Raw genomic sequence first — 68,258 nt, 5'->3', positions numbered from 1 at the left:
CAAATACATAAAAAAAAATGCTTAACATTACTAACCATCAAGGACATGCAAACTAAAACCACAATGAGATATCATATTACCTCATCTATGTCAGAATGGCTGGATCCAGGTCTGGTACTACAGTCTATTGGCTAAATTCTCATCTTGCATGCACTGGGATGGCATATAGGTGCTGGTTTGTATCCTGGTTGCCCCACTTTCCATCTAGCTGCCTGCTTGTGGCCTGGGAAAGCAGTACAGGATGGCCCAAAGCCTTGGGACCCTATACCTGTATGGGCAACCAAGAGGAAGCTTCTGCTCCTGGCTTCAGATAGGCTCAGCGACAGCCATTGCAGCTACTTAGGGGGTGAACCAGAAGATAGATGAACTTTCTCTGTGACTGCTTCTCCCTGTACTTCTGCCTTTCAAATAAAAATAAATACGTCTTTTAAAAAAAAAAGAACGGCTAAATCCAAACCTCAGAGAGTAACAAATCTTGGCTAGGATATAGAGAAAAGGGAACTGTTAATGAAAAGGTAAATTACAAAACAACCAAAATACCAAAACAAACAAGCCACTCAAGAAATGGACACAGGAAATGGGCAGACATTTCACAAAGGAACAAACCCAAATGGCAAACATATGAAAAATGCCCAAGTTCCCTGGCAATAAGGGAAATCCAAGTTAAGACATCGATGAGGTACCACCTAATGCCAGTAAGATTGGCCCACATGAAAAAAAGCACCAACAACACTTGTTGGCGACGTTGCAAGGAAAAGGGAACCCTACTCCACTGCTGGTGGGAATGCAGGTTGGTACAGACTCTATGGAAATCAGTATGGAGAACACTCAAACAACTCAAAATTTGCATACCATATGATCCAGCAATAGCACTCCTAGGAATATATCCAAAACACCTGTTTCATGAGAAACCAACATGCACCCCTGTGTTCATAGCAGCACAATCAGTAATTGCAAAAACATGGAAGCAACTGAAATGCCCATCAGCAGAAGACTGGATAAGAAAGCTATGGTTCATCTACTCCATGGAATATTGTTCAGCTATTAAAAAAAAACAAAATGCAGTTCTTTGTAGCCAAATGGGCCCAATTGGAAACCATACTGCTAAGGGAAATGAGCCAATCCCAAAAGGTTAGATACCACGTTTGCCTTAATTTAAGATGAAATGATGTCAATATGAAAAATAGTACCTGTAAAATGTAATATCTCAACCTCATGTGGTTAAGAACTTGCATTTTTTTAACATATTGGTTACTCAATACTATGTCCACTAATCCATAACGTTATAAATTGTTGCTGATATGAGGGAATCTCAATGGAACTTGAACTGTGGTTATGCAACAAGGTGGAGGAATCCACCATGGTGGGAGGGTTTGTGGAGGGGTGGGGAGAATCCCAGTACCTATGAAACTGTGTCACATAATACAATGTAATTAATGAATTAAAAAAAACATTCTTACAGCCCATAAAAAAAAATTGTTGCTGATGTTATGTTGGGGCTTTTAATTGATTGGGATGACATTCTACCGGCTCTACCCTCAGACCAGAGATGGTCTCCCCAACAAGCCATTGAACTTATCTGGACAATAAGATGCTGGACTCCATGCTTGGTATATGCTTGCAATGAAAGAATTTCAACTGAACTTGAACTGTGGTAATGCAGCAAGATGGAGGAATCCACCATGGGGTGAGGGTTTGGGGAGGGGTGGGGGAAATCCCTGTGCCTATAAAACTGTGTCACATAACGCAATGTAATAACAAAAAAGAAAAGGTAAATTAGTGTGACCAATGTGGAAAACAGGGATTTATTTTAAAATTAGAAATAGAATTTCCATATTATGTTCATGTTTTTAGCAGTGCTTGTACCATGAGGTTTATAGCAGTGCTATTACAATAGGCAGAATATGGAATCATAAAAGGTGTCCATCATCAGATGAATGGATAAAAAAAAAAACATGATACATTGCACTTGAAGAAGCAGCGGAAGATGATGCAAGTGCTTGAGCCCTGCCATCAACATGAGAGACCCAGACATAGCTCTAGGCACCTCACTTTGTTGCTGTACAAAGAAGATCAATGTTTCCTTGAGGTACTCTTTTTCTTAATTTTTATTTTAGATGACACATTGTTGAACCAGGGTCCTAATGTGGCATACTCGCTGAGGATTCTGCCCAGGTGGTTTCAACAGTTCTGAAATGTTATCAATCTCACTGATCCAAGAATGAGGAAACACTTTCAATGTCCATTTACTGACATGGTCCATCTTACAGTCTCCATTTGCCCAGATATTTGCTGTCCTCCTTGGGCTGAGGTGTTTGTCCAATCTATTCTGTTCTCCTTCTTCTGTTATGGCCCCAATGTGCTGCCATATCCTCTCTGTGGATCAGGGCCAGTCATCTGCTACTCCGTATTTTCCACTGAGGAAGACTAGTTCTAGTAGGTGGGCCAAAGGACCCAAGCCTGGCAACAGAGATCCTGCTGAGCACCCCTGCTCCAGAGGCTCATGGACTCACCACATAGGCAGGCTCAAGGGCTTGGGCAGGTAACCCAGTCCCACTGAATCCCCCTCTCCTGGGACTGACAGACTCAGCACACACCATGCATGCAGGCCCAAGGACCCAGGCCAGGCAACCAGACCCCACAGAACCCTTCACCCTCAGGGCTCATAGATCTGGCACCCACCACACAGGCAGGCCCAAGGACCCAGACCAGGCACACTGTACCCCGTCAGACCCCCTACCCTGGGAATGATGGACCTGGCACACAAGAACATGGTACATAGTCATCTGCTCATACCACATTTAAGAGAATAAGAAAATCAATGTTTTCCATCCTCTTACTCTCATTACACTCACTCTTCAGCCAATTTGAGTCCACTCCAATGACTATTCTATTTGGGTTAGGGGTATAGTCATGGAACACCAACTTAAATATTAAGTTTCCTGATTATAATTATCTACAGACCAAAGTGAAACTGTGTATGAGGTGAATATCCAGCAGTTACCTTTCTAATGCTGTCAGTAAGTGTTGACTTCCTTTTTCTCCTCTCCCTCTTTTGTCCCTCCCTTTTTCCGCCTTGGTTCTCTGGCCTAAGTGGAAGCAGGTGCTGAATAAGCTGATCCTTGCAACATGAATGGGACTGCACTGTTCTCCCAGGATTTTTCACATTGACCTTTTTTGGCTTCCGAGTGACAGACTTGATGTTCTCTTTGATAAAGATCTCCTGGACTGTATGGTTGAGCACAATGTTACCACAGGCCCCTTAGAGTAGAAGAAGGAGGCGCAGAAGTCAGTGCAAAAGGAAGCTCCAGAACTCTCAGAGAATAAATTTTCATTTCTGAAGCCAATATGTTTATAGTTATTTGTGTTAAAAGTAATGAGCAACACTACCTGATACTCATTCTATTTACCTCTCACCCTCCTTAGTTCTTATTCTCCCGAGAGGGAAATTAAAACAGAACATGAGCGTGTCCCTGAAAAGTTCATGGAGAATTTGAATTATGAAGAAACTGTGTGTGTATTTGAATTTTCTGCCCCAAAATAAACCTGTCAAAGTCAGTTTTTCATGAACTTGTGTGAGTGAATGGGTGTACAACAGGCTAATAGATTCCTTAATGTTAGGAACTCAGTGATCTCTATCAGCCAAACGCCAATGAATTATGGTTAAAAAAATTAACATGCAAATAACTCCAGAACCATATCATTTTTCACCTTTTCCTCACAATTTCTCCAGACTAGACGAGGTTCACTTTTCCTGGTGTTACTCTATCACCAAATACTGCATCAAACAAATTAACAGGTTACAGACCCTCTAATTGCAAACAGGAATGCCAGAAACCAGTGCCCTAAATCCAATGGAAGATATAACAGAGAAGACACAAAAATATTTTAAAAATTTATTTTTAATACTTTACATAGTTTGCTAAGTAGGCAATAAGTAGACTTTCTCATATCATGAAAATTTTATTCTCTAAAAAACTGGCAAAGAAAAGCATATTTAATGTGCTTCTGTATAGTCTGGGTTATACTGCAAATATAAAGGATTTTCTTTAAATAATAATGACATAAAATGACAGAAACCCTACATATTAACATTTAGTAACCATATAGCTAGGTCAAATTAATTTGCATTGCACATTAAGAATAATGAAAGAGATCACCACAGTGGGATAGAAGGCATAGCCAACACTTATTATATCAAAATCCCTTCTGGGTGCCTGTTCAAATCCTGACTGTCCCACTTCTGATCCAGTTCTGTGCTAATGCAACTAGGAAAGTGATGCAATGTGGTTCAAAATTTTGAACCCCTCATCGATAGAATGACCCACAAGAAATCCCAGGCTCCCGATGTGGGCCTGGCCTGGTCATTGAAGCCATTTGAGAAGTGAATCAGTGTATGGAAAATCTTTCTTTTTCACTCTCTGCTTTCCCCTCTCTGTAACTCTTGTCTTTCAAATAAATAAATGATTTATTAAGATACAGGCATTGTCATATTTGATATAACAAAATTATTTTTTAAAGATTTATTTATTTTTATTGTAAAGGCAGATTTTTACAGAAAGAGGAATAGACAGAGAAAGATCCTCCATCTGCTAGTTCATTCTTCAAATGACCAAAACACAGGGCTGAGCCAGTTTGAAGCCAGTAATCTCTCAAATTTCCCATGTAGGTGCAGGGTCACAAGGCTTTGGAACACCCTCCACTGCTTTCCCAGGCCACAAGCAGGGAACTAGATGGGAGTAGAGCAGCCAGGATATGAACCTTGTCCATATGGAATCCCAGCAGATGCACAGGGAAGATTAGCCAATTGAGCCATCACGCTGGGCCCATGACTTAACAATATTGTTTTAATTTATATGCATCTAGGGTAATTGCATCCTAAAAAGAAGATGTGAAAAATGTCATGCTCCTTTAAAAGAATAAAAATTCAACAAAGTTTTAAAATGAATATCTGGAAAAACAGGAGTTCAGTTTTGCTTCAAAGAATTACCAATTTGATGATTTCAACTTGTTTATCCTTGTTGAGTCTGTCCTCAAGGTGCTCATTAGCGCTTTTGCCAACTATAATAACTTATAACCTAAACAAGCATATCTAGCCTGTGCATTTTCATACATTCATTCCTTTAACAAGATCTATAGGTCCTCACCGTGTGCAAAACAAGGGACATTGTTCATTTGAACAGAGAATAAAATAGAAAGATACTGAAAATTTTCAAGAAACTATTTACTTCTTTATCATTTTTCTCAGTGCACCCAAAACTTCTTTGTTTCTTAGGCTATAAATAAAGGGATTTAGCAGGGGAATTATAATTGTGTAGAACAGTGAATACATTTTATCCTGGTATTTTTCTGGGCCAGATCCAGGACGCACGTACATAATGAAAAGAGTGCCATAAAACAAAGAGACAGAGAGCAGGTGGGCACTGCATGTGGAGAGGGCTTTGTTTCTGCGCTTGTCAGACTTCCTCAGAATGGCAAGTAGGACACGGATATAAGAGACCATGATGGTCAAAAAAGTAATAGCTTGTATAAAAGCAGCAAATACGAAAACTATTAATGCATTGATAGATGGATCAGTGCAAGCAAGTGTATATAGAGGCAAGATTTCACAGTAAAAATGATCTATTACATTGAACTTACAGAAAGTTAGTTTAAATAACAACCCTACATGAATTATAGGGTGAAGAAAACCAATTACATATGACAGAGCTATCAATGAAACACAGAATCTGTTGGACATTATTACTAGATAAAGTAAAGGGTTACATATGGCAACATAACGGTCATAGGCCATCACTACCAGAAGAAAACATTCTGTGGTTGCACTAGAGCCAAAAAAATAATATTGGGCCATGCACTCCAACAGGGATATCATTTGACCCTTGTCTAAGATGTTGACAAGCATCCTAGGAGTCACAGAGGATGAAGTACAAGCATCTGCAAAGGCTAAGCTGCCAAGGAAAAAATACATAGGGGTGTGAAGATGTGGGTCCTTCCAAATGAGAAAAATCAGTCCAACATTGCCCACCATGGTGATGACATAAATCAACAGGAAAGCCAGGAACAGGGGGAATTTTAGCTCTTGATTGTCTGTTAGTCCTTTCAGAACAAACTCGGTCACCAGAGTTTGATTAGTCTCCATCACAACCATTCTGGGTGATCACTACAATGAGAGAGCAACAAAAGAAAAAGGAAGCCATAAGTATTCATATTAAATATGATGTCACATTCCACATTCCTCTGTTTCTAAAGCATTTTTCTTTTAAATGCAGATCTAAACACATGAAGCATTTTGTAAGTGGTTTTGAAATACAGGATTTTTTGAAAATATGCAAATCTTTAAAAGGTGATAAGGAGTCTGTAGTCACCAATCCACTTGGCTCAATGACTCATCGATCAGAAACAATATAAACTAAATATGTAACTGATTATTTTACACATAGTTCAGAATTTAAAAATATATTTTATATTAACATCTTTTAAAGCAAGTCTGATTCAAGTTTAAGAGACTCTTCTTACTTTCACTGCAACTCTCATATCTTTTATTTGGAGAGAAAATGAACGCTACTATGTTAATGATTAGTATCATTCCTTCCTACAAAGTATCATCAGTCAGTCAAGTAATGAGACAATAAGCCAAAATTGTATTTCTAGTGCTTTCTTTCAAGAAAAACCATTGTGTTACTTCCTTACACAATCATCAAGCACATTGAATTTCTAATAGATTATTTTTATCAGCAACTTTTTTTTATAATATTTTTGATAATCTTTACATAGCTAATTAGGGTAAAAAGGTCCAAGGGCTATAGGAAAGTGGGTAAGAATATTATTTCCATATTGTTTCCTTCATGTATCTGAGATAAAGGGGGATATTGAGGGAGAAGCACCACCCAGTTTTCCACCCATCCCAGGTCCCGGACGTGGGGCATGCTCTGAGATACTTGCTGAAGTGGTTTTTACTCAATAAAATTGTAGATGAATAGAATAATTAGTTATTTAGTTAACAAAGATGAATTAAGTATTTAGTTAGAATACCGCCATCCTTACCTCATTCACACACAGAGAGCTCATAACTAGGATGATACAGCCATAATGCTAACATAATCTCCATTTAATAGGAAGAAACTCACATACATGCAGACACTGGTCATTCTTTTGTCTTTTTTTTGTTTTTTGAGGTACATTAAGGACTTATCACTTGTCATGTCAGCAACAACAACAACAAAACATTATTCAGTTAACTTTTAACATTTTCAAGATGCAGAATCCTAGTAGGTTGTTACAGTTCTCCTATTCCCACTCCCTTTGAGTGAGATTGCAAAAGTCACTATTGGAAGAAACATTTTAACAGACGCCATCAGGGAAAGATGCAGCATTTTTAAAAATCTGATCTCAAAATGGTAAAAATGATAAATTTTGTTTCAATAGCAAATCAAAGAGAAAAGCTACTAAACAATGACTGACATGAAGAGGAGCTAAGCAGAAAACAAAACCAAGTGAACATGCATTCCTGACTGTTATAAGCCTGGGCAATAAATGAAAGGTTGGACCCCTAGATACCTTGAGGGGAACTTAGTCACCGTTATCATATTTCTTTAAAGAAAAAATATGCATAATTGTGGTATAAAACATTTTAATTCAAATTCCTCCCATGGGGATCTAAAACAAGAGCTACTTACTAAGAAATTATTGATATTAACATTCAATGTTTCAAGAAAATACAAATCCTGGCTTCACAGCTCCTAGGCATTAACAACAACTTCATCCAAAGCCTATCATGCCAGCCCTTGTTTTCACTTCTATAGTCAAGTCATCAATTTTCCACAGATGTAGTTAGAGAATTCACTCCTCGAGACTGTGCCAATCAATTATTTAATTTCTTGAAGTATGTACTAATCCTTCAAAATATATAATATTGAAAATCAAAGAAGATGGAGCTAAAGAAAATATACTTCCAGATACAATTGAGACATTTTAGATAGAAAATTATTCAGTGTTCTTCCACTGTTATATATTTAGTTTAGAGCATACTCTGTTGGAACAGATATTTTTAAAAACTGCTATTTGACAGAAAAACAGTAAGTTTGTGATTTTTACTGGATATAGAAATGACCTTCCGGAAAGATCATGAACAAATTGCTTATCTGTTTTTCCAATTCAAGTCTGTTTTCTGTTCTGTTTGAGAGATAAATTATCCAACACAGAGAATCATGGTACAAATTTTTATGAGGAAAAAATGAAAACAAAATAAAGGTTTATATTCTTACCTAGTGTCCATTTGAAGATGTACTAATGCCATAAGCTAGAACAACTCTTAAGATATGAGAACAATATGCCTAAACCATGTTCTTTTTAAGAAATGCCATCAAAGGAAGCAATATTTATTTGTTCCCAACTCAATTCTACATGAGAAGCTAAAATTCCCTCAATACCACCAAATTATCCCCTATAGGATAAAGGTATCTGTTGGGCAATTTAGATTAATCAACAGAACACTTCCAACAAACCCAGGGAAACTATTCTTTGTAACTTTCTTTTTCTTTCTTCTGAAAACAAGCATATTATAAGTAAATTATCTTAAAAGGAAAAATTGTATTGTAATGAGATTTCTGCTTTTACTATCATGCATCTAAATTTAACTTTGAAGAGAGGAAGTATAACTGAATTCACTGGAAAAAATATTTCTGATGAATCTATGTACTTTGTATAATCATCTTTTGACATTATTCAATAATTCAACAATATCTTGTCTTTAAAACCTGCATCGTAAAAATTGCACTTTTACCAGTGATGTAGTAGTTTTTATAAATCAGTCCTCTTAGAATAATTTTGATTGAACCATGATAGTGCCAATATCCAACCATTCTGACATAAAAAATAGGAGATTTTAAACATTTATCTCTAAAAAAATGGAAAAAAAATTGGACATTAAACAATGTACACATGTGTTGAAACAATAGAGTAGCCTGTAAATAGACATAATTTCACATGTCTAGTACAGTTATTTTTTAAATTTTTCTTATAAATAAATTACATGCATTTAATAATACAATGCTGAAAAGACAACCAGCATCTTAATTCTTACAAAACCAAATAACTCAAATTCAAAAACGAAATGAGTGAAGAGAGAAAGCTTTGAACAGGATCTTCATTATACAAATACATTGATGCAAAATCAGACGAAAAGATGCTCAGATCAATGGGATTCTGTCTTTGATTTCTAAGTACAGACGCACGCTGCATTGTATCTTCACATGTGGATACAACAGTCCCAATATTACACTGTTACTATACATTCCGTTAAATTAAAAACCCATGAGATGTAGCGAAAAAAATATTGAAAGGGACATTTATAACATCAGGTGCTTATAAAAAATCTAAATATCTCAAACAAATAGTGCATCTCAAGGACTTACTAAAAATGAACAGGAAGCAAGAAATTATAAAAATCACAGCAAAAGTGAATGGAATTGAAACTAAAAACTTGAATTTTTTTAGTTGAATTGAAATTACAAACTAATCGAAACAAAAAACTACAGGAAAGAGCCATTCTTTTACTTTTAGTTTGAATTTTATAGTATAATTCCATCGAGTCTGGGATTCCCACCACCCCCAAATTCCCACCCCCCAACTGATTTTCCCCATATTGTTACGATAGTATAGTCCTTCATAAGAAATTACAATCCCATCAGAACAGAAGGAGCTATTTTTTAAGAAGATGAACAAAATGAACTTTTAGCAAGACTAGCAAAAAATAGCAAGATACAAAAACCAAGGAAAATTAGAGATGAAAAAGATAACATCCTAAGAAACTAGTAAGGTGATTTCTTCCTAAATGTATCCCTTGATCATTATATGATGTCCCTCTTCACCTCTTTTAATATTTTTCACATCGAAGTCTATATGATTTGATATAAGAATGGCTACACCAGCTCATTTTACCTTTAAAAAAAAAAAAACTTTTGGAAAATCGGATTTACAGGGAAGGAGATGCAGAGAGATCTTCTGTTCTCTGGTTGATTTCCCCCAGATGACCACAAAGCCAGAGCTGAGGTGATCCGAAGCCAGGAGCCAGGAACTTCCTCTAGGTCTCCCATGCTGGTGCAGGGTCCCAAGGCTTTGGGCTATCATCTGCTATTTTTCCCAGGCCACAGGCAGGGAGCTGGATGGGAAGTGGAGCAGCCAGGATTAGAACCAGCACCTGTATGGGATCTTAGCGTATCTTTTCCATCCTTTCATTTTCAACTTCCTCAAATCTTTATTGGTGAGATGGGTTTTGTTTTGGGATCCAGTCTGCTAATCTATGATGCTTAGTGGATGAGTTTAAGCCATTTCCATTCGGGGTTAATATCAATACGCAGTAATTTGGTGCTGTCATTTTAGCGATGGGTTGTTCATTGTTTGACTTAGCCTTATTTTCTTGTTCTATTGGAGAATTGTTCACATTTGCCTTTAGTTTTAGCAGGTGCTCATCCTTTTCTCTGTCAAGAGAGCATCTTTTAGTATCATTTGTATGGCTTTCCTTTACTGTGGAAGAATTTTATTCCATTTTCAAAGACAAGAAAAGGTTTGCTGGGTACATTATTCTGGGCCAACATTTTTTTTTCTTTTAGGATCTGCGACATGTCACTCCATTCTCTTCTGGCCTGTGGAGTTTCCTCTGTGAGGTCAGCATTGAGTCTGATTGCCATTCCTCTATGTGTCTGCTTTTTTTTTTTTTTTCACGTGAACCTTTAAGGATCTTTTCCTTGTATTCAATCGAAGAGAGCTTGATTATCATGTGTCATGGTGAAGACCACTCTTGGTCAACCCTTCTGGGAGTACTGTGCACCTGCTGTATTTGTTTCCCAGTTCTTCCTCCCTGTTAGGGAAGTTCTCCTTAATTATTTCATTGAATACATTTTTAAACCCAGTTTGTGTTTCTGTACCTTCTGGAATATCTATAACTCTTACATTCAGCTTTTTAATAGTGTCCCCTAATGCTTGGATACTTTGAATACTTTTCTAAGCTAGACTCAGTTCCTCTTCCAGCTTTTTTTATCACTTCCCCATTATTAAGGAAAATGTCGTCCAATTCTGAGATTCTTTCTTCCTTGCTCATTCTGTTATTGAGGCTTTCCACTGAAGTTTTAATTTGCTCCATTGTGTCGTTCATTTCTAATAAATCTGCTTGATTTTATTTCAGTGTTGCTTTTTACTGTGTGAAAAATTCCTTAAATGCCTCGAACTTCTGTATGGGCTTCTCATTGTTGTTAAGAAACTGCGTAAAAAGTTTTTAAATTTTTATCTCCCATTTCCTCAATGTCTTCCTCAGTTAACTCTGAGATTGACAAAGGCTTTAGGTCCTTTGTAGCAAGGCATCAGTAATATTTATTGTGCCTCTGTCCTTTCTCTTGTGCTTGTCCATAGCTAGTATGGTTAGCAGATTTCTCTCCTTAGGGTTGGTTTGTAAGCTGTGTTGCCCACTGGTCTAACTGATGGTATTCATTTGAAGTCTTCATTTGAAGTCACTTGTGGCACTCCATCCAGCAGGTTTCAGTCCTGGGCTCTTGTGTTAGGTTTCCATCATGGTCTCCATAGCCCCAGCTCCTGAATCACCACTTTTCACCCCTTGTGATGCTGTGCTGTGGTCACACCATTGCCTGGAGAGCCTTTCTCCCACTTGCAGCAGTGCCCGGGATTAGGGAGACACCAGCTGTCCTAAATCACTGGGTTTTCAGCAGTGCTGGCTTTGTCAGAACCTACTTGCCAATAGATCTAAAGGCTACTCAGACCTATTTTGGATGGAACCTGAAGGATACGAAGTTGGTACCATTTTCTCTATGCGACCAGAGCAATGCACTGAGCCAGAAGTGAGTTCTTTCCTGGCTCCGTGCTTGTGCAGCTCACTGTTACGCCTCCGACCCCACAGCCTTTTCCTCAGTACACAAAATGACGCCCAGGGTGGCACTGCTCTCAGTCTGCGCCTGCTGGCCATTAGGTCTGAAGGCTACCTGCAGCTATTTTGAGTGAAACCTGCAGAATACCTTTCAATGCTGTTTTCACTTCACGCTCGTTAGAATGGATTTCATCAAAACTAAAAATGCTGGCAAGTTGTCTTAATCCACTGTTGATGAAAATGTAAACTAATGCAACCATTATGGAAGATAGTACAGAGATGCCAAACTCTGTAAATAAATCTGTCATGTGACCCAGCCATTACTTCCAGCAATTACGCAACTGAAATAAAATCAAAATGTAAGAAAAGAGATATCTATGCCCCAAATAAACATTGCAGCTCAATTTGCAATAGCTAAAATATGGAGTTAAAGTAGATGTTCATCAACTGACAACTAAATAAAAAACATGTTGTGTATACAGACTATGAAGTACCACTTAGCCATAAAAATGACTGAAATCCTTTCTTTTGCAACAAAATCGGCGCAGCAGGAAACCATTATGCTTAGTGAAATATGTGAAATTTATTGATGTTACATAAATCAAGAAAATCTAAAACGTTTTCCTAACACCCTTTATTGAAATGATTTTCCTTTTATTATTGCATAGTCTTAGGACATTTTTCACAAAATACTGAATGAAAACATGGGGGATAATTTATGGGCTGCCTGATCTTTTCCATTGGTCCAACTGGTTTTTAGTGCCTGAATTATACTTCCTGAAAAGCCATAACTGCTGAGAGAAGAGAGAGAGAGAGACTGTGCTTTGTCATTCTCTAAATCTTTTTTTTTTTAAGCGAGCATCTTGACTTTTTTTTTTTTTTTTAAGATTTTATTGTTATTGGAAAGCCAGATATGCAGAGAGGAGGAGAGACAGAGAGGAAGATCTTCCATCCGTTGTTTCACTCCCCAAGTGAGCCGCAACGGGCCGGTGCGCGCCGATCCGATGCCGGGAACCAGGAAACTCCTTCGGGTCTCCCACACAGGTGCAGGCTCCCAAAGCCTTGGGCCGTCCTCAACTGCTTTCCCAGGCCACAAGCAGGGAGCTGGATGGGAAGTGGAGTTGCCGGGATTAGAACCGGCGCCCATATGGGATCCCGGGGCTTTCAAGGCGAGGACTTTAGCCGCTAGGCCACGCCGCTGGGCCCCATTCTCTAAATCTTTTGAACTTAATATGTTGCCAGCTTTTACAGAAAAATGCCGGTACTAATTAGAATTTGTGTCCTGATGTGTCCTGATCTCTCTTACATGAAATGGGGTCTGACTAACTTCCATGTTAATCCACCTCTCTCTGTTTTCTTGGGAATCATTAACCCTTAAGGTTTCCAATTTATTCTGCACGTATGTGCCCCATCCCAGCTTTGCTCTGCAGTTACCCCATCTGTTTAGGGAGTGGCTCTCCTAGTGGCTTCCAATCAATGCAAAAAGTTTGAGTCCTTGGTCATGCACTGTGTTGAGAAAGCTACTCTTTTTTCTGCTGGACTTGATGAAAGGGAAATGCAAAGTGAGACCCCACAGAGATTTCAGAGCAGCCTCTTTGAACGGAACTCCCAGAGCACAAGACACAACTCAGACATAATGAGAATGATTTGGCTTCTGAGAAAACTGAATCACCAAACAATTGCCTCTGGATTGAATCTTGCAATATTTGTTACCTTGTGCTTTGGGTTATAATACTCAACATTTGATAATACCAAAAAAGAAAGAAACAAAGAAGAAAAGAAAGAGAGAGAGAAAGAAAGAAAGAAAAGCTAAGGGTAAGAGATGTGTGACTTATAAGGAGAAATCCTTACTTTTGCATGTATGCAAGGCTTATATACTATAAGCCAGGACATCACAGAGCACAAACCAGCAAAAGGATGGGACAAAAACACACCTCAAAAGCAATAATGAATTTAACTCACTTAATTGCCAGTCGAATAAGAATGCTTGCTATTCTAGGCAGTGTCAAAAAAGTCAAACTATATCCAATTGGCATATATGTGGTAGAAAAAGGATGTTGAACAAAAAAATATGTCTTAAAAAGTACAGAACTGCCATGGCTGTGCTCCAGAGGCATGTCTACACCAAGTGGTTCAATTAAATCAACGGTTGTCAACACAAATGCAAGTTACTTTGTAATATTAATTTTTTATTTAATTGAAAGGCACAGAGAGAAACCCATAGGGGGAACAAAAATATTCTTATCGCCCACAAGAGTAGGGGATGGACTGAGCCAGGCCAAACCCAAGAGCTGGGCGCTCCAATCAGATCACTGATACAAGTGGAAGGAACTCAGATACTGGAATCAATGTTGTCAGTTTTCACCCAAGAACAATTGAGAATTATTCCCAAACGTCTAATACCAAAGATAACACTCTCCTTCAAGGCTCTCAAAATCACCTCTACGTTCTCTGCCTCCTGTTCGTTCCTCGCCCCCTTGATGAGGTCAGCCAATTTCTATTCCTTTGGTAGTGAGCCACGGAAAAAGCTTGGATGGCTCATCTCTGTCTCCAGTATTAACCTTGAGCTATGCAGCTATCACTTTGCCTACAAAGAGGAAACAAAAACAAAGCCAAGGTCTTGTTTCCCTTGGATCAAGTACAACCTAACAAAAACAAGCATACATGACAAGACACCAGAACTGTCTCAAAGTGCTTGCAGGATCTCAAGGAAAGAAACCACCTTGAGCTGGAAATTGTACAGTGGTAGGATGCAGATCTGGGAGGAACTGTGCAGGTCATTTAGAATACCCTGCCCCTCTTCACTCTGCCATTGCCAGTATCCATAGGGATTGGTTCTGGATGCCCAAGACACAAAACTCATGATGCTCCTCTACCATTCTGTAATAAATACAAAATTTATTCTGTAATAAATACAAAAGAAAAAATTAAAATTCTTGGAGTTTAAAATGTTTCCTAACAAATCATGCAGCAATTTCCACCCCAAGTAAAAAACTGCAGTCTTTTCGTACTTGTCTACTATCCTCCAAATCATTACTCAAATCAGGCATTTTATTTCTATAGAAAACTTGTTTTTCCAGAGTGTTCCTCTCTATATCTCAGTATTGCCAACCCTAGAATGCTCTTCTTACATCCGGATGAGAGATGAAATCTTTACAATAAGCTTATTTTTTAAAATCAGTGAAGCCAATAGATATTAGTCAACTATCATCTGAGATTAATAGTTTCATTTCTCCATAACTGATTTGATATTAGGTATTCCCTAATAATCTTGTGCTATATAGTTAATCCTTTGTTGACAAGTGGAAATTAGCATTCTGTAAGCAGTTTTTTCTTTCATAAAGGAGAGACAATTTAGACAACGCCATGCGTGCGCTGAATCTGGATGCTCTGCCTCCATCTAGTGGTCAAGCTGCATGATTACACAGGGATAGAGTATCGCCTGCTTTTCGCCAAAGCAGAGCCTCATTCTGTACCTAATGAATAATATGAGAAGGAAATGAAAAAGGGTGGTGGAAAGGAAAGATATTGTGCTGAAGTCCAATAATTCAGGGATGTGGAAGAGAAAATGATTTCTGTATTCAGACAATGGTTTTTTGTAGAAAAAGCAAAATATTCACGAATGGCTGTTCTTGACATGGTTGGTATTATTATATTTTCAATTTACTAAAGCAAAGTAGAAGACCTAAGTGAATTATTGATCACTAACACAATCAGTCATCCATGTCCTCGTATTTCAGATTCCGATCTAATTAAAAGCATCAGGGGGTCAGGAGCCTTTTCTGGTAGTTAAGACCCAAATTAAGGTATTTGTGTTCAAAATCAAAGTCTCTGAGTTCCTAGTCTCAACTCCCTTCTGATTCCAGCCTGCTACTGTACACCCTTCAGCAGTAGCAGGTAATTGCTCAACTAATTTGAGTCCCTGCGTGCCTGTGGACACCTGGATTGATTTCTGTTTTCAGGCTCCCAGCTATCGTGAGCAATTGGAAAATCAGAAGATGGGGCTTCTTTCTCAAACAAATTTTTAAATTTTGTTTTTAAAAAGTGAAAATATGGGCCCGGCGCAGTGGCCTAGCAGCTAAAGTCCTCACCTCGCACACAGCGGGATCCCATATGGGTGCCAGTTCTGATCCCAGAGGTCCAGGTTTCCATCCAGCTCCCTGTTTGTGGGCTGGGAAAGTAGTGCAGGACAACCCAAAGCCTTGGGACCCTGCATCCGTGTGGGAGACCTGGAACAAGTTCCTAACTCCTGTCTTCGGATTGGTGCAGCTCCAGCAGGTGCGACCACTTGGAGAGTGAATCATCCGATGGAAGACATTCCTGTCTCTCCAACTCTATACATATCAGACTTTCCAACAAAAATAAAATAAATCTTTTTTTTTTTTTAAGGTGAAAATGTTAGGGACATTTTCTTGCATTATACCTTAAGTAATGCAGTATAATAATTTTTCTAAAGCAATTAAATTGCATTAGGAATTACAAACAACTTGTAATGTAAACAAGAGGAATGTGTGTGCTGCAGAGGACTATGTAGATTATAGTCAAATACTGCACCATCGTATATAAGGTCATGGAGCATCATGAGTTTTGTGTCTTGGGCATCCAGAACCAATCCCTATGGATACTGGCAATGGCAGAGTGAAGAGGGGCAGGGTATTCTAAATGACCTGCACAGTTCCTCCCAGATCTGCATCCTACCACTGTACAATTTCCAGCTCAAGGTGGTTTCCTTCCTTGAGATCCTGCAAGCACTTTGAGACAGTTCTGGTGTCTTGTCATGTATGCTTGTTTTTGTTAGGTTGTACTTGATCCAAGGGAAACAAGACCTTGGCTTTGTTTTTGTTTCCTCTTTGTAGGCAAAGTGATAGCTGCATAGCTCAAGGTTAATGCTGGAGACAGAGATGAGCCATCCAAGCTTTTTCTGTGGCTACTACCAAAGGAATAGAAATTGGCTGACCTCATCAAGGGGGCGAGGAATGAACAGGAGGCAGTTTATGCAAGGCAGAGCATAGAGTATTACAAAATTCCCCAGTGACCCTGTGAGTCATTTTGTTTCCTGGTGGTTATCACTTTTTAATTTTGACAGATGTTATTTTCCCCTTGTTTTCTTAAGAAGCTTACTGGGCTTGCAAAGGAAAACACGAAAGGGATAAGGCTAAGGAGCCAAACGGCCTCAGATGTCAAGTTGTAATTTAGCTGAAAACATAAGATCCAGCTCTTTCCAGCCTCAGTGCCTTTTCTTGAAAATTCTACCCTTACTTCATCTTTCGTATTGATACTTACAGGAGTAGTCAAGTGTGTGAGTAGATGTGATGCATTTGTAAAGGAGCCATGGTTACTGACAAGGATCAGAAAACAGATCAGAAAGCTTCTTGTTGTTGATAAGTCTGTACCTAGCTCCAGGCGGTACCCAGGACATCCCAACGTGATCTAAGCGATACTGCAGAGGCACCGAGCTCCATAAGGTGTTGTCTTCTACTTCAGTGCTCTAGGTCAAAGTATTGCTTAAAGAAGTCCTCTTTTAACGCATTGCTTATTTTTTATTAGCTGTCAGTACTTCACTATGAACTTAAGAGTTAAGCATTAAGCATACCATGAAGGTAACAAGATACAAAATTTTTATAAGAAAGATAAAGCAGGGACTTCTTTATAAATTGGAATTTCCCAAACTGGATGCTATGAAAGAGCACCTCTTTTTAGGAGTATTTGTGAGTATTGTGATTCTTTTGAAAGAAGGGGAAACTGAGATCAAATACATTTGAGAAACACAGACTTAATTAGAATGAAACAGGCTTCAACTTGTTAATGGTCATTCATTATTTAACAAATATTTAGTAGAAAACTGACTAAATGCCAAAAAATGGTTGTAAGTTATTGGGATTCCTCAGGGAATTAAACTCACAAAGATCAGTTCCTGGTGGGATAGAAATATTCAGATCACTAACAAAAAACAAATATAAATTGTATAAAATACTAAGTGGGGTATAGGGTGAATTAGTAATATGGATATTGGAGCACAGAGAGCCTATTGCATTTTTAAAGAATAATCATCAAGATATTTAATTTAATAAATATTTGACCAAAGGCATCAAATGTTCATGATGTGAATGTCTGAATGTGTTTGTTTATCAAGCAAGTTGTAACCAGTACAAAGGTTCTGTGGAGGAAGCATGATCAGATTTGTTGGAAAAATGGCAAAGAATGGGGTGTGTCTGCAAAAGAATGAGCTGATGAGGACTGGGGATGGAGGAGATGGAAAGATAAAAAGCAAAGAAGGCAAATCATGTGGTATCTCCTCAGTAGTTGTAAATGCTTAGAGTAAAATGAGGAGCCATTACGGAATGGTGAAGAGGCACGTTTCTAGATCTGACGTTGGTAAAGCACCAATGGTTGCTACACTGAGAATCGCTGAAATAAGGCAGGGGAGAAACATGGAGACTAGTTAGCGAACCTCTGAAAGAGGTGATGACGACTACTAACTTAGTGTACTAGCTGGGCCATCAGAGGGCAGCACTAGGCTCCCAACTTCATGTTTAAAATGGATTGGGTAAGACATGAAAGAAAGAAATGGATTAATCAAGATAGGACCTTGAGGGCTTGTTTGGAGGTTCTAGCAGGGGAGCGCAGCTACTCGTATACCCTTGACCGAAGACCGGTCCTCCTCTAGCGGGGATGGTCGTCCTCTTCGACCCAGCGCGCAGCTTCGGGAGGGACGCACATGGAGCGGTGAGGGAGGAAGGGGACACCCGCCTAGCCAGCCAGATCAGCCGAATCAACCCTGGCGATCAATGGGGTGACAGATGTCGCAACCAGATCGCCCTCACATCCAATCAAGATAGGACAATAGCTCTATTGATTGAAATGAAGAAAGTGCTAAGTGGATTAGAGGGGAAATATCACAGTTTACTTATGGATGTATTATTGTATGTACTAAGCGGGTCATTGAATGAGAGTTGAAATTTGGGGAAAAAACTGGACTGATGACACATACTTGGAAGTGTTTGGTTTTTAATTTATGATTAGTGTTTTTTCACAGTTAAAGTTTCATTTTAACTGGTATATAATAATGGTCCATTTAAAGAGTGTGTTGTGTGTAATAACTCTATCAAGCTGATTGACATATTCATCTCCTCACATTCTTCATTTATAGTGAGAACAAATCTATTCTGTAAGCAGTGTTGACATACGCATTACGTTATGCATTTAACTATCACTTGCCCACGGACCATCTCTAAAGTGCATTTTTAAAGAAGATATGCCTGAGAAATATAGAAAGTTTTATTCTATTGGCTAGAAAATGGAACCAGACTCAAGTTAAACTCATTAATGCAATGAGGCAGTAACACAGGCTGTGAGGCCTTGAGGACACAGGTCACTTGAACATTCATGAGTTTCCTTCGCAATGCTGGAAGGGAGAATGATACGCTTAGAAGAAACATGCTGTTTTACTTCATTCTCAATAAACAGGTTAGAGTGCTACACACTTCAGGATAATCCAGTTGAAGAAACTGAACCTCATTGGAATATCTGTTCTTGACACTTTGCACGTGTAGAGGGACTATTTCCAGGGAATACTTTAGTGTCTGACCATAGGTAAACATGCCAAGTCGTGTTTTACACATTGCCTCGAACTAAATTCTTTTTTTAATTTATCAGGTTGATTATTACAGTAAACCTTAAATTACAACACTTTTGTTATCAATAGGATAAACATTCATCTCAAAATATGATTTTTTACCTGACAAAAATGATCACTTAATGTTTTCTTTGCGCTAGAGCAGTCTGTAAGTGTTTGGGAGGAAAGGAAATGGCTCTGGATTAAAAGAGGCCACGAAATAAGCAAAAAGGGATCCACATGTGTAATTAAGATTAAATTAATCATCTTTTTTCTCATTAAGCATATTAATTTGCAAAGTCATTAAATCTATTCAGATGATATTGCATTGGGTTAAGAGGATTAAGGCACAGCCTCACGTCTTTGTCTGCCGAGGATTGCCACAGAGCATTGATTGAATAGGAGATCAAGTGCTCCACTAAGAACCTTCCCTGGAAAGAGGAACTGAAGGCTGGAAACTGAAAATGAAACAGAAATCTGCTCTGGCTGCCTTACATTGCTAACAATCCAGACACTTTGCTGCAGCTGATGGGAATCGTTTTAAGCTACCTCAACAAAAGTCAGCATTGAAGAGGTCGTTCTTTATTTTCTTAGTATTTTTTGCCTGGCACGTCCCTTTTGGGAGACACGTGGAGAAGAAGTCTTGGCAACAGCACTGGTTGCATCCACCCACATTCGAGTCTTTTGGAAGAGATGCGCCTGGATTTCCAGCTGGTCCTTTTCACCTGCACCTGGATAACAGTGATGCCAAAAGCTCGTACCGCCTCTGACACCAGGATGCCCCAGCTGCAGTGCCCCTCTTCCAGAAAGCACATCCGGTAAGGAACTGCTGTGGAGCCCACGCTGTGATGGTCCAGGCGTGCTCACCATCTGCCTCAGACATGCTAGAAACTCAGCAGTGTGTTCAACGGTAGCTTATCTTTGTGGTCCTGTCTGTCTATAGAGACAGCATTAACTCTTCAGAGTAAATCCCCACCAGCTGATTTCTGGGAGGAACAGCCTCTTGTACCTCTGCTGGCATTTGTTTGCCTGTTTGTGTTCATTTTCATTAAAAAAAAAGTTAAAGATTTCATAGGGATCAACTTTCAGGGAATATATTTCTTCAATGGTTAATACATTTATTACTAATAATAACTCCTTTTGAATGCCTGTTGAGACCATTTTTTAAGTAGAATGCAGTCAAGACACCAGCAGCCGTTACTGTCAGGTTTTGTAGGGTAAATTTTGCTCATATATTCATGAGATGGAGAGGTGGAAAAGCTATTTATTGTCTTTGAAGAGTAATTTCCATTCATTTGAAATACTATTTTGACTATCAACATATCACCACTTGTACTTCCCCACTGAAAACCAGAAACATGTATGTACATACTACTAAGGGAGAGAATTATGACAATTGCACCCCGAGTTGCCTGGGACTTCACAAGTCTCAATACTTAAGGTTCCTAGGATCCCTTTAGACTCAGAGGGACCAGAAAGATTGGTCATCCTGCCACCATCTACCTCGAATAACCACAGAATGTTTTGAGAAAGCTTTCTCTCTTCACCAAGTACCAGAAGCAGAAATTAAGGGATGAAAATGAGCAGCATCATCAAGTCAGCCCCTGGCAGTCAATCGGATGACAGATGTGTAGCCAGATTGCCTTCACATCTTGAATATTTATTAAGCATTCACCACAAGATCAGAGAAAAGAACATAAAATTTTAATAACTACCTTCTGAGGACTGAGCCTTATGACCAAAAACAAAGGGGTTTGAGTGGGGGTAGCAGATCGCTAATTCCTGGCCTCAGTTTAAAATCAAGGTCTACTGCCCACACTTCCCTCCCACGCTTCCATTTGCAGACCCCAGAGCTGAGAAGGTGTGAAGTCTTGTTCAATTTAGTGTTTCAGTTTTGTGAGTCTTCTCCAAGGCCAGTCATGGAAATATCTGGGAAACGCATGGTTGCACCACTAGACTGCCTATTATTTTCAGCTTTCTTTTTACCTCCATGTACTATGTTTGTCTCATTATAAAGTAGATAGAGGTTGTTCAAAAGAGCATCTTGAATGCAGAGTTGGAGATTTGTACAGGCTGCTGAGTGAATGTTTAGATGAATGGAAGAGAGATTCCCATAGCCGTTAATCAATCCATCACTTCAATGATTGGTGCCAAAGTTGCTACAGAAAAAATCTCCCATTTGTGCTTTTCTGATGTCATTTAAGGTACAAAAGCATTGGTTCTTTGTGATAGGGCAGAATTTTTTAGTGTTCCGTTAAACGTTCTGTTTCTTTAGATCTTATTTAAAGAAAAAGAAAAATTTTAGGGACTATACAATTCAAATTTCCCCGAGAGGGAGCCACAGGGTTTTTGCTACATGGGACCAATTGTGTTTGCTTTCACTTGTCTAAGCAAAGCACACTTAAAGCCACATGCAAGAATATGATTTATTAAAATTTATGTCTATTTATTTTTGTTTTTCAAAGAAAAAAATCTCTGGGGCCCTGGGGATTGAATAAACTTTCACACTGGTTCAGAAATACCCACTTAAATGGATGTCCAGGAATATTCCCAAAAAGAATATGGTCAGCCAGCCAGCCAATTTCTGCCATCACTCAGTACTCTCAATGCAGATTTTAAAGCAATGGACAAAAATCAGAAATGGTTGGACAAGACTGATTCTAGTGTTAGGAATTCACAATTCTTCATGTCCAATATCTGCCATACAGACAGCTTGAGTATGAATAACCAAGTACTGAATCAATAGGCAAATAGTCTACTCTATAATACATGATAACTAATAGAATGAACATGAAAGGAACACATAGTCTTTAATTGAATTTATGAATTAGATTTATACTTAAATGATTCTCAACTTGAATTCTTTTCAGTCAGATTTCACAGAATCAGGCCTTTAAGTACATGGCTATTGTTTATTTTCTTTTTTTCTTCTTTTTTATTATTAATTACATTGCATTATGTGACACAGTTTTATAGGTACTGGGATTTCCCCCCACCCTCCCCAAACCCTCCCCCCATGGTGGATTCCTCCACCTTGTTGCATAACCACAGTTCAAGCTCAGTTGAGATTCTTCCATTGCAAGCATATACCAAGCATAGAGTCCAGCATCTTATTGTCCAGATAAATTCAACGCCTTCTTGGGGAGACCATCTCTGGTCTGAAGGTAGAGCCGGCAGAGTATCATCCCAATCAATTAAAAGCCCCAACATAACATCAGCAACAATTTATAACGTTATGGAATTAATTGAGTAACCAATATGTTAAAAGAAAAAATGCAAGTTCTGAACCACATCCTGTGACTACTTCATTGACATTTCAATTTTAGTGTATATACAATCGGGTTCTATACACCTTAAAATGGCTATAGTTTACTATTCAACTGTCTCATGTCTATTTTCATTATAGTATTTAGCATTTTATAGCGTTGAAGCATAATTTTGCTGAACCTGGCTGTTTTTCGGGTAGTCTAGACTGGCTTATAACTCTAACAAGACATATATCAACAGTTTAGGTGAACAGTTTTAGGAGGGGTGTGCAGAGAAATCTTCGATACCTTAGTGAGGAGTAACTAATCTTTGTGTCTCACCTAGTAAGGTATAAGTGAATCCCCGCTGACCGTTTCCTGTCTGAGTCCAAGCTTTCCTTGTTGTTCTCTATCTATTCTAAAGTTTTGATTGTTTGTCTGTTTACTTTGAGTTGTTTCTGGAGCGATCCTGATGGTCATTGCCAGAGAGGGTGGGGACCCAAGGCTGGAACCAAGCGAGGACCAGAGAGATCTCCCCTCCCTAGTCCCAAAGGAAGTTTACTGTTCTTCTGTTTCTGTGGACTGCTCAGAGCTCCTGGCTGTCGTTCTGATGCCCTTGGATCCTGCAAGGAAGGGTTTGGATTTATTCCATTCCATGTGGTAGATCCAAGCGGGAGTGGATGACCTCAGAGTTCTTGGCCTCTGAAGGCACTCCGATTCCCTGTGGTCTCCTGGGCCGTTGGGATGTAGTCCTTGGTGCTTGTACTGATAGTCCTTGGTGAGGATCCGGGAGTCTTCACGGTTGGGATACAAGCCTCCTCCTGTCCCCCTGCTCCGCTCTGGGGTCCCCCCCGTGCTATCGTTTATTTCCATTTGTAATACAAACTAACATTTTATCCAAAGATTCCCTTTTTTAAACCAAATTTTTGAAAACAATTTTTTCAATGCTTCCTTTGTTTCCTAAAAGCAAAGTAGTACAATGTATGAGTAAAGTAAGCTGTGGCAGATGAAAATGTTCCTCTTTGTCTAGGGAAAAAATTTCTCCCCCTGGGAAGCAAACAGCAGCAGGCAGTTGGATGACACTGTGGGAATCATGCGGGCTGGCCAAGCGATGATCAACAGGGAGCAGCAGTTAACTCAAACAGGCTTACAAGAGCAATGATTAAAGTTTCAGGACATTTATAGGTCATTAAAAACAAATGTAATTACAAGCTAAATTATATAATCTACAATTAAATTGTCCTCAAAACAAAGCCATACATACTTAGTATAATCCACTGCTCTTGAGGTTGTTAGGTCGCTTGTAGCTAAATGGTAGGAACGCTGTAATAACTGCCATACATCACCCTGTCCTGTGGCTACTTATCTCCCTGCCATGCACAGGGCTGAATAGTTGGAACATGGTGATACACTGCCATACACCACCCTATCCTGTGGCTGCTTGCTTCCCTGCCATGCACATCAGTCGCTTGAAATTGGCCATGCAGGGCACGTTTACATCATGGGGACACATAACTACTCTCAGTCAGGGCCTTTATTTTCCCTGAACAGCCACTTACACACTTAGCAGCACATCCTCGAATGTAACAGAAAAGGCAAGAGGGTCCCTGGAACGGCAAACTCAGCGCTGCTGAGAGGGAAGTGGAAGAGAGCAGCCGGCACAGCAGGGTTGCATGCTTCCCTAGAGGGAATGAAGAGACAGGCCCAAGCCTCTCTTAGTGCAGGAGCGCCTGAGCCCCGGGTGGCCAGATTTTCTGAAGAAACAAGTAAATCAGTTTTGCATGTTAAATGTAATACCACTCTGTGAGTTCTCCCCAAAGCCTGCAGACCTCTTCCTGAAGTCTGGTTAAGTTCTTTGTCAAGAAACTGAGGCCTCACCACTGAGCTAAGACCCAAGTGAGATGCAGAGGTGCTCATCCGCAGGATGGAACGTTCTGGCTGGCTCTTCCATAGGCAGGTCACCTGCATATCTATCTTTCGTTAGACGCTGGGTGATTAAAGCCAGGGAGGTATTCTTAGGGTCAACAGTTCAGAAACTGTTCAGTCAAAGTCAGAAAACACACCCTACACTGCATCACATCCTCTCCAAAATGTCAAAGGCACAGGGTTCCCTAGAAATTATCTCTGGATCCAGAATTAGGAAAGTTTTCTCATAGATCAAAAATTGAGCCAACTGATTTTCCACTGTTTTATTCTTTGGCTTGACATCTGTATTATCTAACAGAATATTTTTGCCCTGCTTTGTATTCCTCTAGGAAAAACATAAAGTCCATGAAATATTTTTAAATTTTTTTATCCTACATTTTTTGCAACTGCAAGCTAAGCTAAGTGTGCACTAATGCATAATAGAGCTGCAGTGGCAGAATATGCTTCTAGAATGAGAAGGAGATTTCAGTGGTAAGGGTGGAGAGCTGTGACTGGCTCCTTATTTGGGAAAGATGCCAGATGGCAAGTCCAATGTGGCTTAGACAGTTTACAGAGCATTCTTTACACAAATAACACAGTGGCAACCATGGAGTTTCTTACATGGAAAAAAATTACCAAAAATCTCAATTCTGAGTTCACTTCTAATAGTTATTCAGACACCTCCATGATTCTCTCATACTCAAACATGAAGAATAGAAATTATTTTGTATTTTCTGAACTTTAGCATTTTCCACGTTTCCTAATAGATATGATAGCGGCATTTCAATCATCTCAGAATATTAATATGAAGCAAAGAAAAAGAATTAGTTCATTTTGAGCATTCATTTCTAACTTTGCATTTCCAAATGCTAGCAAATAATATTCCTAGACATTTTTTATTTAGCAATAAAAAAATCATAATGTCCCCAGAATTGGATTAGTCAAAACACATACAGTGAATCTCACAGCCCCTGAGATTCCTAATCTCTAAAGGAGTTTATTTATTTATTTAAAAGTTATTCTCCTGCCTGCCAAGTTTCATCACATCCCTGTCAGCCTGGGGTCCTAGCATTACTTTTTGTCTTTCGCTCATTTAATAAGTATAAAAGGATAGTTATGGTTTAAATTGCCATATCACTGTTAACCATCTCAATTGAACATCTTTGTGTACGCTTGCCAGTTCTATCCCCCCTGTGTTAATAGTCTATTGATGTCAGGTCTAGCTTTTTTCAACTTCTGATTCTAGTTGACTGGTCAAAAATTTGACCTCCAAGCCCTCAGCAAAGCGATTTTGATAAAACAACTGAGTGTGATACAGTAAAAGTGAGATTCTTTTTTCATTCTAGTTGTGAAACTCTAACACCTTAGGATTGATTGAGTGCACTTGCTTTACCTCAAGCAAGTCTAGTGTAACTCCTTGCCTAGCGGGTCCTTCTCGGAGACTCCGTCTCCCCAAGAACACACGAGTCCAGCCTTTTCTTCCTTCGGCTCCATCTTTGCTAGTCACACAACTGGAGTTCTGGCACCAAGAACGGACAGGAGACAGGAATCTGTTTCCTTTGTGTGACCCAGTGAGGAAAAGGTCCTAAATCAAACAGGAAACCCGGAACTATGGTCAAAACTTGCACCTGCTGTTCCTCAAGGTTGCCAACACTGAGATTTCTGATGTCAAGTCGTTCCATGGATTGGGATTTCTTTGCTTGAGACTGTGAGGACTCAGACATGGGAAGGATCCTGTGTTCAGAAACTATCCAAAAGCTTCTCTTAGTGGACAACTGAAGTGACACTAGTTTTCCCTGGAATAGTGTGAAGGCACAGACATTCAGTCTGAAGCGATGCCTAATAGAAATTAGACTGGAAAGCCCTGGGCGGAGTCTGGCACTCCTCTCTCAGGGACCCCATTGTTAGGAGAATTCACTCTGTCTCCCTCATCTGCTTTATTTCAGTCTTCATTGAATTAACTCGTCTAGCTATACCTGTTGGTTTATTTTTTAAGCCAAAGATGCCTTCCTTAAGCCCTCATGGAATCTGATAGACTGCCCTGTCTGCCTGGATAGTGTGCCACGAGTTGCTGAGTTTGTAGCTTCCCTGTGACCTCTTAAAGCTGGTGCCAAGTAAACTTACTGACAATGGCTTTTGTCACTTCCTTTTGACGATTTAGGTGCCTCACTTGGTAAAAACTCTGTCTGCCCTAACTGCCCATAGCAGCCTGGCATGTGATCATGTCCTGGGCAGAAACTGACAAATGTACACAGTGGTGGGGGGGGGTGACTCCGGTCTAAATGACATCCTTTTCCAAACCAGGTGACTTCCTGCTTCTTTACTTTCCACAAAATTGAATGCAGTACTTACTTACTGTCAGGTTATACATCATTAATAGTCATTGTTAATGATACAACACACAGGATGAATGTGAAAAAATATGAAGCATTTTAAAGAATTGATAAAAGACGTTTTCTTCAAAATTTCATGTATTCACACATATATGAACACAATGTTTCACATTGGCACCTATAAAAATGAAAAACAGGAATAGAATCTCATGATTAATCCAGTTTCATTCTAGTATGAATAATATGCATTTGTTAATATATAAATTAAGTGGAAATGCAGTCACTTCATTAAGAAATACATTTTCAGTAAAATTCTATCCTTGATTTTACCAAGGAACCATGATTTTAATAAGCAGCAGCAACACTTGTGTGAGTTGTATTTTGCTCCATCTATAAAATTCATACAAAATCCAAAGTCTTGTTTCAACACACATTTCTTTTTGTTTCGGAGAGGTGAAGTGATAAAGCTCTATGACAGAAATAAAAATGGAAATACAAGTTCATACAAGACAGAATATTGTCAAATTTCTAATTTTTAACCAAGAGCGTGTTCATATATTTTTCAACACATAATGAAAGTATTTAAATTCAGAAGGATTATAAGCGTTATTTTAAGGCACTGCTAAGTGATATATATTTATCCCCTCAAATAAATGAAGTAAAAAATTTTAAAGTAAATACAATTCATGACGAAAACTTATTGATGTCGATTCAAATAAGTGTGTGAGGCAGAAGGCAACTTTTGAAAAAAACATTCGAGGGACTAAAATCAACAACTACTGGGGAATAGATGACACGCAAAAAGACAACCACAGGTGCGGAACATCTTGCTGAGTATCAGAAGAGCTCTCGGGCAAGAACAGGGCACGTGCCACTGAGCACTGGCGACGGCGCCCATGCCAGCAGGCTCCGTGTTGTGTCCTTGGGATCCAGGCTCAGCGCTCCGCAGACAGATGGCTCACTTAAAACTTGGTCGTTTTCGTAAATGTTACTACCAAACCAGTTCACAAAATTTCACGAATTTCCAGCTAAAGTTACATTTCCATTTTTCTTAAAATAACAAGCAGCTAGCTTTAATTACATGTCTACTATTTCCTAGGCCTATTAGTCTTCTGAGAAAAAAAAAATCTTTTGAATGCAAATTTCCATATCCCAAATCTGTTGAATCAGAAAATCTGGGCACAGGGCCCAGGAAACCAGCTTGGGAGGCATGCCAAAGATGAGATTTACAAGACATCTGGCTTGGAGCTGCAAATGCAGTAGGCTTTTAGTAAAAACTAGCCACTATTATTTTTTAGTAAATAGTTCATTCCAGCTTCTTGGCTTTTTTTTTTTTTTTTTTACTTAATACTAGCTTCTTAGCAAAAAGTTCTGTGTTCAATTATTCACAGGATATGTTGGCTTAACATTTTTAAGATCGAAGTTACTACTCTACTCAAAGGAGAGTTCTTCCAAATTTACTATTTATATACATGTTTACATACGTATATATTATACACCCACACACACACAGGCAAACCTCCCTATTGAAAGCCCACCGTGGATGCTCTTAGGGCCTGATAAAGCAGCATATATTTCTTTAGGATCTGACATTCGTCGCCATCAATATCATTTCGTTGAGTTAAAAATCTACCATCTTCAGCTTTTAGGTTAACATCCACAGGAGAGATTTACTAACACAGACTAGAGTTCCCCTAGTGGACCCCCAGAGTCTGATGCTACCACAGCTGCTGACCATGGGGACAGGGTTGGAAGTAGGGACAGGCACGTTTTTCTGTAAGGAGCTGAAGAAGGTCCTGTCACTCACAAAGGAACTGTGTGCTTCCAGACACTCGGCTGCCACAGCTTCCGTATCCCTGGGTGGGAGTGTCACAGGATGTCCTGCAGCTTGCCCAAGGTGAAGGTCTAGGTAAAGACAGGACTTTGTTCCCAGCCCAGGACACTGACAGAGGATGGCCTTGGCCCTGTGGGTGAACACAGAGCCCGCCTACTTCACTGCCTGACCTTGCTAACCCTTACATTTCAGAAACCCTGCAGCCATCCTGCCCGCCACTTGAGCCTGCTCCCATGGTTCCGACACCTCTGTCGCCAGTTGACAGTTTCCGGGGCGGGAGGGCCGGGGTAGTTTTTTCAGTGTTTGCTGCAGTGACTCCAAGATTCACTTCAGCACCTTGGTGAAATGCAGACTCCCAAACCTTGCTTCCTTGGGTGCTAATGCAGTTCATCTGGAATGGAGCGCCAGGAATCTGATATTTGACTAATTGCACCGAGGCAATTGGGATAGCCCAGGTTGAAAAGTCATGTTTTGAGAAACATTGCCCATCCGTGCATTAAATCTACACACAATTTGCCATTTAAACTGCTCCAAACTGTGAATTACCTTTCCTGCTCTCCTGTTATTTAATTGGGAGCAAAAGTAAGCAGGCCTTTGGTTTGATAATGAACTGAAAAAATAAGCTCTTCCGTATTTCTTTCAGAAAAAGCAATGCTAACCACAGATGACAAACCTAAGTCAAAATATCTAGAAGCATGTATATCTCAAAAGTATTTTTTCCCTTTGGGGGGCAGCAGAGAAGACACTAGAATGTGGAGAGATGACAGTACCAAAGCCTGGCCCCCGAAACAACAGCAACTGCTCCACATAAATGACCATGACTTTGCCATCAGACCTGGATTTGGAGGTGAGTGTTGTGTTGCAGAGCTCACGGCAGAATCCACTGTGCTGCCAGAGTGCACTTGAAAAGGGGAAGCAACTAAGACTAGAGTACAGGCTCGGTCATTTAAAAAAAAAAAACTAGAAGCATCTCGAGTAAGAATCATTGATCAATTTTATCATTTTAAAATGACTTTTAAAAAACCTCATTTTCCTACTATTCTAGTTATGATTATATAATAAAATTATAATTCTAATGATAAGGGTATCATACATGTATGTGTTCAAAAAACAGGAAGCAGATACATCCTCCTATATCCAAACTATTGCTTTACCTACACCTGTCGGTGGGATTACATGATGTGACTGGACATGACCTGCAACTGGAATGCCTGATTTGAAAGAACTGGTGTGTGAAACGCCTTGGTTCCCCATGAAACAGTTCTGTGGCATTTTGTTTTGTTTTTTATCCTTTTTTTATCAACTAAAATTGATTGAAAGGAAGTACTAGACATTAGGCTAAGCTTTCAGTGCAATATTCTCACCGAAGCTCCACAATAACCCTATGAAACAGACATTATAAATGTCCCTGAGCACCACAATGTGGAAACTAGGGCTGCGGGGGCTTAAATGTGCCCAAGACCATGACGGGTAAGTGGTGGAAGCAAGATGCAATGGCAGAGAAGGAAGGCGGAAGGAGGCCTTAGAGAGGTGCTCAGCTGGGACAAAGCCCTGCCCCACGCCTTAGCTGGCATAGTTGCATCACTGAAGCCGTATGGTGGAATCATCCGGCTAAACCGAGTCCTCTGGCCTACTGCTCGTTCCGTGTTGACTTCTTTCCGTGCACCCAAAGCTTCCCGCTCCCACAAGCCCCGAACTGAGTACTTGTCAGAAGCCTAGAGACGTGCAGATGAGAGGAATGTGGGTGAGGGTGTGAAATAGTGTCCCCTACATACAGCAGAATCGGTACTGCATACCTCTGATAAGTAACCAGGGCTCCAAGAGTTCAGGGCGGGAGACCCTGTACACCTGCGTGAGGTTACCGCCAAGGCAAGCGCAACAGACCTTCCACAGAGAACAAACATCTTAACAGGTAAAATAAAACCGTGGCTCAGGCAGCTGTTGAGCGTTGGATTATTTGATCACAATTTTGTTTAATTTCCTGGAGAATAGTGGGTTGCAGTTCCAAGAGTGTGGCTTTAGTTCCTGGTGCACAATGTCACGGAGCTGGAGGCGCTGCTCACGTGCAACAAATCTTACTACGCGGGGAGTGCTCACCATGGCAAAGCCATCGGGAAAAGAGCAGCCCAGCTGGCCACCCAAGTCACCAACCCCAGTGTCAGGCTGCACAGTGAAGAAAAGGAGTAGCCAGCTTGGGTGCACATTGTGTTTAAATAAAACCTTGAAAACAGGGAAGAAAAAAGTGTGGGTTTGGTGAGTGACCAGCATCAGAACCAGCTGGAGGCCCTCAGGACACTGAGAACCAGGTTGCACCTCCAGTGTTTCCGGTTCCCCAGTCTGAGTGAAACCAACAATTTGTATTTCTTGGAACTTTCCTAGGTGAGATTGGTGCTGGCTCTGTCCCCGGTTGCAGCAACCAAGGTCCCCGGGAGGCAAGTGGTGCTGGGCCAAGCACCTGGTGCTGGGGCTCTGGGCTCTGAGAACCCTGTTTTGAGAATCCCTGCACTACTTTATCAACATCAGATTAGATCCTGCTGCGATTGTTTTCGCAAAGCCTTTCTCACACTCACTGGATTTAGGAGTTAGCATTTTAGAGGCACTGAAACTAATCAAGCTCAGAAATAGGTCCGTTGCATTTCCTTGTGAGATTATCTCCCTACCATTCTTTCTTTACTCACAACCTCTGTTGTACCTTCCTTTTTCTGCTAAATACTCTTGAGTCCTTATCTAATTTGTTCCTAGTTTGGACATCCATCACCTGTGTCTGCTTTTTGTAAATTCCCACCATTTACAGGTACCGGCTTCTATAAGTTGCCCCGCGATTAGTCTTCTCAGACACTAGAGGGCGCCAGTCTCTCGAGAATGACGCACCTGGTGGCTCGGGCCCGGTTGGAAGCTAAACGTGAGGTACACTTTTCAACACCAATTCCAGAAGCTGCCGTAATTCTTGTCAGGTTAGGTTCGTCAATTAAGTGAATTCCTGTCCTAGAGGTAAGGGCTTTTATGGTGATTATTTTGAGCCGTTGAAGGCTAGAAAGATGAAGAGAAAAATGAATGTCCGTGAGTGTGGAGCAGCAGCCTGCGGAGTGCAGCGTGAGCATCCCCCGGCCAGCAGGCTCCCTCCCCGGGATTCCGAATCAAACCTGCAGGAAGGCTGGGCGCACTCAGTAACCCGCTGGGGGAGCCTGCTGCCAGCCCCGAGAGCCCGCCCTTTTGTTGTCTCTTGAAATCTTCTGTCTTCATTCCTCAGCCTCTAAATCACTCCGCGCAAAACCAGAAAATTGGTCTCATGTTTTCACTTTGCTTGATTTATTAGAGATGCCTATTGCGATTTTTGCCAAGTGAAAATGTAAATTTTACATGTTGATTTATTTGTTTTTAAAGGAGAGATCTTCCACCTAGCTGGTTCCCTTTTCAAAAGCCCACAGCAGCTGGGCCAACACAGAAACCAGAAGCCAGAAACTCCACCTGGGTTTCTCCTGCTTGGGGCATCGTAACCTGCCTCCCAGGGCCCAGATGCTGGACCTGGAGCCAGAGCCAGGACTCCAACCCAGGCAGCCAGCTTTGAGATGCAGACGTCTAAAGCCAGGTCCCAAGCACTAGGCCTGACCCTGTGAGAGCGCATTTCAGAATTTATCTTTCCTGAGGCTATCTTGTGGGGTTATTAAAAATGCAGTTGAAATGTGCTACTTAGTGGCAGATGGCAGATCATCTCACAATTAAGACATTTTTCTGACAGCCATGCACTGGGACTAAATAGTGACCAAATGGCCTATGTGTCCAGACAGAAAAATCCACAAATTCAGTCAAAAATGTTAATCTGGTCACTCTGTGAAACACCCTTTCTTTAGGCTGTCCTGGTCAGAACCGTTTCTTACAAACGACCCCTTTCCCTGCTGCCTCGGGGCCACCATCCTGGGGGAAGGCAGGCTGAGAATCTAAAAGTCAGACCTTCGTGGGTTCACACACCAACACATTCCTGTAATTTTTTCCTCTTGAGCTAAATGTAACTTCAGCACTTCTCTCGCAGTAATGTGTTTTCCTAATTAGCTTTAACATTAAAACCAGCTGCTGCTGCAGTGGATTTTTTGTTTGTTTTTTGGTTTGGTTTGGTTTTTACTTTTCTAAAGCATTAGAAGATTAATTGGCTCATATGTGGAAATAAGAGGATATAAATTTAGGGGAGCTTTTTGTTTAACTTAGGCTGTAAATTTCTGCTCATTTTCTTTTTTTGTTTCCCCTACCCATCACATCTCCCGTAACTGAAGACTTTGTTTCAGTCTTATAGAAGATCATTTCTTTGTTTCTTCAGCGTCCAGACAAAAGCTGAAGTGATACAAGCTGAACTGGCTCTGCTGGTCCAGGCAGAGCACTGCCCTGGGGAGCAGACGTGTCTGGCTGCAGTACTAGCCTGAGCTGGCTTTGAGTAGCAGTGAGCGTTGTAACCTCACTGAATTTGAGTTTCCTCATCTGTCAAATCGAGCTGAAGCCAGCTCTACCCACTTCGGCGGTAATAATGAGCACGGGAGATAGTATGTATTGTAATTCCCAGTGTTCTAGACCAATAAAACATACAACTCAAACTTAACCCTCATCATTCCAGTCTGTGCGCAAATACCTTTATGTACACAAGAAGGATTATGAATGTGTGTGCTAAGCCCACTTACTGATTAGCAACCTAATTATAAAGGTCAATGTTTATTTCATTTTTTAATATATATTTTTATTATACTATTTATGTATCTGAGGTGAAGGGGGATATTGAGGGAGAATCCCCACCCAGTCTCCCACCCACCCAAAGTCCCGGATGTGGGGCATGCTCTGAGATACTTGCTCAAGTGGTCTTTTTTTTTTTTTAAAGATTTATTATTATTATTGGAAAGCCGGATATACAAAGAGGAGGAGAGACAGAGAGGAAGATCTTCCATCCGATGTTTCACTCCCCAAGTGAGCCACAACAGGCCGATGCGCGCCGATCCGAAGCCGGGAACCAGGAACCTCTTCCGGGTCTCCCACGCGGGTGCAGGGTCCCAATGCATTGGGCCGTCCTGGACTGCTTTCCCAGGCCACAAGCAGGGAGCTGGATGGGAAGTGGAGCTGCCGGGATTAGAACCGGCGCCCATATGGGATCCCGGGGCGTTCAAGGCAAGGACTTTAGCCGCTAGGCCATGCCGCTGGGCCCCAAGTGGTCTTAATAGTCCTCCAGTTATGGATCGCTGCCAGTCACATCCCTCCCAGCTCCATTAGGTCATTGAAGAAGCCACTGATTGTCACAGTCCATCACAGAGTCTTCCTTTGCCCAGTATTTCGCTGCCCAACGTTTAGCTGAGATGGTTGATTGACCTGTTCCGTCCTCCGTCCTCTCCTAGCCAGGGCTCTGAGTCCAGCACTTCGATTGGGGAGATCACCAAAGAAACTTTGAGGTATTCCCAGATCAGATTCCCGCATGTTCCAGCAAGCACCGGGCCCGGCACAGTCCATCGCCACAATCAGTTGGTGGTTGCAATCGCTGGGCTGGCACCGCTCTCAGTCCCGACTTGCACTGGAACCAAGGGTGTTACAGTCCAGCCTGGTTCTGCCCAGCACACACTCGACTCTTTCATCAACCAGTGGGAGCTGCAGCCCAGCCGGGGCGACACACAATAACCCCCACCAGGCCCACCCCCCACCCTGGCCTGCCAGTATGCATAGCAGACTAGTCCAGTCTGTCCCGCTTCCCATTTGGCTCCAGTACCTGTCAATGGGCATTGAAGCTTAGTTCCCTCCAACCAACTCAACTATCCAGCCCTCACGGATATTGCTGAGTGCCTCTCCTTCTAGCCACCCCAGCCCCCGTCCTAGTTTTCATGCCCTCCCGCAGTAGTAGTGACCCAAGAGGGGGAACCTGTTTATTTCATTTTGACTCTTATTTAAATGCTTTATATATCTGATGCATGAGAGTTTTATCAAATAATTGTTTTTGCTATTTTACTGAGCAGGTAGGTAATAAGTTATTAAGCTGTATGAGTGGGGTTAGGCTAAGGACTAAACTTACAGTCACGCACATGATCTCACAGTACTGCTAGAAGGTAGCTATCACGTTTATTTCCTTGGTTTCGCAATTTAGCAAACCAAGGTAGGAGGAACTAGAAATCTTCAGAAGTTTGGCTCTGACTCAGGTTGTGTGTGACTGCAAATCCTGTGAGGTCTGCAATGCACCTCATGGGTGACAGAGCTCCTGTCCAGCTCAGAAGTCCTAGGATCCTGCCTTGCCTTTTCTTGCGCCTCAATCCTATTCTGAACTCAAGAATGCCACAGCACAGGATGGATTGCTGGACCAGCCCACTTGGTCACAGAGCTCAAAGGAAGCAGAAGAGAGACAGCATCCCGGGGGAACACAGTCCTGGAAAGCAGAAGACACCTTCACACGCACAGCATTACTGAGGCAGAAGAGTGGGTGCTGCATCCCAAGCTCTCAGACCAACCATCCAGCATCCCTGGGGCTCCAATGCCCTCAGCAGGGTGCGTGGGCCGTAGGGGCAAGTTCCTGAGACAGAATATACTTTCAAATGTTGTGTTCTCACATCCAATTTTTCCTCTGGTTTTGCCAAAAATAAGTGCTGAAAAATACTGAACCTTTTTTCCCCTCCTAAATGAAGAGAAAATATTTGAGAGCAGAATTGAAATAGTGGCTTGTATTCCTAAAAGCAGGTTTGCATTCTTGTTTCATTGCAGTAGTAGTGGCATTTATTTTGTTCTACTTGTGAAGCACCAGTTAAGTTCAGTGGTTATATTACATCTGCTTCTCAATTGCGTCTCCAAGGTGAGTGTTACTACTCTGATTTTAATGGATGAGAATACTAAGCCTAGAGATGTTATATACAGCTAAATCACATAATAGGTATGGAACTAAGTTTGCAGGCATTATTTAGCTTAGAGAAGAAGTTTCCAGGCCTCACCCTGCTAAATTCCAGAAGCAAAAGTGGAAGAATCAGCTGGAATCCACTTGGACAATATTCATACTTTTTGTGGAAACGGTTGAAAGTCTCTGTTGATAATGACGTTTCATTGAGAAAGGCTCTTTATGAGAACAAACACATGAAGACTATGCTGAAGTGTGTGTTATTTTAACGTATGTTCATCATGCACAAAACCAAACGGTGAAATTATGAGCATACACAGAGGGTGCCGAATCCCTTGTCAGGAGTCGCTAGGAGATAATGTGTCAGTCCACGCTAAGCCTTCTGTGTTGTTTAGGTTTTTCAGGCCCTGTGGGCTTGATGCAGGGAGACCCAGCGTGACACCAGTCTCAGTGACTTTCATTATGAAATTGCTCCAATGTACTCTTTCAATTCATTCTCATATCCCCCCTTTAAAAATAAAGACTTATTGCTTATTTGAAAGTCATAGTCACAGAAGGAAGAAAAAGAGAGAGACAGAAAAAGAAAAAGAAAGAGACATCTCCTGTCCATTAGTTCAATCCTCAATTGGCTGCAAAGGCCAGAATGTGCCAGGTCAAAGCCAGGAGCCCAGATCTGCTGGGTTCTCACAAGGCTCTAGAGGTCCCGGCAGTTGGGTCATCCTCCACTGCTTTCCCAGGCACATTAGCAGAGAGCTAGATAGGAAGTGGAGCAGCTGCTACTCAAACCAGAGCCCATATGTGATGCTGGCGCTGCAGCTGGTGGCATCACCCACTGCACCACAGTGCAAGCCCCATCAGACACTTTTCTAAGAATGTTTGCTATGCCCCAAATGCGGCTTGTGGAAGTTGGCAATCAGGAAAGGGACACTTCTGGCTCTGGTGTCTGGGGGCAGCCCTGCCTGCACTGTCGTCTTCATTCTTCCAGTCTGTCAACCACTGCAGGAAGGGAGGCGTTGTTTTATTTGCTTATTTGTTTGTTTGTTTGTTTGTTTTGCCAGAGAGAAAAGGTTCTGACATTGTCCAGGGTCAAGAGCTCTCTGATACGCCCTAATTCTAAGGTGATGGCATAGGATATATAATTTTGCATGTTCCAAGCATTATTCCTTTTTGTCACTACAAGCTACACAAGAAAACTTAAAAAGAAACTGAAATAAAGCTTCCATAATCTAGAAGAAAAACACTGACCTGTTCCCAACTACATGACTTATCATTATTGGAATAACATTTATTATACATGTGCCTTTGTTGTTATAATTGAATGCACATTAACTGATTCAATACATAATGGAAATGTTTGCTGTTAAAAAAACATGAAAAATTATTCGTTGAAACCTATGAATGCTGACCTTCCTCTGCTTTGAAATATTTCTCTGCTTTCTAAAATAATTGTAATGCATTTCTCAGCCAATTATCTGTTCTTCTTCCGAAGGTTCCCCGGTAGCAGTAGGCATAGACGTCCAGGTTGAAAGCATTGACAGCATTTCAGAGGTTAACATGGTAAGCTTCCTTTAGGCATACCTTTTTCTGTTTTGTTTTGTTTTTTTTCTGAAAGGATGGAAATTCGGCAATGTCAAAATCACTGTTATTTTAATAAATCCTTTTAATTATCTTTCCTGATTTGCTAAATAATATAGAGCTGTGGTTGCTTTTCACTCTTCCCTTCTCTGCCCTTGATTGCAATGTGGATTCCTTACCTACTCTTTTCCCTCTAAATAACCTGTGCAAGGTGAACTGGGAACAACTCTAAGGATGATCGCAATGTATTGCAATAGGAAATCACAACTGTGAATCCTTATCCCTAGCGGGAGAAATCATCGTATCAGGCTTGCCTGACTGCTTCCAAATGTTTTGGCTGACATTAATTTTGTTTATCTGTCAAGGAGTAGCAGAGAGCAAAAGGTTTTTTTAAATCCGTGAGACCAAAGCTTTACGAAGGTTTTGTGTCTTTCCTTATATTTTGTGAAGACACTATGATTGTTGTATTTTGCAACCAAACATTTGTATTTTCAAAATATTACTCACGAGGTACTGAGAGTTGATACTGTTCAGTTGTTGTGTTTTCAGCCTTCCTTTTAAGCTGTCTTCTGTCATTTTGCATTCCTTGTTTTTCCATCCTTTCCCCCTCCCTTAGCTTAGTTTAGCATTATGCTATTTTTATGTTTGACTACTTCCCACTTTATTTCCTCTAGTCCTAGTTGAGAATCAATTTCCTTGTCTGCATAATTTCTCCTTTAAATAATTTCTCACTTAAGTAATTTTCTGTGATTTTCCAGAGTTTGTTCTAAGAAAGATCAGTTAATACCATAGCCAACTTACATGCACAAACACCTATATGTGTTTGTTTCTAAATGTATTTCCTTTTGATCTCCTCCTCTGCAGTGAGTTTATTATATAAATTATATCTTTATACTTTTGAATGTTCAGCACCCATTTCCTTGTTATTATGTCATTATTATTTTTGTATTTGATCCGCTCTTTCCATATTATTTCATTCTCCTCAATTGTGCTTTTCCATTACCCCCTTTAGATGCATTTTTTGGTTTTGTTTTGTAGTTTTTTTCTTGTTCATTCAAAAGGCAGAAAGATAAAGAGAGGTCTCTACCTATTTGTTTATTCTCCAAATTCCCCCAACACCTAAAAGGCAGGACCCCAATCCTTGTCTCCCACATGGAGAGTAAGGAACCAAGGGATTGGGGCCATCAGCTGCTGCCACATGCGATGCACAATTTCAGGAAGATGGAAACAGAACTCACATGCAAACTCTTCATATGTAACACAAGTGTCCCAGGAAGTGTTTTAACTACAGTGCAAAACATTTGCCACTGCTTGTTTCCTGTCAATACTATGTCACTTCCAAGTGTTCATGGCAAGGACCCTAAGAAGTACACACTTCATACAAGTAGCTGATGGATGTAGTTTGATATGGTTTCCATTTTGCATCTGGTTTGAATTTTGATTTTGGTCACCACCATCATGCACACCGCCACCCACAGCCTAATTTTTCAGTCCTTGAGTGTGGGCCTGTGCCTTAACAAGTTTGTCCTGGAAGCTGTGCCTTGCTTTTCGCTTTGCAGCCTGCTGTCTTGGTTAAAATTACTCACCTGGTCCCTGGAGTCCTACATGATTGCAACTTTTATCCAGATGCCTATTGTCCCTCATTCTCTACTTCAAATAAAGCAGCTTGAGTTTTTTGTTGTTCTTGTTTAGTAAAACTCAGGAGTACCTGTACCTGAATGGGGAATAGTTAAACCACTTTCTTTTCAAACTCAATTTCCATCTGAAGGGTTTAGTTAGTTGTTTTTCCAAGCTATTCATTTAATGGACATTTTTCATTTGCCAATCCTTGGCCTTCATTCCCTTCTATGCAATTTTTTTCTTTTTGTGTCTTTGCAAAATATTCATTTGCTTTTAGATATATTTTGTAATAAAAATATTTTGATAATTAAATTGTGTCATACACAGTGAGTTTAATAGAACAAAGTTTTGAAATCTGCGTCTCATATTTAATAATGTGCAATTATCAGAATTGAAGATAAAAATACAAAAAGAATGAGAAAAAATTAAAATCTCTAGGGGAGCAGGGTCTAGAAATGTAAATTAATAGAGCAAATAGTATTTCCTGTGTATATTGAAGTAATATTTGTATTTATAGTGATTGTTCTGAAACATTAACTGAATAAACAATTCAAGACACAAACATTTCAGAAAGATCTAAACCAAATCTTCTGTGACCCATTATGCCTTATTTCAGTCTATAAACTCCCCGGCCAGTTATCCTGCTAGTCCTAATCATTACCTAATCCAATATTTATTTCAGTTCAATATAAGCCTTAAATGAAACTTCCTTCACTTTGACATCCTGATCACAAAGAGAAGGACTGAGCAGGAAAATTTTGACACTTTCTTACTCCAAGGCAATTTTTCCTAATATTCCTTCATCTATTGCCGCTGCTAGAAGAAGCGCCTGTTTCCTTTTCCTGGCTTAAAATCCAAGACATCTGTGAATGACCCAGGCTGCATCTAAAATTCTCAAGGACTCTGCTCTTCAGCACCCAAAATTAGACTTCATCTGCCTACCCTGAGTGCCATCGGCCTTCCTATTTGCTCTCAGATCAAGCTAAGATGGGCTCCTGGTGGAAGTGCTTTTTAATCAGCTGTGATCTGCCCTTTGTGTTGACTTTGTTTGCTCCTCATTATTATCTGCTGGCCCTCTATGTTCCGACCTGAATTCACTTGCACTCACTGTTTGCCTTGCTCTGCTCCCAGCATGCTCTTCAGCCAGCTTGTCGTAATAGTACCAGCTGGTGGTTACATTGATCTATCACTGACACACAGCCATGTCTGCTCTTGGACTTCATAAACTCAAACCTGCCCAGTGACCTTCAGATCAGACTGAGCATCTAATTATAAACACATGCTTGTTAAGACAATCCATATGGTAACCCACACAGTTCCCTACAGAGTAATGCTATGTAGATGAATGAATCATTTATTTATTTGACCCTATCCTAATCCAAAGTTTTACATAGGTAATGCTCCCAGATTAAGCCTGAGCAATAATACAATGTGCCTTTATTCTGAGCCCAGGAAAAACAAACTGGCTCACAATTAATTAGTGACTTACTTGTAGTTTGCTGAAATATATCCTTTGCATGATAAATTCCAAAGTTCTATTATAAATGCATTAACTCAATGATTACTGTTGGGAAATAAAAGATAGAAGTAAAGAATTTTGAAAAAGAAACATGGTCCTTTTCCATACCCAATAACTCAGATGAAGCTAGGAGAGTTTGTTAAAACAATCAAAATATTCAAAGTGACATCTAAAAACCAAATGAAACTTAAATTATAGACAAGATTGTTTATTTGATTATATAGATTTTTGTGGGTCATTCCTCCATCCTTAGCAATTGCAATTCACTCTAAATTCTGAGATATATGCCATTTTGAAAAACCTTACACATACATTGTGTGTGATTTTTTTCACATGCTAAACATTGAGAAACACCGTTTCATGATGTCTTTCTAGCTGAGGAGGCTCACTCTCTGTCCCAGAAACTCTGATAACTTGTTTTCTATGAATAGATCCAATAATTACTGTACTCAGATTTTTGTAGGACTCTAGATTCTTCAACTTAAGTGATCTTCTTTAACAAAACTAATACAAAATCAGGAAAATAAAATATGTTTTAAAGCTGAATATTTGGAAAGATTTTTTTTTAAATCACAATAAAAAGCAGTCCATCAAATGATAGCATTTCAGATCAATTTCTTCAGAGAGGTCTAGGCGAATTACCTCCATGCCGCCTGGTATAACCTGAATTCCCTTTTCCAACCTGAACCCTCAGTAGCTCCAAGAGAATCTCAACACTCACCAGAGTCTATGAGAGTGAAGAATTCAAAATCCAAAATCACTAGCTCTATACTAAATCTACGTGAAAGTGCAATACTAAAAAACTACTAACTCTTAGGTTATTGACACCCATGTCCGTTGGCGCTACCACTAATGGCATTGAAGTGGTCATCTCACTACTGGCTTTGACTTGTCTCTTTTTCTTTCTGCTTAGGACTTCACAATGACTTTTTATCTCAGGCATTACTGGAAAGATGAGAGGCTCTCCTTTCCCAGTACAACAAACAAAAGCATGACTTTTGATCACAGACTAATCAAAAAGATTTGGGTGCCTGATATCTTTTTTGTGCATTCTAAAAGATCCTTTATCCATGATACAACTATGGAGAACTTCATGCTGCGAGTGCACCCTGATGGAAATGTCCTCTTCAGTCTCAGGTAAGGAGGGCCGTCTGTCACCTCTGGTTTCTTTGGACAGCAGTTGCCTACCCCCAAAACTGAAGAAATCCGTAATACTGCTTGACTGTGCATGATGCTGGAGGTTCAAACACAGATGAACAATGCGATTTTACCTGGCTTCAAAATTCAGGTTTTCAAATAATAATTTCCTATTCTAACCTAAGAAGGTATTAACTGGATAAGTAGAAATTCTTAAAATCAGACACCTGACTGAAGTGATACAGCTTTGCTGTGGCACTCAAGCAAGCAATTTTGGAATTTGGAGTTTGTTGAATAATTTTCTTAGCTCTCATTTTCTCTTGTAAGTTATAATCATCATCCAAGTTACTGCTAATTAGCTTTTCTTTTTTAATTTAAGACAGTTATTCTAACACTGTGCTATAACAACTCCCTAATTTTAAAATACATTTTTATTCTTAGTTGACACACAGTAATTATGCAATTGTATGGGATAAAATGTGGCTTCAATATATACGTACAATGTATAATGATCATATGGGGATAATTGGCAAGTCATCTCAGGTATTTATTATTTCTTTAAGTTAAGGACATTAAAAATCCTTCCTACTACCCATTTTGCAATACTTAATTGTTGTCAATCATGGCTAACCTGTTGTGTTGCAGAACAGGAGAAGTTATTCATATCTGTCTACACAACTAATCTGTTAAATGTCCACTCTCTATCCTATCCCCTACATCCTTCCCAGGACCTAGTAACCACCATTCTATTCTCTGTTTGATATCAACTCTTTTTTAAAAAAAAGATTTATTATTATTGGAAAGCCAGATGTACAGAGAGGAGGAGAGACAGAGAGGAAGATCTTCCGTCCGATGTTTCACTCCCCAAGTGAGCCGCAACAGGCCGGTGCGCGCCAATCCAAAGCCGGGAACCAGGAACCTCTTCCGGGTCTCCCACGAGGGTCCAGGGTCCCAAAGCTTTGGGCCGTCCTCGACTGCTTTGCCAGGCCACAAGCAGGGAGCTGGATGGGAAGTGCAGCTGCTGGGATTAGAACCGGCGCCCCTATAGGATCCCGGGGCGTGTTCAAGGCAAGGACTTTAGCTGCTAGGCCACGCTGCCGATATCAACTCTTTAACATCCACATAAAGGAAAGAACATGCAATATGTGTCTCCCATGCTTTGTTTATCTCACTTAATATGGAGTCATTTAATTCGATCCAATTTGCAGCAAATGATCAAATTTATGGTTAAATACTGTTTCATGTGTGAATATAATACAGTTACTTTGTGGATCCATGGAGGGACACCTTGGTTGATTCCATATCTTGGGTGTTTTCAATACTGCTGTAATAAATTAATGAGTACAAAAGTGACTTCCTCATACTGATTTCCTTTCCTTCGGCATGGCAGGATAATACAGTAGACACGTTCCTAATTTTTTGAATAACCTCCATACTGATTTTTATAATGGCTGTACTAATTTGCATAATCTGCATTCCCAACCACAGCATGTGTTATTTCCCCTTTCCACCCTAACCAGCATTTTTAATTTATGTATTTTTAGTAATAATCGTTATAACCAAGGTGAAATGACAGCTCATTGTAGCTCGAGTAGCACTTTCCTGATAATTAGTGATATTAAATATTTTGTCATACACCTGGTGACAAGTTGTATAACCTCTTTTTGGAATTGTGTACTCAAGCCACTCAACAACTTTTATTCATCTATTTTATTTAAATAGCAGAGAGACAGAGACAGAGAGCTTCTATCCACTGGAGAACTCTGCAAATAGCTGCCATAACCTGGAGCCTGGAAATCAAGCTGGGCTTTCCCTTTGGGTGGCAAGGACACTATTACCTTGACTGTCATCACCTGCTGCCTCCTGTGCATTAGCTGCAGAGCAAAAAACATGTCATGTGATTTAAAAATGAGACGACTTATAAATGAGGAGATGAATGGAGATAGGCATTTATCATAGTGACATCCCCATTCATTTCCTCACTGGTAAGTCACCTCATCTGTAAATCACCTCATTTCTAAATCATCTTATATGTCTTTTGTTCTGTTGAGTTGATTGAATTTCTCATATAGTCTGTAAGTCATTCCCTTGTCCAGATAGTATTCTGCCAATATTTTCTTTAATTCTGTATGTTGTTTGTTGTATTGATTGTTTTCTGGGCTGTATAGGTTTCTAATTTAATAAATTCCATTGCTCATCTTTTTGTTGGGTTACCTGTGCTTTGGGAATGATATCCAGAAACAGTCTCTGCCAAACCAATACCCTGAAGCATCTTTCCAGTTTTCTTCCAGTACTTTCATAGTTTCTGGACTTACATTTAATATTTGGATCCATTTTAATATGATTTTTATTTAGAGTTTAGAGGTAGATGTCAAGTTTCAGTCCTTTGCATATGGATATGTAGTTTTCCCAGCACTGTTCATTAAACAGACTTTTCTTTTTCCAAATTATATTCTTATTGTCTGTCAAAAATTTGTTGGCTGCAAATATGTGGATTCATTTTTTGGGTTTCTACTTTTTTCCCCCATCAATCTATTTGTATTTTTTTTAATTCCAACACCACACCGTTTTGGTTGCTACTGCTTTGTAGTATGTTTTGAAGATTTTTTTTTTCAGCATTGTTTCAACTATCCAGGGTCTTTTGTGGCATCATATGTATTAGGAGTATTTTTCTATTTATCTAAAGAATGTGATCAGTATTTTCCCTGGCATTGCCTTAAAGTTGCATTACTTTTAATAGTGTCTTTGGTTAGTATGGGCAATTAACAGCATTACTTCTTTCAATCCATAGACATAGGCTGTCTTTTCATTTTATGTGTCATTTTCAATTACTTTCATACATGTTTTAACATTTTCAGGGAACATTCACTTGGCTGAATGTATTCCTATTCAATTTGGTGACTACTGTGAATGGTAGTCTTTCATGGATTCTTAGAAATTTTATTACTGATATATAACAATATATATATATATATATATATATATATAGGTTTTTTGAATGCTGATTTTGTGTTCTACAACATTACTGCATTTATTTACCAGTTCTCACAGTTTTGTGTGGCAGTATTAGTACCTGTATTTCTCTCTCCCTCCTTCCTAACTTCCTTTAATCTTTCTCTTCCTCTTTCCTTCTCTCCTTCTCCCTCTCTCTGTTTCTCTCTGTAAGTCTGTCTTTCAAACAAACAAATGGATTTTTTTAATGAAAGAAGCTAAAGTGTGTCTACTCCTCTGTAACTAATTCAGGGCACCATGGGTAGGAGCATATGTTTCCTTTGTCTTTTGCAAACATACTCATCAACATGCAAGCCTTTTGACTTAATAGTACCTGAATAATGCATTTTGTACGTAGATCTACAACTAAAATTGCTACAGGCTTTTCCCTCACTGTGAGAAGGAGAATTTCCTCATAAGCTTGCTTTGTGAAGAGAACATTTACCTGTAGGTTTTTAGTACACCCTTCCAATACTTAGAGACTATTTAAGCTTGTATCTTTTAAAACAGCGAAAGTATTTTAATCTTTTAAAATCTACTTTGAAGTATACTTTTCTGAAGGCATCAGAGCCACAAGTACAGAGGGTGACCAGGAAACAGTGAGATCAGAAGCGATTCTGAGACGCGGAGCTCATTTGTTAACTCTGTCTTAGGCAAATCATCTGCCTTCTGGCTTTGCTTCCTTGCATATTATTTAGACAAAACGTAATAGTGCCTATCTTGCATTATTCTTGAATGACATACCCCATAGGCAAACAATGAGAAAGCTGCAGTGTTATGTGCTTAGCTGGCCATATGGTTAAATTATCTGAGTTTCTTTTTCTCATTTATCCTACAGGATAACGGTTTCAGCCATGTGCTTTATGGATTTCACCAGGTTTCCTCTGGATACTCAGAATTGTTCTCTTGAGCTGGAAAGCTGTAAGTCTTACTTCCTGACGGAGTGAGTGCACATCACCTGAACACACCTGCATGTAAATTCTCATATACCAACTATTAGCAAGTATTTTAAAATCTTGACACAGTTCTGTAAAGCAGTTATGGGTTTTTATCTTTTGAGGATTTTCCCCTAGGGTTCACTGCAGCTTCTCAGAAGAAAAGCTGCAATGGAAACAATGATTTTATAATTATATAATCTGCAATTTCCACAATGATTATAAAGGAATAGCTCCTTAAAACATGTATTCCTTCTAATGTTATTGCACAGACTGAAAGGTTGTTCACATTTGAAAAGCTCTGAAACCTGTGTTCCAAGATGAAGCACAATGCTGAATTGAGTGCTTTCAGATTCTCTTCTAAAACCCCAGCTCTAGACATGAACCCCAAATCAAAGGTCTGTATAGCACATCTGAACTAGTCTACCATCAATTACTTTGATCTCTTACTATTATTGAGATGACATCTTAAAAGCTGAGCATCACTTAATATAACGTATCTAAAGCGATAGGAATATCAGCTGATATCTGCCACACAGATACTTCTTCCCAAATTCAATAGACATTTTCAATTTCAAAATTTGATGAAAAAGACCTTTTACAAGATGATTCTTTACAAGCCAGGGCCATTTTGGAATTTTGTCTAACTGAAGAATAAGGTGTGCTATCAGCCTGGAACTAAGCCTGTGAATACGAGGCGAAGTCATGACATCACTCTGAGTCCTGGCTTATTGTTAACAAATGAACGACACAGATAAGGGTTGCAGCTGGTTGGAGAGTTTCAACTCATTATGTGAGCATAACAGAAGCCTCTACATTGTCCAAGTCAATATTACTGCTGTTGCTTTTCTTTTTTGTTGGGAGATATAAGTATGATCTGTCTATAGGCAAGCGTATTTTTCAGCACCAAATGTATCTAAGTCATTTGACAGGCTGAGGGTATAGAACTGTGTAAAACACGGTTACTGATCTCGTGGACTGTCGCCGCCACAATAAAAAGATGGTGCACACTGTTGAGGGTCTGGGAAAAGCCAGAACCACAACCGGACCCCTCACTGCCAAAAGCGGCCATGTTTAAATCCTTATCTCCACTGCTCCTGTCCCCATTGGTCTTAGCTTTCCTCTGCCGTTTCTCCAGTCCTCTTTCCGCCACCCTTCTCCCCATATTTCTTCCTGTGCTTTCTGCTGCATTTCTCCGTTCTTGTCCCCATCTCTCCATCCTGCTTTTACTGCTTCTGTCTGTATCTCTCTTTTCCAGCCCTCTCTCTGCCGCCCTTCTTGCCGCCCATCCTTCGTTCTTTCCCCAGTCTTTCTCCTCGTCGCCCCCAGTCTTTCTCTTTCTCTCCGTCTTTCTCCTCGTCCTGTCCTCGTCATCGTCATCTGTCCATCCATCTGTCCGTCTGTCATCTGTCGTCCCCGCCTAGCTTTTACCGGCTACTTTTATATCATTCTCCACCAATCACTTCTCCCTGTGGGTTCACTTGGTGCTACGTGATAGGCCAGTAATCACAGTGAGGGCATTAGCCTATCCCTGTGACTTCCTGTTTACCTGCTGGCAAGACCAACTCCACCTCCTGGCCCTGGACCAGCTGCCATCTTACGACAGCCCCTCCTATTCCAGCTTTCCTATTCTGGGGAGCGGCTTCAGCACCCTGCTCCCCACAGTGGAGTACTTTTCTATTACCAGAATGCTATTCTCTTGTTTCAGATGCCTATAGTGAGGAGGACCTGATGCTGTACTGGAAACATGGAAATAAGTCCCTAAATACTGAAGACCATATTTCCCTATCTCAGTTCTTCATCGAGGAGTTCAGTGCATCCAGTGGATTAGCTTTCTATAGCAGCACAGGTACAGCATTTAATATGGATGGTTCACCAGCAATCACTGGTATCTTACTATTTGCAAAGCACCATAACTATGGAAAAATGTGAATCCTGTCAAATATCACATTTGACCAAAAACATCATACTTCTCCTTTCACAGACAGCTACCTGTACACATCCAAAACACCATTTTTCACCCCTTCATGCAACCACCTCTAGCTGGGTACTGTTGGCCCTTCCAGGCTATGCTTAATATGGCCAAGTGATCTTTTGAAACATAAAGATCACAACTCCCTCCTTTCCAGTAGTCCCCCTTCCCAGTGTTCTCCCATGGCACTTACAACCAGACATAAGCTTTGCAGCTTGATCTAGCCGCTGTGTAGTGCTCTGAGCTCACCCCCTGGCCCCGCCCCTTTACCACATGCTGCCTAGCCACTTGACTTATTCATCCTGTTCCACCTGTAGGGCTCCCACTGGCGTCTTCTTTGTGTCTGTAACATGTGAAGGCGTCGTCCCTTTACTCAGAGCTTTGCACACATATATCTTCATACCACCCTGTCTAAAATAAACCTCCATGCTGTGCCATTGCCTGTTTCTGCCTTCACAGCCTTTAACACCACTTGAAGTGTGTACTTATTTGACTGCTCTATCTCTAAGAGCTTCACTGCAAAGAGGGCAGGGAATCTGCCTTGCTCTCCCTCCATCTCTCTCCTAGCTCCTCAAATACACCTCCATGGTAGGTGTTCAATAAAACCAGCTGAATGAGCCAATCAACAAAATAGAGAATCTACTCAAAATTTGGCCTATATTGTGTGCTCTTTGCTGTGACTGACACGTGTTTGATTTGGCAACATTCATCCAAGGCACTTGTTAACATATTTGAACATTATTCCCTAAACAGAGAAGAAGCCGCCTCTGATTCCCTCTACCACACTTCAACTCCCACCATCAAAACCCTAGTGGTTATTTGCTTTCTTGCTACTTTAAACAGAGTCCAAATTACTTTCCAGAACCAGTAGCCATTTAGCTACTTACATAGAGAAAAAAATAATCTGGTTCACCTCACTATTTGTGTATGTTGTTTGAGAATCAGAAAATAGTGTTATTAATTTTTTTCAACATGTGTATTTTCTGATTTTAAAAAAATGTACTTCTTTGGTCTCTGATATATCCTTGGCTCATAGTTTGTGCTCAAAGGCTATTTGGTGAATGAATCAATGCATGGAAATAATTTGAAAAAATACTCAGAAATATTTAAAGAATAATGCCTTCGTAACTACTGAATGAAGATAAACTTCAGTTAATAATTACTTTTGTTTTTCTGCTTTTTATTCTTGTCCTTTTTTGTTTTTCCCTAGATACGTAGATATATGGTTTTTGGGGTTTTTTTTTAATATTCTTAGTATTGAGTTAATGTTTTAATAAAGCAATTAGTGTAATTAGTGATGGCACATATAAAATACAATTTATAGTTTCTTAAAATCTTACTATCATGATGAAGAAATAACTGGCACTTGGTAAATTGTGACTAGAACTTTATATTTAATGTTATTACACAGTAATTGCATGTGAAGCATAGAAATCCAAGATCTTCCTGTACAGAATATAAACAATAACACAGTGATGCAGCCATTAACATGCATCCAGTTATCCTCTTTGAAAGAAGAGATTACATGTTACTTCCAAATTCTGATTTTGCCATTACGATACTCTGTTGATTCCTATCCCTATTTTTTTTTAAGATTTATTTACTTTTATTGGAAAGGAAGATGTATAGAGAGAAGGAGAGACAGAGAGAAAGATCTTCCATCCACTGGTTCACTCCCCCAAGTGGCCACAACAGCTGGAGCTGAGCTGATCCGAAGCCAGGAGCCAGGAACTTCCTCCAGGTCTCCCACATGGGTGCAGGGTCCCAAGGCTTTGGGACATCCTCCACTGCTTTCCTGGGCCACAAGCAGGGAGCTGGATAGAAAGTAGGGCAGCCAGGATATGAACCAGTGCCCATATGGTATCGCAGCAGGTGTAATGCAAGGACTTTAGCCACTGGGCCATCATTCCAGGCTCTGTTTATTTGTTCTTATCAGCCTTTTTGACCCAACCAGGTAAGTCTTCTGATCAAGTTTTAGAGTCTATATATTAAAGCCAGACAAAACACTTGCATTGAAAAGAATTACTATTCAAAAAGATACTTCAAAGTGTTTAAAATGAACTACAAATACTTAACATTCCAGTGTAGTTAGATTCTTAAAATACTATATTCCCCAAAATCTTAATTTTTGATTCCAAAGATGAATAAGAAATTAGAATTGGGTTCTTTATGCTTTGTGTGGCATGAAATGAATAGTTATCAACAATTAACCTTGGAAACCTTTATATACCTTTATTAAAATATCACATACAGGGAGCAAACACATGGTACAGCTGGTTGGGCTGCTGCTTGGGATCTCTGTATCCCTTGTCAGTGCTGATTTGAATCCTGGCTGCTTCACTTCCAGTCCAGCTCCCTGGGAGACAGCAGGCAATGGCTCGGATGCCTGGATTCCTGCCACCCACAGGGGAGACCCTAATGGAGCTCCTGGCTCCTGCTTTCAGGTTGGCTCATGACCAAGTGTGGCAGCCTTTTGGGGACTGTGTCAGCATATGGAGGATCTCACTAACTCTTTCTTTCTACCTTTCAAATGATAGATTTAGAAAAATGAAAAATACGCATAGTACTCCATAAATATGTAAAAATATTAAGTGTTAATTGAAAATTTTTTAACGTTTCAAAGAGAAGAAAATGCTAACACAATTTGATCACTACAGTTGATGAAATGTTTTTATTGAGTACACTCTACCCCCGAAAGATGTACAATTAAAGTAATAATAATAAAGTCTATAATTTCCAAAAGCATTCAAAAAAATTACAGAATACCTAAAATGTAATACTTCATTTATTTTGGTAGAAAGAATTGTTAATAATGTGTATGCGTGAGAGTACTTTGTGGAAAATTAAATTAAAAGATATGTTTAATTTGATGCAAAAAAATTTTCAAATTCTACACTTAGCTTTGTCATAAAACACATTTTCCATAAACCTTATGAAAATTGCCATTGTTCAAAGCCCACCACTGCTTGGCAATGTTAGCAAGCAGGTGAGAATTTCTGATTCGTATCACATAGGTGCTCCTCAAAATCATGCACTGTGGATTTCCAAAGCAGGAAGAAATGAATTCTTCCCCCAAGGAGTGCAGTGAATACACGCCTTTATCACGGCATAAGGAGGCGACTGAAAGTGCAAGTCTGGAGGGAGCATGCATGAGTTCTAATCCTGGCTCTATCACTTATTAGCAATGTGATAAGTTACTTTATCTCCCGAACCCTCAATTTCTTCTTCTTTAAATGGATTCAACAACATTCTACCTCACAGAGTTTTGAGGACATGTATATTAATGCAGTGAAGCAATTTCAAATACTGAGCATTAATGACTTAGAATGTCTCCTGCCATATGGCAAATGCTCAACCTATGTTAGTAGCTATCTTCAGCAACACCATCATTTTGATCTTTACATACAAACTGAAGATTTACTACCAGTAGTTATTGAAAGTGACAGTCTCCAGATGCCAAAACCTTCTTGAATCTTGTCTTGGGACTAGTTCCCCCAATTCCAACCCATCTCCTCCATTCTCCTGGCTTTCAAAATTCCAATCTTTTCCCCCATTATTCTGCTTCCTACTGCATGGTTACCTGATAGAGTCAAGTGGGGCGTTCTTTCCGCCAAATTTGATTCAGATGTCAAAGCTGATGATGCCACACTCAAAACAAGAGACAGAATATTAACATGTTAGTCTTTTTTTTAAGGTTTATCTTTTTTTTTTCTTGTAAAGTCAGATATACAGAGAGCAGGAGTGACAGAGAGAAAGATCTTCCATAGACTAATTCACTCCCCAAGTGGCCACATCGGAGCTAAGCCGATCTGAAGCCAAAAGCTAGGAGCTTCTTCTGAGTCTTCCAAGTGGGTGCATGGTCCCAAGGCTTTCAGTTGTCCTCCACTGCTTTCCCAGGCCACAAACAGGGAGCTGGGTGGGAAGTGGGGTAGCCAGAATATGAACCAGTACCCATATGAGATCTGAGCAAGTGCAAGGCAAGGACTTTAGCCACTAGGCTACCGCACTGGGCCCAGTCTTCCTAGAGTCCAAAGATGGCTTGTGATAGCAAAATTATAGGCCTGCTTTCAAGGTCTTTTGGTGGTTGAAAGGTTCCCTTACAGTGGGCAAGACTTGAATGGTTTGAATTTTCACAAGTGCCAAAATGCCATCTCTCAGGCATGCTATTAATTTTAGCAGATGTAGAGCAGAAGGGATAGCAGATGTAGGTGAAACATCAAACCTGGAGTCAGATTCCTGGTTTTACTATCCACAATGAGGGCTGTACATCTTTCCAAGGCAATGTTCCCTTTCCTTAGGTAAAGAGATTCCAAATCTGGAGCCTGGACTACCGTAGAACCCCCTTCCCCACATGGCCATGAAGCAGAGCAGTAATTCTCCTTGCTCATTCCCCATTACGCGAACCTTCCCCGTGCAAAAAAGATAATCATTCTTTATGAAATAGTAAGTAACTAGAGTAAGCAGTTACCAGTTTATTTCAACTTAATAGTAAGCAGAAACCATATATAATAATAGTGTCTTTCTTTTTTTATTTATTTTTTATTGTATTGTTGACAATCTTTACATAGTTAATTACAGTTAAAGGAAAAAGAAGAAAAGAAAAAAAAAGGTTCAGGGGGATAGGGAAGTGGGTAATGCTATTATGTCAATATTGTTTCCATCATGTATCTGAGGTAAAGGGGGATATTGAGGGAGAAACCCCACCCGGTTTCCCGCTCACCCCAAGTCCCGGATGTGGGGCATGCTCTGAGATATGTGCTCAAGTGGTGTTAATGGTTTTCCAGTTATGAATCGCTGCCAGTTTTGCTCAATGAGGTCATCCACTGATTGATATGGTCCATCATAAAGTCTCCGTTTGCCCCAAATTTCGCTGCCAACATATAGCTGAGATGAATGATTGTCCTGTTACAATAGTGTCTTTCTTAAGGAATCACTCTCATAAGTTTTTCTTATTTAACTTCATAATTAATGGAGCTATAGGATCAGAAATGCTATCACCCCAGTGGTAATCAAAACTCCCAAGTGCATTCAATAATAAAGTGGAGCTGGGAAATATTTCCTATGAAACAATGAGTAATATTAAAAATAGTGGATATTTTATATATAAAATGAATGTGCCGTGTAATGTATCTTTTATTAACCCTGATAATGAGATTGTTCAGTATTTCTGAAGCTTTATCAGGCAGTAGTAAGGGAGAATTTCAGAATCAGGCAAGAGAAGAACGATCAACTTCATCGAGAACAGGATACCAGGAGTGGAGTCCTGCAAATCAGTGTGGATCAATAAAGTATATGTACCAAGTAAAGTCCAAAATACTTAACCTGATTGGTCAACTAGGTTTTCTGCCTCGGATTTTCTAAGACATTACTACCAAGATTAATAAAAAGGCTGTCTAACTTAGCACTATTTATGACTTTGTTTTATAGCTCTTAAACTATCACCCCTGTGTTTTGAATCATTTTGTCTTAACATAATCTGCATTTATCAGAAAAATTAATCCTATCACTTCTCCACAAAGGGTGTGATCTCATATTTATACATTTGGTTATCATTGTTTTAATTTGGTAAAGATTAGTAAGGTTGGCATTACAGTCAGTATTAAATAAAGCAAAGTAACAGAAATCTTGGAGAAAAAAACGAAAAGCAATAGTAGTGCCTTACATGTATGTCAGGATATGGTAATCACACAATGACATTCAGAGAAGTCCTTTAGATGATTGCAGATCTTGGCATTTAGCAGCCTTTAAATTCAGCCTGTGAGAAAAGAGAAATCTGAACAAAATATATTTGTGGTTTTGATCATCACTGGGGCTTCTGATCAACAAGAAAAATCAGTATTACAAACATGAGTTTATAACAATTACAAGCTACAAAGAAGCATTATCATGTGTCATAGACAAATTATGATCTCCAGAAGACTTGAAATAAAAAATCACTTATGAATATCCTCTCACTTCCTCTGAGTCCTTGGCTATTTAGATCCCTTGGTGGAATGCTATAAACTGGTACTTTGTGAGAATATTTTCTTTCTGAGAAAATGTTTCTCTTCATTTTTCTATAGTTAATATTAGGTTTACTGGCTGTTTCATGTAGTCATCAATCATGCATTGAAGAGTTTCTCTCTGAAAATACTGCAAACAAAATGTGTTGTGGAGAAATGTCTTTAGAGGCCAACCCTCTGAACTACAGCTGTGAAAGTTCACGGGGATTTTGAGTCAAATCATTAAGCAGACTGCAGTGCAGGTAGTTGAACAGACATTGATGGAGTGACAAGCCCAGGGGCCACTAGTGATGGATAAACAGAGGTGTACGTGTCAAGTTCTATATCCTTTGAGAGTTAGGAGTCTAGGGGGCAGATCATTTCACTAAATGTGGAGTTTCCAAGAGGAAACCTGTTCTAATGCATGCTGTGGCTTTTTTCTCAGGTTGGTACTACCGGCTTTTCATCAACTTTATGTTAAGGAGACATATTTTCTTCTTTGTGCTGCAAACCTATTTCCCGGCCATGCTGATGGTGATGCTTTCCTGGGTTTCATTTTGGATTGACCGAAGAGCTGTTCCTGCAAGAGTTTCCCTGGGTAAATCTTTCATTATTTTTTTATGATCTTTACATATTTGATTAGGGTGGGAAGGGTCAAGGATTAGCAGAAAGTGAGTAAGACCATTGTTTCCAAATTTTCTTTCTTTTTTTTCTTCCTGTATCTGGCAGGAGGGAGTGGTTAAGGGAAGAAGCCACACTCAGCCTTGCAACCGCCTCAGTACCTGGGGATGGGGAACGGCCACCCAATGTCATCCCAAGGTCCCCAATGTGGAGCATGCTGTGAGAGTTCTACTCAAGTAGTTTTAATAGTTCTGAAATGCTGTCAGTCTTGTTGATCCAAGGATGACGAAATCCTTCTAAGGTCCATTGGCTGACATAGTCCACCTAAGAGTCTCCATTCATCCAGATAATTGCTATCAATGCTAGCCTGGGGTAGCTGACCCAATTGTTCTGCCCTCTTCCTGTGCCATGGTCCTCCTCAGGCCCCAAAGGACTGCCATATCCTCCATGTGCATCTGGGTATGCTGTCCACTGCTCTGTCCAAGCCACTGAGGAGGCCCAGTTCTGACACATATACTCCATGGTCAGACCACAAATCCTGTAATTCTCCCCATGGTTAGAGTCCTGAGTCCAGTGGTTCAGTTGAGGGATCCCCAAAGAAACCCTCTCTAAAGTATCGCAGACCTGACTCCTGTGTGTATGTCTGGACAGGGTCCGGCTCTGTCCATCACCCACATCAGCCTATGTACACACTAGAAGTTTCAGTTGCTGGGTCAGTTCTGTCTCTAGTCGCATCTCTTTCATGAACCAATGGATGCTGTGTCCCAGCCCAACCCTGCCCACCACACACTCTGCCCTCATGTACACCAGTGGGAACTGCAACCTAGTCAGAGTGACTTACAGTAGCCCCCACTAGGTCCAATCCCAGTCCTGGTTCCATCCCACACCCTCCTTGGATCTCAGATGCACCAGTGGGTGCTGGAGTTTAGCCCAGTATGGCACACCCAAGGCCCAGTCCACACTCATGCCAAGGGACACTGTAGTCATGTCCAACTGAGATTGCCACCCCCATTCCAGCTCTCGCACTCACCAGTAGGAACCACAACCCAGCCAGAGTGTCTCCTTAGTTCCCAAACCAGCCCTGTTTCTAACCACAGACCTTGTTCATGCCAGTGGTTGCTTTGATCCAGCTCAAGATAGCCCATCTCCTGTCTTGGCCTTTGCCATCGGATATTACAGCCTGGCCTGTCTAGACCCACCCCCAGTCCCAACTCTTGCTGATGGCTGTTGCAGCCTAGCCCCCTCAGTTTTCTCCCATCCCTGGCTTATGAAAACCAGTAGGTGTGGTAGCCTGGCCCTGCAGGGCCCACACTCTAGCCTGGCTCCTACACATGCTAGTGATCTAAGTACCAGTACCCCACTTGAAAATCAGCCCACACACTTGCTGATAGGTGGAGCTACCTTGCCCAGCCTGACCAACATCCAAGTCTGAATCACATGCTCATCAGTGGGATTTTTGGCCCACCCAGAGGAGTTTCCCAAGTTCCCCCACCAGGTCCACTCCCAGACCCAGATCTCACATGTGCTAGTGGGTGCTAGTCTTTCCCCTCCGACCCGGCCTTTGTAGGAGCTGGTGGATGTTGCAGCCTAGCCTGCCCCACAACCTATTCCTGGGTGTTTCTGTGTTACAGCCTGGACCAGCCCAGCCTGTTCCCAACCCCAGCATCCATGAGCGTAGAAGGGTCCATGGTCATGCCTAGCTCAGCCTGTCACCACTTCCCAGCTGCTAAGCAAACCAGTAGAAATTGCAGTTCCACAGGGAGGAGCCCACATATCTGCCACAGAATCTTCCCCCAGACCTGGTTCTCTCTCATATTAGTTAGTGTCACGGTCCAGCCTAACATGACCTGTTCCCTGTTCCAACACTCACTGGCAGACACTGTGATCCAGCCCTGCCAGCTAGGCCCCCAGCCCTAGCTTTTGTGTGCACTAGTGGGTGGTTGCAGTGGTGGACGATGCTAACTAGCCCAACTCAGATATCCCACTTGGGCTGGTGCATCAGTCTAACCCAGAAAGGTCCTCTGGTTTCCCCCTCCAAACCGCTCAGTCTCAGCTCTGTCACTTCCCTGCAAGTACAGTGGCCTTGTCAGTGAAAATCCCACAGAAGTCATTCCTCAGCTGTATCATACTTCCTCAGCAGTCCTCCCTCCCACACACCCCCATATCTGCTTCCCTGAGCAATCCAGTCTTTTTGCCCAGGAGCACATGGGTTCCCCAGTCCAGTCTTTCCAAGCCCAGTCTTTTTGGGGAATGGCATGCAGGCCTGGAGTTCTGCCTACCCACTAGAGACCCAAGATCATAGATGGATTCCCAGACCCAGTCCTCTGGCACATGTGCATGTGGGTCTGGGACCTTACCTCTCCACTCATCGGGGACACAGATGGATGCAGGAACCCCCAGGCACAGCCCATGGGCATACCACATTAGCCTGTGGCCTTTTCCTCACCCCTCCGCCTGCCCTTGGGACCAAAACACATACATAATCTCAGGCCCACTCAACAGCCCCCAGCGTGAGTCCAGACCCTAGAGCTCATTGAAGAGTGAAGCCGCCAATGGCTCTGGTTCTGCAAAGGTCTCCCTGGGTAAATCTTTCCACAGCTTTGTAAAATGTTCATATGGGAGAAAGGTTGAGAGGTAAATAGAATGGGTGATGGGAATACTTGGGGAAGGAGAGTGGTGTGCTAGAAGCAATAGTGGGAGATACACATTCAGGTTACAGTATTTCTCTTGGCACCTACAGAGGCAAATTGTAATTGGGCACTTCACTCAGTAATGTAGACTTTAAGAATGAAGACTGTGCTGGTTGACATGGTAGGAAGGATGACTGGGAGGCATAGGTGCTGCACTTTAAAATTACCTGTTATCCTACTCAAGGCAACTTCCGCTGCCACATCCAGGTCCATCTCACTGTTCATGCACACTCTTACATCATGGAAAGAGGAACTCCAAACTAATTCCCATTCTATCAGTGGTAAGTTGCCTTGGGGTGGACTGAAGGTGGAGATGGTAGGATGTTACATGAGTGTGCAAATAAGATTGTTGATTGATTCTACATCTGGGGCATAATTGAAGGCCAAAATCAGAATCAACCACATTGAAATTTTAGGTTCAACAGCACAATAGTTGGCAAGAGTTTTCAGGGGGAGAGACATTGCTGGCCTCATTAAGTCACCACACAAGGGTGATTATCTACTCCATCTAGCACATTATATGCCACTGTCACACATACTGATTTATGAAAACTATTTCAGACCCACTTAGCAGTTATTGAGTCCTTACAAAGTAGAAGGTGCCAAGCTAAGCACTTAGATGACATGTTTCTTAATGAGAACCGGAGAGCTAATCCCACTTGCTTTCTTGGCAGGTTCAGGAAAGAGCTTTCTCATCTCATCCTAATTTATTCTTTAACCTGTAATGCTCTGACTAGAAGAAAAGATTGTTATAAGTAGTTCACAATCATTGTAATTATTGCACAATCATTCCAGAAAGGGGGATTTCTAAATTCATGTTTATAAATTATGTGCATACTTCAAAAGATTGCTTAAAAGGCAGAAAATGTTAATGATTTATTCACCTCCTTTCCCTGTTAAAAGTTTCAGTCTACAAGCATTTGAGGCTTGAATACCTCTTTGAGCCAGCTAAGAAATGCACTTGGTGTATAAAAGTTAATAAATATGATTTTTCAGTGAAATTCTTTAAAAGTTACCAGCAAAGCTCTGTAGGTTCCTGCCTCAACTTAGCACAGAACTAAGAGGTGGTTGCAGAAAGAGAAGTTTGTTTATGGAGGGACTAGATTGAATGGCAAAAGAAGGAAGGGGAAAGGACCTCCTGGGACAGAGGTGGGAGATGAGCTATCTGCTGAAAGGAGAGAGGGAGAGACACCAAGGTTTTTAGGAAGTGTTCTGGGTTTGTAAGCATTCCCTGACTCCTCTTTGTCTGGGCTGGAACCTGTGGGGAAGATGTTCCCCCTTGATAATCTATCATTTAAGAAATGCCCAGGCAATTCCAGTGCCACCCACTTCAAGGTGTGATTTTTCTGGCCAAGATTTTAGTGCACTAGAGTGGTCTCATGAACCCGACTACTCTGCTCTTAAGCTGAGTTCCACGACGGACTGGACGAAATGGAGAGCTGAACGGTGCCTCTGCATCACTGCCCCTGAAATTCTGTGCTATTTTCAACCACGCTGGAGCGCCTAAGGCTTGAGAAAGTGCTATGCAAATATATGTAAAAATATATATGCAAATCAGAAGTATCCCTCATCCTCTTTTGTTTTTTAAGTAAATAGAACTGCAGTATTCTCATTATACTACCCCACATTCCCAAGTCATTGCTTCCCATCACCCTGGAATTCTTTTCTTAGATACTTAGTACTCTGCTTTGCTCATTCTTTTTTTTTTTTTTTTTTTTTTTTTTTGAAGCTTTATTTGAAAAACAAGAGTTAGAGAAGGAGAGACGCAGAGAGAGAGCTTCCATCTACTGGTTCATTCCCCAAATGGCCACAGCAGCAAGGGGCAAAGCCAATACCAGACGTTTCTTACAGATCCTATGTGGGTATAGAAGCCTAAGCACTTGGACCATCTTTCACTCCTTTCCAAGGTACATTATCAGGCAGCTGAATCAGAGATGGAGCAATTGGAACTCCCCTATGCCACATGCATGTGCCACAGACAGTGGCATTACTGGCCACATCACAGCACTGCCTTTGATTTATTTATTCTTAATGATTTTGTTTATCATGTGGAAGGTGGAGTTTACAGAAAAAGGGGAGAAGACAGAGAGATATACTTGATCTACTGGTTCAATTCCCGAAGGACCACATCAGCCAGAGGGAAACAAGTCCAAAGCAGGAAACCAGGGGCTTCTTCTGGGTTTCTCATGTGGGTGGCAGGGATCCAAGGACTCTTCTTCTGATTCAGTGTTCCACTAACGCATACCCTGGGAGGCAGTGTATGAAGGTCCCAATGACCAAGGACTTGGGTTCCTACCACTCAGGCAGAAAACCCAGGTTCTATGCTCCTGGCCTGCACTTGATCCAACCGCAGCTGTTACTGGAAACTGGGGAATGAACCAACAGATGGAAGATATCTCTGTCACTCTTCCTTTCAAATAAAGAAATCTTTTTAAATTAAAATGGCCGATGTTACACAGAGGTAAATAATTCTTGGGTTGTCCTTAGCTGACCCCATTTATGGCCTGAAAGTTAATATGGTGAAGCTGCAAGAGCTCAGAGGAGTTGACTCGAATGGACCCATCTATGTATTTTCTCCTAACAGTTTCCTAACTATGCATAGTAATATCAGTGTGGGGGCGGGGGATAATTTGCTAATCCCAACACATGCCCTGTCTTTGATTAAATGGTCACTTCATATAATTCAAAAACCGCTTATTGGGATGTTAACTTTAATGGGTTTGGAAGGAGTGCTATTTGTCAAGATTAATGCATTTCCAACGGGTGGCTCAAGACATAATAAATGTGTTTAATGAAGCTATAATACTCCTGACTTCAAGTTCCCTTGCCTTAGGAATTTATATATCAGTTTTCTCATCATTCACTCCCCCCTACTCAACAATCCCTCATTCCTTCTCTCTAATTCTTTTTTATTATTATTATCACTCATCTTAAAAGGGAAATCTAGAATACTGGTTTTTAAAAAATAAAGCTCTAGTAAATGGGTTGGACTAACTACCTTTTTAAAGAAAATGAAAGATTATTGCTGTCTGACAAATATAGATAATGCAATTCCTTTTTGTTAGCCCAGTAGTCTTCAATTTCAAATACATGATAAGAATTGTCTGGCAAGCTCAGCTGAGTGTGGGTGCTATACTCTTATTTTGCTCGCAAAGCCCTATCTATTGCAACCAACATCAAGATCTGTCTTCCATATCTTCAAAAACCAGTACGAGAAGATATTTTTAAGCTTTAAAATTAATAATGTGAGTGGCTAAGTAGGAGTACTACTTCAGGATTTCTTCAGTTTGTACTAGTGAGATCTTGAAGTGAATAGACTTCTGGCTGCTTCACTAAGTTTCTTTCTTGTGCTTCCTGACATAATTCTACATCAATGATGTAATATCTCATTTCAGAAATCCTCTATATAGAGAAATTACTGTCTTTAAAACAGAAGGGAATTCCTTTTACAGGTCCAGAATGACAGGTTTTTCAGTTTTTTCAGTTAAAATCCCTGGTTCTACATTCAGAGGGACAGGTTTGAATTTTGTGCCTGACAAAATGAGCCAATTATTTAGTGGCTCTCAGCTAGTTTTTTTTTTCTGCAAAATGCGGCTCATAATATTTACCTAAGTGTGCAATGGGTAAATACTTGATAAAAGCGAACAGGTTTTATTTAATAACCAAGGCTCTCACATACTTGTAATGTTAATAAAAACTCTGCCGTGCCCATGTTTATGCTGTAAGTAGGTTTTAAAGCCAAGGAATGTGTATGGCATCCACTATTATAAAGTTTGCTGATTCTACTCTTACCAGTGGGAATCCTGGGATTCAATGGGACAGTAGTGTGTGAAGAGCTACAACAGAAGTTTGATTTCCTTTTCCGGAGTTTAAATCAGTGTTAAAGTGAGATTCCAGATCCTTTCAAGGGGAATGTCAATTTGCAAAGTTGTATTGATGTTCATCACACAAACTAAAAGCTTCATTTTACATCCATTGGTCCTATGGAGTTGTCATTGTGTTTAATATGGGACTCCCCTGGACGAGAACCTCACAGAATTATTGTTAAAGAACAGAAATGTGCTGTTGAAAGCTATCCACCTGCTGTGTCTGCACATTGAAGAGTAAATCAGAATGCTCTTTCTGCTGTCTGGGAGCCTGTCTGTTGACATTAAAATGCCCTCACAACTTAAAAAAATCATTAAGGATTCCATTTGTACCTCCCCAGTGGGAAGTTAAGAAATAAAACCATGCCAGCCAGTGTACATTTCAAATATTTACAATTTTATAGTCTCTCTCCAGGCAGTATTCTTGCAGTATCCCTCTGAGAAATTGGTGTAGACACAGAATGACCCTCCCCCAACCAGCATTTTACTAAGTAAATCTCATCTTCTTGTACCCCAGACCTGAACACCTCACCTCAGGTGCTCATGCTAGAAAACAAATGATGGGAGCTGAGAAGAAGGGGAAGGGATCAGGAAAAGCAGAGGAGGAAAAACAAAGTGTGGGGAGGGGAAGGGAAGCAGAAAAAGTATGTAACATTTAGCACTTGCCCAGCTAACGTTTACAGCGAACTGAGCCCTTCACTCACACTCTGAACCTCAATTGAACTGTGGTTTCATTAACAAGGACAAAAAGAATAACAGTGGTGTTTATGTGTTCTCTGTGAAAGAATAGTATGGAAAATATCAATTTTGAATTATATTAAAGATTAAAGTTCACTCAGGAAGAAAATAGAGTCTCTAAAGCATTAAAGAAAAGGTAGACACAAAGACAATTTCTTTACCTCAAACGTGAAACAGTGTGAAAGCTTCTTGCAAATGACTTTGGCATTTCTCTTACAGAATTAAATATATTTTTACCCTCCTGGAATAATTATAAGAGATTCCGCTGAGGGTGGGAAGCAGGGATATAGACGCTTGAAGTCTTTAGGAGGAAAGGAAACATTGTACCTGCTGGTATGATCCAGCAGCAGGAATGGAAAGACACTGTCACTTCACTTACGCTGTTGTTGGATGGCAGGAATCACCACAGTCCTGACCATGTCCACCATCATGACTGGAGTGAGCGCCTCCATGCCCCAGGTATCCTACATCAAGGCTGTGGACGTGTACTTGTGGGTCAGCTCCCTCTTCGTGTTCCTCTCAGTCATCGAGTATGCGGCTGTGAATTATCTCACCACTGTAGAAGAGCGGAAGCAATTCAAGAAGAAAGGGAAGGTATGATCTTGCTTGGGATACCAGATCTCTTTGCAAGTGTGCAAAAGATTGTTATTTGAATTCTCTCCTGGCAGCCTTATAAGCTCTTATACAAAGGTAATTGAAAAAGTTCGTGGAAAGTAAAATTCAAAGATAAATTTGTTTTTGTGTAAAAATTTTGACATCCATCACAGTTTTTCATAATATACACTTCTGGTGAATAATTTGAAGATCTATTATATTAAAATCCACATGTGTTGACAAGATGTAAGTTCACATCATGACAATTTAGCATTGAATTTAAGTTCTGCTGTGTGCTGGCTGGTTTCCTGGCATGTTCAGTGACCTTTGCCAGTTTTTGCATGTGAAGAATTTATTTTAGTAAACTCCCCTCCCCTGAAAGTACCTATTGTATAAAAGAACTTGATGTGCAAGGCATATTCTTTCCAATAGATGATGATAATGATGATGATGATGATGATAGTTAACATGTGGGAAATGTTTACTATATATTGGCATTTTACCACCACCCAAAATATATTATGTAATTTAATTCTCATAGCCTGAGAAGTCAGTGTCTTATCACCCTCATTTCACAAAGTGAAGTTAATGCAGATGGTGCTTACTCTGCCAAGGTCAAACAGGTAAGGGAAAGTCAAGGTTTTTTTCTGGATCTCCTTGACTCAGAAGGTGTGTTCTCAACCCATATGTTGCTCACCACTAAGAACCAGGATTTATTTACTTATTTTCTGCTTGTCAGTCAGGAGAGTGGCAGAGCATAAAGGGAAATTCTTCCCACAGTATACTGGAAACAACATGCCATCTGTGCTCACATACTTTCTGTGACACTACTTAATCAATGTGAATGGATTATTCTCTAGCTGCTTTGCTTCACAAAGGATTTGGCCACACTTCTCCGTTCTTATAAGAAATGATACGAGGAGGGCCAGCACAATGGCTTAGTGGCTAAATCCTTACCTTGCAAGCTCTGGGATCCTATATAGGCACTGGTTTATGTACTGGCTACGCCTCTTCCCATCCAGCTCCCGGCTTGTGGCCTGGAAAAGCAATAGAGGATGACCCAAAGCCTTGGGACCCTATACCCATGTGGGAGACCCTGAAGAAGCCCCTGGCTCCTGGTTCCTGATCTGCTCAGCTCCGGCTGTTGCAGACACTAGGGAGTGAACCAGTGAATGGAAGATTTTTTTTTTAATCCCTTTCTCTCTAAATCTGCCTTTCCAATAAAAATAAATCTTTAAAAGAAATTATAGAAGATAGTATGTGTCAGACACTGGACCAGTAATATTGGGTAATTTATTTATCAGCCTCAATAATATATTTATATATAATAAATATGTAATCTTAACAAAATGCATTCACATTGATTTAAGAAATTCTTAAGTGAGTTCTTATATATATCCACAACATCATCTAATATTTTTACGCTGCTAGTAAGAACGTTTCGTGTTTTCACAGTGTTTTTTTCCCAAGCTAAATTTTCATATTACTTTCCTGGTATGGAACTTGCAGAAATTACCATCTCTGTTTTATACATAAAACACAGAAGCTCAGTGGAGTGATTTGCCTAAAGATTCACAGCCAACATAGCTTCGGTTGCAAGTCAGAGCTCTTGGGTTGCTAACATCATTCTTCATTTTCTATACTCTGGGTAGAAGCTCCAACAGGAGCTGGTTTTGTTTTATTGTACATGCTTTCATTTCTTTGTTGATAGTGCATTCTGTGAGTGTGTATCATACACACACAGAGACAATGTGCAGGTGTATGTGAATTAGGGTCTTTATCCCAGCCCCCAACAGTGGTACACACATGCATCACCTGGCTCTGCTTAGAATACAGATTCAACAAGTTTGTGGGGGGATTCCAACAGCCTACATTTCTATCCAACTCCAAGTGATACCAGGACCACCGGCTGATTACCCATCTGCACACAGGAATGTTTTAGATAATCTGAAGGTAGCAGAAAAGAAGTGTAAATAGGAAAATAAATTTCTTTTCTCATTTTGCTATGTTTTCACATAGGGGTAATTAGCCCAGGACACAGGCACTGAACTAAGTTTGGCCACCTCCCCCGGTCCTTGAGCTCCCTGTCTGCTGCCCCGCTTGCCATTCAACACATGTGTACAAATTACCTGAGTTTTGTTTCCCAATCTTATTGTGGACCACCGTGAAGACATTCTTTAGAGTTGATAAGCATGCTCTGTTTAAGACATTCTTTTGAATTTTTAATTGTAGTAAAATACCCATAACTTAGAACTTACCACTATTTTTCCACATACATTTCAGAGTATTAAGCTAATTTGCATTGTTGTGCATCCAATCTCCAGTACTTTCTCTTTTTGAACAACTGAAACTCTACATCCATTGAACAATAAACATTCTATTTCACCCTCATCTCAGCCCTCTGGAAACCCTCATTCTAACCACACACTCCTCCCTTCAAAGGCACAATTATCTCCAAGAAAGTTTTACTAGTCACTTACATATTTGAAGCACAAAATGAAGAAGTGCTGTTAAAGTTAGAAGAAGTGGTGCCCAACTAAACTCCACCATTTTGAAGCTTTGTGTTCCAACAAAGTTTTCTAAAAGCATTATGTATTTGTGTAATGGTGTCACTTTTGTACTATTTTACCAAACAGTTTGGTGAATCTTGTAAAGCACTCAGCAAACGTAGGTTCTGCCTGTGACTATTGTATGAAGTTTATCCTCTAAGGGAACAGGTGTTTTTGTAAGGCTGGTAAAAAGAGACAGAATGAGATGGAAGAATAGGATACTTAGTTAAGGGAGGGCAGAAGGAAGGGGTCCGAGCATTCAGGGCTAATGGGTAATACCCAGCTCTTTCTACCTAAGAAACAATTTGTAGAGATATACAACAGTGTCTCTTTCTTTATTGTTATAGCAGTCTCTTTTTCTTTTTAATTTTATGATACAGTTCCAGTTTTGTTATAGCGATTTTTTTGACAAACCCTTTTGTTGAGGGCTGTTCTAGCAATTTCAAGAATGTTACTGTGGTGAACAAGAAGGACTCACTATTATTTCATCATGGACTTTAAAGTTCTTCCCATTTTGGTCCTGGGTAAGCTACATTTCTTTTCCTATTACGTCAAACCTGCATACCTAGACAGATCCCATAGTAAAGCCTCAAAAGAGACTGATTTGTATATGTTGGTAGCTCCTCCCAATCCCTGTATTGGCATGAGACAGAGCAGAGAGACAGCCCTGGAATACTGGGGCTGTGAAAACATGAAGCCAGGAAAAGGTTTTTCCTAACATATCACCATCACACATCATCACATACTACCACCATCAACCACCTTTATTTCCCTTGCCTTCCATTGCCGCTACCACCTCTACCACATATACAATCTCTACCACTATGATCACCAACACCTTTCACCTCTCACCACCACAACCTCACTACCTCACCTACCACCATCACTACCCGCAAAAATACCTTCACCACCACCACCCATTGCTTCCACTACCAACTGTTTACACTCACCACAACCACCATCCACCACCACCTGCCTTGATCACACACACACACACACACACACATCCCAGCTACTATCTACTCTGATACTGACATCTGGCAGAACAGCAATGGCCATGGAAAAATTAAACCTTTTGTTGACCTTTGGCCAGAAATTAATTTCTTTCTTATTCCTTCATCCAAATATCTTCATAACTCCAAGTTCTAGAACTAAGTCTAAAATACTCAAATCCATAGTTCAGTTACAATATGCCTTAACTATGTGCTTACCTATGAGCTGAAATAAAACTTGAAGGAAATAGCCTATTACCAAAGTGCATTCTATAAAATGTAATCAAGTAGATATATATTCCTAGATTATTCTAATATAGGAAAATAAACCCCTATTTTTCAGAGAAGATAGTTTTCTTTAGCTGTTGCTAAAGAAACTTTTAAAAAGTAAATAGTAAATGGATCACTCAGTCTTTTGTGCAGCTGGGAAAACCATGCAGAGACTGTGAAGTTCTTCCATCTCCATATCCAGGGTTGAATATGTTATTGTTATTAACTATTCAAGATTGTCCAGTCTTGTTCTCATTGTGTTTCTTTTATTCATTTTCATTTTATTATAGAACATTTTTACAATTGAAATAACAAAAAAGGGACAACGTATCTCAGGAGTGGATCCTTGGTTGCTTCACAGAATACACAAATAGTCTTCATGTTGCTTGAGTTCAATGAAATATTAGGTCTTTAAATCTCTGAATCAAATAGACATTTTGATGGAATTCACTCTGTGAGCTCCATTTTGAATTCTGAAAAATGTCCTCTATAGAGCCTTTCCACGTTTGTTCGTCTTCCCTACAGCTCAAGAAGTAATGTTGTTTTCTTAAAAGTAATTAGTAAGTAGCAACTGCTTCCTGGACACCCCTCTGTGCTGGTGAGAACTAACTCCCTCAGTGGACCATCTTCACCAAAAAAATTAGGTTAGATTCAATCATGCGCTACAGCCAGAAGCACCGATAATTTGCTCCCTAAGAAAAAAATATGCCTGTTTCATATTGCTTAATTGGGCTATGTTAGTATCATTTGTAGGTGCTTTTTAAGCCTAAACAGGAAAACCTGGCCAATTTACATTTTAAAAAGGCAGCTAAAATCATTCCTTCAGACATCCCCAATTTAAGCATTTGAGATCACCAGGGATGTTGTTCTGGTTTTGGACAAAAAGTACAGTAACTAGGCATGCTTCTGTATTCCTCATATAGTGAAAAAAAAACATTGAAAAACAAATTCAATCAGCTTATATTGATGGTTTGGTAAATCATATTCAACTTCTGCTCACCAATTCATAGGAAACCATTCATCTTATTCAGAAATATAGAAAATGTGTGAAACAAAGAGAAAGCTTGTATTGTATGTAAGTGTCGGTCAGACCAGATTTGAATTGGAAAATATTTACCTGGTAATCATGTAGCATTCACTTGTATGATGCTCAAATATCTCCATGGGAATAAGTTTTAAAAATAAATATAGGGTCAAGTGCAATGGCTCAGTGGCTAAGTCCTCAGCTTCCATGTGCCGAACTCCCATATGGGTGCTGGTTCATTTCCCAGCTTCTCCAGTTTCCCATCCAGCTGTCTGCTTATGGCCCGGGAAAGCAGTAGAGCATGGCCCAAACTCTTGGGATTGTGCACTTGTTTGAGAGATCCAAAAGAGACTCCTGGCTTCAGATCGGCTCAACTCCTACTGTTGCAGCCACTCCGGGAGTGAATCAGTAGATGGAAGATCTTTGTCTCTCCTTCTCTCTGTAAATCTGCATTTCCAATAAAAATTAATAAATATTTTTTAAAAAATAAATAATTAAAATATAAGATTTTTACTAAATCATTATTATAAACAAACTCTGCAAAATGTTGTTTTACATTTTTAAAAAAATTTATTTATTTCCTTGAAAGGAAAATACAGAGAAAGAGAGAGAACAAGATGTTTAATCTGCTGATTCATTCCCCAGATGTTTGCCATTGCCAGAACTGGTCCAGTTAGAAGCAAGAGCCCGGAGCTTCTATTGGGTCTGCATGTGGATACAGGGACTCAAGTACTTAAACTATTCTCAGCTACTTTCCCAGGTACATCAGCAGGGAGCTGAATTGTAAGTGCTGCAGCCAGGACTTGAACTAATACCCAGATGAGATGCTGGCACCACATGTAGCAGCTTTATTTGCTATACAAAGCTCTGGCCAGCTACATTTATTACTAAAGTGACTTAGACAGCAGACCCATCAAGCAAAATATTCTTAGAAGTTATTGAAATTATGTAGTTTTAAAGCTGGTTGGCATTTTCACAATAATTTCTGTTCATAAAAGCATATTCTCAACTTAAGTATTTTTGACAGATTTCTGGAATGTATAATATTGATGCAGTTCAAGCGATGGCCTTTGATGGTTGTTACCATGACAGTGAGGCTGACATGGACCAGACTTCTTTTTCTATACACTCAGAAGAGGACTCCATGAGAGGAAGATGCACAGGCAGACCCAGCACAGATTCATCCCACACAAAGAGAAGAAAATCTCTCGGAGAGCACGTCAGTAAAGTTATTCTGGAAAACAACCATGTTATTGACACCTACTGTAGGATTTTATACCCTATTGTGTATATTATATTTAATTTGCTCTACTGGGGTGTCTACATGTGAAGAGAAATTTTCAATGTGTAAAGCTTGTATTGGAGTTTGATTATGTTTAACACAGAAACCTCTTAACTTTGGGTTGGACTGTACTAAGTTGAACCAGGAGAGAACCATTTGTGTTTGAAAGTTGAATGGTTTAGGACATTATAGTTTCAGGTGAGGCTTTTACTTCATAATATGAGAGTCAGAAGTATATGTATTGTGGCCAA

At 40.3% G+C, this 68,258-nt stretch overlaps 2 protein-coding genes across 2 annotated transcripts; one reads left to right on the top strand and one right to left on the bottom strand.

The window, feature by feature from the left end:
• Nucleotides 1–5,224: 5,224 nt before the first annotated feature.
• LOC101522426 (olfactory receptor 5AC1-like) lies at nt 5,225–6,151 on the bottom strand. The gene has a single exon (XM_004596555.3). It carries the CDS (start codon nt 6,149–6,151, stop codon nt 5,225–5,227), a length of 927 nt encoding a protein of 308 aa, XP_004596612.2.
• Nucleotides 6,152–29,544: 23,393 nt separating this feature from the next.
• Nucleotides 29,545–68,055, top strand: GABRR3 (gamma-aminobutyric acid type A receptor subunit rho3). The gene is made up of 8 exons (XM_058661273.1): nt 29,545–29,657; nt 37,141–37,208; nt 41,279–41,502; nt 45,332–45,414; nt 47,137–47,277; nt 53,827–53,979; nt 61,694–61,890; nt 67,753–68,055. The coding sequence occupies exons 1-8, from the start codon at nt 29,561–29,563 to the stop codon at nt 68,053–68,055; spliced, it is 1,266 nt and encodes a 421-aa protein (XP_058517256.1). The 5' UTR covers nt 29,545–29,560.
• Nucleotides 68,056–68,258: the final 203 nt, after the last annotated feature.

The sequence above is a fragment of the Ochotona princeps genome, chromosome 3 (assembly GCF_030435755.1).
Source record: "Ochotona princeps isolate mOchPri1 chromosome 3, mOchPri1.hap1, whole genome shotgun sequence".
NCBI lineage: Eukaryota > Metazoa > Chordata > Mammalia > Lagomorpha > Ochotonidae > Ochotona > Ochotona princeps.
The sequence above is the reverse complement of the archived record's forward strand: the minus strand, read 5'-3'. Positions and strand labels throughout refer to the sequence as shown.

Coding starts and splice junctions, on each gene's coding strand:
- LOC101522426 (XM_004596555.3), bottom strand. CDS start 6,151: ATGGTTGTGATGGAGACTAATCAAACTCTGGTGACCGAGTTTGTTCTG.
- GABRR3 (XM_058661273.1), top strand. CDS start 29,561: ATGTGGAGAGATGACAGTACCAAAGCCTGGCCCCCGAAACAACAGCAA. Junction 53,980..61,693: donor TCCTGCAAGAGTTTCCCTGG/GTAAATCTTTCA, acceptor GTTGGATGGCAG/GAATCACCACAGTCCTGACC. Junction 61,891..67,752: donor AATTCAAGAAGAAAGGGAAG/GTATGATCTTGC, acceptor TATTTTTGACAG/ATTTCTGGAATGTATAATAT.